The sequence below is a fragment of the Pleurodeles waltl genome, chromosome 2_2 (assembly GCF_031143425.1).
Source record: "Pleurodeles waltl isolate 20211129_DDA chromosome 2_2, aPleWal1.hap1.20221129, whole genome shotgun sequence".
NCBI lineage: Eukaryota > Metazoa > Chordata > Amphibia > Caudata > Salamandridae > Pleurodeles > Pleurodeles waltl.
In genome coordinates, this window is record NC_090439.1 from 1,153,473,549 (window position 1) to 1,153,545,637 (window position 72,089).

A 72,089-nucleotide genomic window follows, 5' to 3' on the forward strand; every position below is an offset into this window, starting at 1 on the left:
TTGTCTGCTTGAAGCTTAAATACGCTAATTATCATTAGCCGGCCTGTTGTTTCCTTTCCATTCAGCGCTGTATTCTTGATGAGAAGTGAAACTGCTCTTAGAACAGAAAGAATGGTTTGAGCCTTTTGGTAGGAAAACCTGTTATAAGGTATGTTACTCATGTTCTTCCATAAAGGAGAGCTGGGGAAGGTTCAGGATCTTCAATAACTTGTAAAGGATCAGGGTGAAGCTTACCAGTTGAAAGTAACATGTCCACTGGCACCGGAGGAAAAGGTGTCCTTGGATCCCAAAACCAATATAGCCAACCTGGTTCCAATCCAGTGAGTTGAAGAGATGGTCCCAGATCCAATTTTGTTTGGTTGAGAAAGAGCCAACCGCCCATTTTCCTATACAAACTCTTGGCTCAGGAGCCTATTCCTGTGACAGAGTAATTCTGCCATGCTGGAATTAACTAAGAATAGTACACTGTGGGATAGCGCAAACAAGATGTGCTGAAAAATAGGGAATGTTTGCCCTTGGAACTTATTACCCACTGGTCAGGGACTATTGATGAGTCAACCTACCCACTGTCCCTAAGTATCAACAAGGTGGCTCTTGACTGACAGCAAATGAGAATTTGTTTAGACCTATGCAAGTAGAAAATCAGACTGCACCTCGTATTTGTTACCTGCCAGGACCACTGAATGACTCTACTTGTTTTCCTTTACACGCAAGACTAAGAAGTAGATTGCATTTCTCAGATGTCTGACCTCTTGTATGGCTGGAGGGACATCAAAAGTTGCAAGTGATCTTTTCCTCAAGTGACCAGCTGAGCACTTTGCACACAACCTCAGAATAACGGCGTACACATTTGAAAGTTTGAAGTGGCCAAATTGGGTTGAGTATTTCCAAGGAGAAATAGGAAAGGTTACAATTGGATGTCAAACAAGTAGTTATTAAACTTAAAATGTATCTTAATAGGCATTTAATGGCATGAGCAAATCTACTGCAAATAAAAAAGCACCCAATGTCATTTGCATGCAGTTTGCACAGCCACATACTGCCCACTGATACCTCAAGTTTAAAGACATTTGAAATATGAATGGAAAGGAACGGAAGTCCGATGACGTCAAGACTGTAGTGACTTTTAGTTAAAGTCCTACATTTGGTGACAACACATGTTATTAATAAGCCTTCGAGGAACATGATACAACATCATTAGAGCTTAGACAGCAGACTGTGGAGTGCATAGGGACAGAGACACTGGTTTGCACTAAACAATATAGATAAACTTATGATATAAAGATAATTTCAAGGACCTCTTGAAAACAAAAAAAATGGATAGGATGTTAGTTGACCTAAAGTTCCTTTCTTCCAAGGTGGGGTTCAGCAGTCGTGCACTGTAGACAAAACTGGACCATTGCTTTTCATATTGAAGGTCATCTTAGAGGCTAAGTTGATAGTTTGCTGGCATTCAACCATATCCCATACAAGGAAAAAACAGGATCAAAGAGGATCCCTACCATCAGACAGGTTGTGTATTCTTGGAGTCATCATATTAAGATTTTTAAATACGTAGAGAGTCAAAATTCAAGAAAATCCCTGCATATTTGTGTCCTAGCAGGGAGATATAAAAAATAGCTGCCCCTCCACACCTAAAACTACTGCAGCAATCCAGTATTATATTCTGGTCTCTGGCAGACTTTGCAGTATTTGCTCAGGTACTTTAATTCTTTGCCTGAGAAAGAAACACACTAAGGGCAGAACAAGAATTTGTTTTTTTTCTAAAAAGTACATACTCTAAATCTGAATATTGTAGTGTTTGATATAAAAAAACTTACAAAGTAGCAACTGGTGATACATATACAATAAACACAATATTTTAAGTGAATACTGTTAAGTAGTTATTTCTAATTTACTCTAGATACCTTCTGAGCGGTCCCATCAGGATATCGGTAAGCAAACAATAGAGGGGACTAGATGCACAATTGTGCAAAAGACATCTGGAAAAGGCTAGCTGTAAACTTCTTCAGGACAATCAGAGACATTACATGCCATATGATTCTATATCGCTGTATAATATAAAACATTGATCCCTTTATTTACACTGAGATGCAGTAGTTACCTGCTTTCTGCACTGTTGACACTTTTCTGGTAGTTGGAACAACTAGATCACCTGCAAAGAGGAAAACAGAAAATTAATGCCAGATGTTGAGATTCTAAGTGTGAGAAAACAGGGCTGATTGCAGAGGCCCCCTAACTTTTTGCCCCCATTTTCTTCTTTTTGCTGGTGTTTTCCTGACTCTGGTGGTGCCCTGAGTACTGCTAACCAGTCCCAGGGCCTGTGCTCTGTGTAAAATGGATATGCAAATTAGGCTAATTATAATTGGCTAAGTTAACCTACCTATAAGTCCCTTGTATATGGTAGGGCATGTAGGTTTGGGGACCACAGCATAGGTAGTGCACCCATAGGTGCACTGCTGAGGTGCCCAGTGTCATTATAAAGGCAGGCCTGCCTTGTTGGCTGCTTTTAAATTAAAGTTATATGCAAATTCGACTTTGGAATTAAAAGTACTTCCAAAATCTTAAACTACCTTGTTTTTACATATAAGTCACCCCTAAGGTGTGCCCTATGTGCCCCTAGGGCTGGGTGCCATGTAACTATAAGCAGGGACTTTATAAAAATAGTTTTATAAACCCTGGTGAGGTAAAAACAGCCAAATTAGTTTTTCCCTCATTGTAGTAAATGGCCTTCATAGGCTAAAATGGGGAGACTTTATTTTAATTTTTAAAGTCTCCTTAAATGATGCATACCAAGAGTTTGGTATCAAATTAATTGTTGTAATAAATCCTACAACTTCCAGTTGTTGGATTTAATGTAACTTTTTCAGGTAAAGAGTTTTAAACTTTACCTGAAAAGTTGCCAATTTCAGCCCTGCATTGTTTTTGCTGCTGTGCTCTGATTGGCCAGCCTGAGCAGCTTGGCCAAGCTGCCTTGATGAGGTGTGAAGTGGCCTGGCTTCATACAAAGGAATGTCCCTGTGGGAAGGAATCTCCCCTCAGCAGATGGTGAGGCAGGAAGGGGGAGGGCTGCCAAACTGGTCTTCAAAGGCAGAGAAAGACATTTGGAGCAACCAGCAACACCCCCACATCCTGCAACCCCAGACAACTAGGTGCCCCCTGATTAGATTAGGAGAGGGCAGGAGAGGGGTGTGTTCATGATTTTTAGCCACACCAGTGGGTGGGCTCAGCCAGATGTAACCTCCAAAAATCAGATTCAGCCATGATGGATTTTTAGAGAATGTTGCCTCCTGGGATTGATTTTTGCCACACTTCCCAGGAAGTGGTCTTCACAGGGGGAATGACCCTGCACCTGATTGGAGAACCAGGACCCCCTGCTTTTCACCCAGGAGCAAGGATAAAACTGGCAGACCTGCACCCACACCTCAGTTCCCTACCACACCCAACAAGGAAGAACAACAGAAGAAAAAGGACTGCCCTGCTGGACCCCTGGCCTGCACCTGGAACCTGCACTCAGAAGGACTGCACCAGCTGCACACTTGGGCTTCACCACAAGAAGGACTTTGCCTGGCTTCAACTGGTTCAAGGAGGGACTCCCTGTTTGCTACAGGTGAAAAATTGCTAACCAGAGTCCCCTGCACCAACTCCTGAAGAAAGCGACCAGCTGACCACTGTCCAGTGTCCAAAAAGGAGTTTGCACCAGGTGCATTCTGGGAGTTGTAGTCCGCACCCCCCAAGGACCATCTCAGAACTTCTGGACTCTTGGGGTGAGCTGTGGACCCCAAAAGAAGCTTAAAAGGACATCTGGGAGAAGCCCCAGAAGTTTGGAGAAGTTTGGAGAATTTTTGTAAAAAAGCTCCATAGAGGGACCGACCCGCCGCGGCAACTCTAGCCGGCTTGCCTCAACCGCGACCCGGCCTGATTTGCTGGTTCGTCCCGGTAAAGAAAAATCTCTGAAAAAGAGACTATGTCCGAAGGTAAAAAGTTGACTGGGACCTCCCAGCCAGCGTATCCGAGGAGGGCTCCATGGACGTCGGATCAAGATCCAGGTTTACCCCGGTCGAAGGATTTTCACCTCGAAAAAACGACTAAGTCCGAAAGTAAAAATCTCCACCGAGGATTCCAGCATCGCGTATCCGGAGAAGGGCTCCAGGAGGTCGGATTGGACTGGCAGGTTCGTCCCGCTGAAGAAAATCTTCGAAAAAAAGACTAAGTATGAAGGTAAACTTTTAACCGAGGCCTCCCGCAGCCTGTAGCCGAGCAGGGCTCCATCGCGGTCGGCCTTAAACTTTGACTTTGCCCCGGTCGAGGTGCAACCAGATAACCCGATTGGCGCTTTTTGTTTCTAGGCGGTAAAAAAAAAAAAAATCTTTAAAAATTCATATCTCCGGTTCCCCTTATCCGATTTTATTTGTTTTGGTGTCATTTCAAAGATAAAAATATATTCCATTTTTATAAATTGGTTTTGGATTTTTAAACTGTTTCCTGTGTTTTATTTAATTACTGTTTTGTGATATTTGAATGCTTTACACTCTGTCTCCTAAGTTAAGCCTTGACACTCGTTGCCAAGCTACCAAGGGTTGAGCTGGGGTTAATTTACTGAGACCTAACTGGACCTTAGTGGAGGTTAGTGGCCTATTGCTAAGTGTAGGTACCTACCTGCCCTTACCAATAACCCATTTTCCAACACCAACTAATGTATTTAGATGAAAATATTTTAGTTTTTTCAACTATTTCCAGGCCAGTCTAGAATGGATTTTGTTTTTGTAGAAAAACATAGATGGTTCTAAGATGCTCCGTCTATAATCAGAACTGATGATATTACAATGATTAATGCTGTTATTACTTTGAAACGAATGTGGCAAAGATCATAGAGCAACAGAGAATGTGGAACTTTACAAAGTTTTTGGACAACCTTTGGACACTGTTTAATTTTGTTGGAGACAATCTTTGTAATGTCTACAATGCATATAAATCATCAAAAATGCAATATACTAATAAAGAGAGCGGGAAAGCATGAAATATGTACATGTAGTTATGGGCATACATTTATATATCTATTTGTATATACACATGCATACTACTATATAGACTTATTACAACTAGAGCCTCTGTCTCTCTGTATTAAGGTGGGCACAACACTTCATAGGAAAGCTAAACTTGAAATTTCATAAACTTTTACCTCAATTGACCAATTTGCACAAATTATCTGCTGAAATGTATTTAAAATTACTACTTTGAAACTCGTAAATTTGTACTATGTTCTACATGGTGAAAGTGTAATTTTTGACGTGGGATGTTAGGCAAGGGAGCGCGTAGAATTCACACGGGAAATTGCAAGGGTACATTCTTGGAAAACATAGCAAGTTTTTTATGAAAGTGTACCAGCTTTCATATGCATGTAGTTCTCTATTCCACAAAGATCCTGCTGACAGTTTTGGATTTGACCTCTGTAATGAGAGAACATGATGGTAATTGCCCACAGCACTGGGGCCTGAAGTTGTTTTCCTGTACTTGGTAAAAACAGTGATTATAGAACAGGTTTTGAGGATAACAAAACAGCATTATGTGAGCAAGCACAGCAGGTGGCTGTGTGTATCTTAACATTGGATCCAACCTTGCACAAAACAATGGTACTACATGGATGTCCTAATTGCAATACCAAATACTACTTAAAAGTGGAACATAGGAAAGGAGTTCTCCTTTCCTGCAGTTCCTTTTTTCTAAAGTACTCAGTATGAATCCTGTGCTACTAAGAAATGTGTAACATATACCACTTTTCCAACACTGTTTGAAAATCCATTTTTTGTGTGGTCATCAGTTCATCTGCTGACTGGTATTTCTGATTCTTCTTCTCTGCACACGCAGGCACTGCTGGTCATGTCTCAATGTATGTGCTTTGACCCTTAAATATGACAAAATTGGCTAATAACCAATTTGCCCATTTGACTTAGCAGTAAGGTCTTATTATATGGTGCAGGAGATATACCAGTGACAGGGACGTTATTAATGACTGGTGAACGAAAGCACACACATTGTCATTCACTAGGCTGATAAGCAGAATATGGGTTCAGGCCTACATGGGTAGGTTGACTGGTGCTGCATTTAATCCTGCTGGTGAATCTGTCAAAATAAACTTTTTTGACAGAAAGAGGTCTGCTTTGATGTATTTGGTCAAGCTACATGTGCGTTTTAGACTATATTTTAGGTTGCTATAATTCAAACGACGGACATGTAAACATTTCCAATTAATTGCAGCAGTTGGATTTTATATAAATACACAGGAAAGTGCCATTTATTAACTGACAATTTGGGTGCTTAAAGTTTAAATGTGCTAATTATCATTAGCCTTATCATTATTCCTTTCCATTCAGCGCTGTATTCTTGATGAGAAGTGAAACTGCTCTTAGAACAGAAAGAATGGTTTGAGCCTTTTGGTAGGAAAACCTGTTATAAGGTATGTTACTCATGCTCTTCCAGAAAGGAGAGCTGGGGAAGGTTCAGGATCTTAAATAATTTGTAAAGGATCAGGGTGAAGCTTACAAGTTGAAAGTAACATGTCCACTGGCACCAGAGGAAAAGGTGTCCTTGGATCCCAAAACCAATATAGACAACCTGGTTCCAATACAGTGAGGTGAAGAGATGGTCCCAGATCCAATTTTGTTTGGTTGAGGAAGAGCCAACCGCCCATTTTCCTATACACACTCTTTGCTCAGGAGCCTATTCCTGTGACAGAGCAATTCTGCCATGCTGGAATTAACTAAGAATAGTACACTGTGGGATTGAGCAAACAAGATGTGCTGAAAAATAGGGAATGTTTGCCCTTGGAACTTATTACCCACTGGTCAAGGGACTATTGATGAGTCAACCTACCCACTGTCTCTTAGTTTCAACAAGTGGCTCTTGACTGACTGCAAGTGAGAATTGTTTTAGACCTGTGCAAGTAGAACATCAGACTGCACCTCGTATTTGTTACCTGCCAGGACCACTGAATTACTCTACTTGTTTTCCTTACACGCAAGACTAAGAAGTAGATTGCATTTCTCAGATGTCTGACCTCTTGTATGGCTGGAGGGACATCAGAAGTTGCAAGTGATCTTTTCCTCAAGTGACAGGCTGAGCACTTTGCACAAAACCTCAGAATAACGGCGTACACATTTGAAAGCTTGAAGTGGCCAAATTGGGTTGAGTATTTCCAAGAAGTAATATGAAAGGTTGCAATTGGATGTCAAACAAGTAGTTATTAAACTTAAAATGTATCTTAAGAGACTTTTAATGGCATGAGCTAATCTACTGCAAATAAAAAAGCACCCAATGTCATTTGCATGCAGTTTGCACTGCCACATACTGCCCACTGATACCTCAAGTTTAAAGACATTTGAAATATGAATGGAAAGGAACGGAAGTCCGATGACCTCAAGACTGTAGTGACTTTTAGTTAAAGTCCTACATTGGGTGACAACACATGCTATTAATAAGTCTTCGAGGAACATGATACAACATCATTAGAGCTTAGACAGCAGACTGTGGAGTGCATAGGGACAGAGACACTGATTTGCACTAAACAATATAGATACACTTATGATATAAAGATAATTTCAAGGACCTCTTGAAAACAAAAAAAAATGGATAGGATGTTAGTTGACCTAAAGTTCCTTTCTTCCAAGGTGGGGTTCAGCAGTCGTGCACTGTAGACAAAACTGGACCATTGCTTTTCATATTGAAGGTCATCTTAGAGGCTTAGTTGATAATTTGCTGGCATTCAACCATATCCCATACAAGGAAAAAACAGAATCAAAGAGGATCCCTAACACCAGACAGGTTGTATTTTCTTGGAGTCATCATATTAAGATTTTTATATACGTAGAGTGTCAAAATTGAAGAAAATCCCTCCATGTTTGTGTCCTAGCAGGGAGATATCAAAAATAGCTGTCCCTCCACACCTAAAACTACAGCAGAAATCCAGTATGATATTCTGGTCTTTGGCAGACTATGCAGTATTTGCTCAGGTACTGTATTATTTGCCTGAGAAAGAAACACACTAAGGGCAGAGCAAGAATTCGGTTGTTTTTCCTAAAAAGTACATACTCTATGTCTGAATGTTGTAGTGTTTGATATAAAAATACTTACAAAGTAGCAACTGGTGATACATATACAATAAACACAATATTTTATATGAATACTGTTAAGTAGTTATTTCTAATTTACTCTAGATACCTTCTGAGTGGTCCCATCAGGATATCGGTAACCAAACTATAGAGGGGACTAGATGCACAATTGTGCAAAGGACATCTGGAAAAGGCTAGCTGTAAAATTCTTCAGGACAATCAGAGACATTACATGCCATATGATTCTATGTCGATGTATAACATAAAACATTCATCCCTTTATTTACATTGAGATGCAGTAGTTACCTGCTTTCTGCACTGTTGCCACTTTTCTGGAAGTTGGAACAACTAGATCGCCCGCAAAGAGGAAAACAGAAAATTAATGCCAGATGTTGAGATTCCAAGCAATGTATTTAGATGAAAATATTTTATTTTTTTCAACTATTTCCAGGCCCGTCTAGAATGGATTTTGGGTTTTGTAGAAAAACATAGATGGTTCTAAAATGCTCCGTCTATAATCAGAACTGATGATAATACAATGATTAATGTTGTTATTACTTTGAAACGAATGTGGCAAAGATCATAGAGCAACAGAGAATGTGCAACTTTACAAAAACTTTTGGACAGCCTTTGGACACTGTTTAATTTTGTTGAAGACAATCTTTGTAATGTTTACAATGCATATAAATCATCAAAAATGCAATCTACTAATAAAGAGAGCGGGAAAACATGAAATATGTACCTGTAGTTATGGGCATACATTTATATATCTATTTGTATATACACATGCATACTACTATATGGACGTATTACAAATAGAGCCTCTGTCTCTCTGTATTAAGGTGGGCACAACACTTCATAGGAAAGCTAAACTTGAAATTTCATAAACTTTTACCTCAATTGACCAATTTGCACAAATTATCTGCTGAACTGTATTTAAAATTATGGTAAATTCGTAGTAGGTTCTACATGGTGAAAGTGTAAACTTTGACGTGGGATGTCTGGCAAGGGAGCGGGTAGAATTCACACGTGAAATTGCATGGGTACGTCCTTGGAAAACATAGCAAGTGTTTTATCAAAGTGTACCAGCTTTCATATGCATATAGTTCTCTACGCCACAAAGAGCCTACTGACATTTTTGGATTTGACCTCTGTAATGAGAGAACATGATGGTAATTGCCCACAGCACTGTGGCCTGAAGTTCTGTTTCTGTACGTGGTAAAAACAGTGATTACAGAACAAGTTTTGAGGATAACAAAACAGCATTCTGTGAGCAAGCACAGCAGGTGGCTGTGTGTATCTTAACATTGGATCCAACCTTGTACAAAACAATGGTACTGCATGGATGTCCTAATTGCAATACCAAATACTACTGAAAAGTGGAACATAGGAAAGGAGTTATCCTTTCCTGCAGTTCCTTTTCTCTAAAATACTCAGTATGAATCCTGTGCTACTAAGAAATTTGTAACATTATGCCACTTTTCCAACACTGTTTGAAAATCCATTTTTTGTGGGGTCACCTGTTCATCTGCTGACTACTATTTCTGATTCTTCTTCTCTGCATACGTAGGCACTGCTGTTCATGTCTCAATGTATGTGGTTTGACCCTTAAATATGAGAAAACTGGCTAATAACCAATTTGCCCATTTGACTTACCAGTAAGGTCTTATTATATGGTGCAGTAGACATTAAAGTGACAGGGAAGTTATTAATGACTGGTGAACGAAAGCACACACATTGTCATTCACTAGGCTGATAAGCAGAATATGGGTTCATGCCTACATGGGTAGGTTGACTGGTGCTGCATTTAAACCTGCTGGTGAATCTGTCAAAATAAACTTTTTTGACAGAAAGAGGTCTGCTTTGATATATTCAGTCACGCTACATGTGCTTTTTAGACTGTATTTTAGGTTGCTATAATTCAAACGACGGAGATGCAAACATTTCCAATTAATTGCAGTAGTTGGATTTTATATAAATACACTGGAAACTACCATTTATTAATTGACAATTTGTTTGTTTGAAGCTTAAATACGCTAATTATCATTAGCCGGCCTGTTGTTTCCTTTCCATTCAGCGCTGTATTCTTCATGAGAAGTGAAACTGCTCTTAGAACAGAAAGAATGGTTTGAGCATTTTGGTAGAAAAACCTGTTATAAGGTATGTTACTCATGTTTTTAAAGAAAGGAGAGCTGGGGAGGGCACAGGATCTTCAATAACTTGTAAAGGATCAGGGTGAAGGTTACAAGTTGAAAGTAACATGTCAACTGGTACCGGAGGAAAAGGTGTCCTTGGATCCCGAAACCAATATACCCAACATGGTTCCAATCCGGTGAAGTGAAGAAATGGTCCCAGATCCAATTTTGTTTGGTTGAGAAAGAGCCAACCGCCCATTTTCCTATACACACTCCTGGCTCAGGAGCATATTCCTGTGACACAGTAATTCTGCCATGCTGGAATTAACTAAGAATAGTACACTGTGGGATAGCGCAAACAAGATGTGCTGAAAAATAGGGAATGTTTGCCCTTGGAACTTATTACCCACTGGTCAGGGACTATTGATGAGTCAACCTACCCACTGTCTCTTAGTTTCAACAAGGTGGCTCTTGACTGACTGCAAATGAGAATTTATTTAGACCTGTGCAAGTAGAAAATCAGACTGCACCTCGTATTTGTGACCTGCCAGGACCACTGAATAACTCTACTTGTTTTCCCTTACAAGCAAGACTAAGAAGTAGATTGCATTTCTCAGATGTCTGACCTCTTGTATGCCTGGCGGGACATCAAAAGTTGCAAGTGATCTTTTCCTCAATTGACCAGCTGAGCACTTTGCACAAAACCTCAGAATAACGGCGTACACATTTGAAAGTTTGAAATGGCCAAATTGGGTTGAGTATTTCCAAGAAGTATTAGGAAAGGTTGCAATTGGATGTCAAACAAGTAGTTATTAAACTTAAAATGTATCTTAATAGGCTTATAATGGCATGAGCTAATCTACTGCAAATAAAAAAGCACCCAATGTCATTTGCATGCAGTTTGCACTGCCACATACTACCCACTGATACCTTAAGTTTAAAGACATTTAAAATATGAAAGGAAAGGAACGGAAGTCCGATGACCTCAAGACTGTTGTGACTTCTAGTTAAAGTCCTGCATTCGGTGACAACATATGTCATTAATAAGCCTTTGAGGAACATGATGCAACATCATTTGAGCTTAGACAGCAGACTGTGGAGTGCATAGGGACAGAGACACTGATTTGCACTTAACAATATAGATACACTTATGATATAAAGATAATTTCAAGGACCTCTTGAAAACAAAAAAAATGGATAGGATGTTAGTTGACCTAAAGTTCTTTTCTTCCAAGGTGGGGTTCAGCAGTCGTGCACTGTAGACAAAACTGGAACATTGCTTTTCATATTGAAGGTCATCTTAGAGGCTAAGTTGATAGTTTGCTGGCATTCAACCATATCCCATACAAGGAAAAAACAGAATCAAAGAGGATCCCTAACATCAGACAGGTTGTATTTTCTTGGAGCCATAATATTAAGATTTTTATATACGTAGAGTGTCAAAATTGAAGAAAATCCCTGCATGTTTGTGTCCTAGCAGGGAGATATCAAAAATAGCTGTCCCTCCACACCTAAAAATACCGCAGCAATCCAGTATGATATTCTGGTCTCTGGCAGACTTTACAGTATTTGCTCAGGTACTTTAATTCTTTGCCTCAGAAAGAAACACACTAAGGGCAGAGCCAGAATTTGTTTTTTTTCTAAAAAGTACATACTCTAAGTCTGAATGTTGTAGTGTTTGATATCAAAAAACTTGCAAAGTAGCAACTGGTGATACATATACAATAAACACAATATTTTATATGAATACTGTTAAGTAGTTATTTCTAACTTACTCTAGATACCTTCTGAGCGGTCCCATCAGGATATCAGTAAGCAAACAATAGATGGGACTAGATGCACAATTGTGCAAAGGACATCTAGAAAAAGATAGCTGTAAAATTCTTCAGGACAATCAGAGACATTACATGCCATATGATTCTATGTCGCTGTATAACGTAAAACATTCATCCCTTTATTTACACTGAGATGCAGTAGTTACCTGCTTTCTGCACTGTTGCCACTTTTCTGGTAGTTGGAACAACTAGATCGCCCGCAAAGAGGAAAACAGAAAATTAATGCCAGATGTTGAGATTCCAAGCAATGTATTTAGAGGAAAATATTTTATTTTTTTCAACTATTTCCAGGCCTGTCTAGAATGGATTTTGGGTTTTGTAGAAAATCATAGATGGTTCTAAAATGCTCCGTCTATAATCAAAACTGATGATAATACAATGATTAATGCTGTTATTACTTTGAAACAAATGTGGCAAAGATCATAGAGCAACAGAGAATGTGGAACTTTACAAAGTTTTTGCACAACCTTTGGACACTGTTTAATTTTGTTGGAGACAAACTTTGTAATGTTTACAATGCATATGAATCATTAAAAATGCACCCTACTAATAAAGAGAGCGGGAAAGCATGAAATATGTGCATGTAGTTATGAGCATACATTTATATCTCTATTTGTATATACACATGCATACTACTATATAGACTTATTACAAATAGAGCCTCTGTCTCTCTGTATTAAGGTGGGCACAACACTTCATAGGAAAGCTAAACTTGAAATTTCATAAACTTTTACCTCAATTGACCAATTTGCACAAATTATCTGCTGAACTGTATTTAAAATTACTACTTTGAAACTGGTAAATTTGTAGTATGTTCTACATGGTGAATGTGTAAACTTTGACGTGGGATGTTAGGCAAGGGAGCGGGTAGAATTCACACGTGAAATTGCATGGGTACATTCTTGAAAAACATAGCAAGTGTTTTATGAAAGTGTACCAGCTTTCATATGCATGTGGTTCTCTATGCCACAAAGAGCCTGCTGACATTTTTGGATTTGACCTCTGTAATAAGAGAACATGATGGTAATTGCCCACAGCACTGTGGCCTGAAGTTGTTTTCCTGTACTTGGTCAAAACATTGATTATAGAACAAGTTTTGAGGATAAGAAAACAGCATTATGTGAGCAAGCACAGCAGGTGGCTGTGTGCATCTTAACATTGGATCCAACCTTGCACAAAACCTTGGGACTGCATGGATGTCCTAATGGGAATACCAAATACTACTTAAAAGTGGAACATAGGAAAGGAGTTATCCTTTCCTGCAGTTCATTTTTTCTAAAGTACTCAGTATGAATTCTGTGCTACTAAGAAATTTGTAACATTATGGCACTTCTCCAACACTGTTTGAAAATCCATTTTTTGTGTGGTCACCTGTTCATCTGCTGACTGGTATTTCTGATTCTTCTTCTCTGCACACGCAGGCACTGCTGGTCATGTCTCAATGTATGTGCTTTGACCCTTAAATGTGACAAAACTGGCTAATAACCAATTTGCCAACTTGACTTACCAGTAAGGTCTTATTATATGGTGCAGGAGATATACCAGTGACATGGAAGTTATTAATGACTGGTGAACGAACGTACACAGATTGTCATTCACTAGGCTGATAAGCAGAATATGGGTTCAGGCCTACATGGGTAGGTTGGCTGGTGCTGCATTTAAACCTGCTGGTGAATCTGTCAAAATAAACTTTTTTGACAGAAAGAGGTCTGCTTTGATATATTCAGTCACGCTACATGTACGTTTTAAACTATATTTTAGGTTGCTATAATTCAAACGACGGAGATGTAAACATTTCCAATTAATTGCAGTAGTTGGATTTTATATAAATACACAGGAAAGTACCATTTATTAACTGACAATTTGTCTGCTTGAAGCTTAAATACGCTAATTATCATTAGCCGGCCTGTTGTTTCCTTTCCATTCAGCGCTGTATTCTTGATGAGAAGTGAAACTGCTCTTAGAACAGAAAGAAAGGTTTGAGCATTTTGGTAGAAAAACCTGTTATAAGGTATGTTACTCATGCTCTTAAAGAAAGGAGAGCTGGGGAAGGCTCAGGATCTTCAATAACTTGTAAAGGATCAGGATGAAGCTTACAAGTTGAAAGTAACATGTCCACTGGCACCGGAGGAAAAGGTGTCCTTGGATCCCGAAACCAATATAGCCAACCTGGTTCCAATCCGGTGAGGTGAAGAGATGGTACCAGATCCAATTTTGTTTGGTTGAGAAAGAGCCAACCGCCAATTTTCCTATACACACTCCTGGCTCAGGAGCATATTCCTGTGACAGAGTAATTCTGCCATACTGGAATTAACTAAGAATAGTACACTGTGGGATAGCGCAAAGAAGATGTGCTGAAAAATAGGGACTGTTTGCCCTTGGAACTTATTACCCACTGGTCAGGGACTATTGATGAGTCAACCTACCCACTGTCTCTTAGTTTCAACAAGGTGGCTCTTGACTGACGGCAAATGAGAATTTATTTAGACCTGTGCAAGAAGAAAATCAGACTGCACCTCATATTTGTGACCTGCCAGGACCACTGAATGACTCTACTTGTTTTCCCTTACACGCAAGACTAAAAAGTAGATTGCATTTCTCAGATGTCTGACTTCTTGTATGGCTGGAGGGACATCAAAAGTTGCAAGTGATCGTTTCCTCAAGTGACCAGCTTGCACAAAACCTCAGAATAACGGCGTACACATTTGAAAGTTTGAAATGGCCAAATTGGGTTGAGTATTTCCAAGAAGTAATAGGAAAGGTTGCAATTGGATGTCAAACAAGTAGTTTTTAAACTTAAAATGTATCTTAATAGGCTTATAATGGCATGAGCTAATCTACTGCAAATAAAAAAGCACCCGATGTCATTTGCATGCAGTTTGCACTGCCACATACTGCCCACTGATACCTTAAGTTTAAAGACATTTAAAATATGAATGGAAAGGAACGGAAGTCTGATGACCTCCAGACTGTAGTGACTTTTAGTTAAAGTCCTGCATTCGGTGACAACATATGTCATTAATAAGCCTTCGAGGAACATGATACAACATCATTAGAGCTTAGACAGCAGACTGTGGAATGCATAGGGACAGAGACACTGATTTTACTAAACAATATAGATACACTTATGATATAAAGATAATTTCAAGGACCTCTTGAAAACAAAACAAAAAATGGATAGGATGTTAGTTGACCTAAAGTTCCTTTCTTCCAAGGTGGGGTTCAGCAGTCGTGCACTGTAGACAAAACTGGACCATTGCTTTTCATATTGAAGGTCATCTTAGAGGCTAAGTTGATAATTTGCTGGCATTCAACCATATCCCATACAAGGAAAAAACAGAATCAAAGAGGATCCCTAAGTTGTTTTCCTGTACTTGGTCAAAACAGTGATTACAGAACAAGTTTTGAGGATAACAAAACAGCATTATGTGAGTAAGCATAGCGGGTGGCTGTGTGTATTTTAACCCCTTAGCTGCTGGGCCGTTTCCCCCTCAGTGCTGTGCCCTTTTTTGTCTATTTGGGGTAGTTCGCGCTTAGGCCTTCATAACTTTTTGTCCACATAAGCTATCCACGCCAAATTTGCGTCCTTTTTTTCCAACATCCTAGGGATTCTAATGGTACCCAGAGTTTGTGGTTTCCCCTGGAGGAGACCAAGAAAATAGCCAAAATACAGTGAACATTTAGTTTTTTCCCAAAAAATGGGAATAAAAGGGCGGCCGACGAAGGCTTGTGATTTTTTCCCTGAAAATGCCATCAACAAAGGGTTTCTGGTGCTGAAATCACTATCTTCCCACCTTTCAGGAACGGGCAGACTTGAATCAGAAAACCACATTTTCCAACACAAATTTGGCATTTTACTGGGACATACCCTATTTTTACTATTTTTGGTGCTTTCAACCTCCTTCCAGTTAGTGACAGGAATGGGTGTGAAACCAATGCTGGATTCCCAAAAGCTAAACATTTCTGGAAACTAGACAAAATTCTGAATTCAGCAAGGGGTCATTAGTGTAGATCCTACAATGTTTTCCTATAGAAAATAACAGCTGAAATAAAAAAATAGTGACATTGAGCTGAAAACAACAGCCATTTTTCTTTATGGTTTACTCTGTAACTTTTTCCTGCAATGTCAGATTTCTGAAAGCAATATACCGTTTTGTCTGCTGGACTCTTCTGGTTGTGGGGATATAAAGGGCTTGTAGTTTCATTAAGAACCCTAGGTACCCAGAGCCAATAAATGAGCTGCACCCTGCAGTTGTTTTTCATTCTATACTGGGTATACAGCAATTCATTTGCTGAAATATGAAGAGTGAAAAAGAGGTATCAAGAAAACCTTTGCATTTCTAAAATGGGATCAAGATAAGGTTTTTAGGAGCAGTGGTTATTTGCACATCTCTGAATTCCGAGGTGCCCATACTAGCATGGGAATTGCAGGGCATTTCTCAAATAGATGTCTTGTTTACACACTCTCTTATATTTGGAAGGAAAAAATGTAGAGAAAGATAAGGGGCAATAACACTTGTTTTGCTATTCTATGTTCCCCCAAGTCTCCCGATAAAAATGACACCTCACTTGTGTGGGTAGGCCTAGTGCCCGCGACAGGAAATGCCCCAAAACACAACATGGACACATCCCATTTTTTGATAGAAAACACAGCTGTTTTATCCAAAGTGCCTACTGTAGATTTTGGCCTCTAGCTCAGCCGGCACATGGTGAAACCTACCAAACCTGTGCATTTTTGAAAACTAGAGACCTAGGGGAATCTAAGATGGGGTGACTCGTGGGGCTCTGACCAGGTTCTGTTACCCAGAATACTTTGCAAACCTCAAAAAGTGGATAAAAAAACAAGTTTTCCTCACATTTTGGTGCCAGAAAGTTCTGGAATTTGAGAGGAGCCACAAATTTCCTTCTACCCACCGTTGCCCCAAGTCTCCCGATAAAAATGATACCTCACTTGTGTGGGTAGGCCTAACGCCCGCGACAGGAAATGCCCCAAAACACAACGTGGACACATCCCATTTTTTGACAAAATACAGAGCTGTTTTTGGCAAAGTGCCTACCTGTAGATTTTGGCCTCTAGCTCAGCCGGCACATAGGGAAACTACCAAACCTGTGCATTTTTGAAAACTAGAGACCTAGGGGAATCCAAGATGGGGTGACTCGTGGGGCTCTGACCAGGTTCTGTTACCCAGAATCCTTTGCAAACCTCAAAAAGTGGCTAAAAAAAACAAGTTTTCCTCACATTTCGGTGACAGAAAGTTCTGGAATCTGAGAGGAGCCACAAATTTCCTTCCACCCAGCGTTCCCCCAAGTCTCCCGATAAAAATGATACCTCACTTGTGTGGGTAGGCCTAGCGCCCGTGACAGGAAATGCCCCAAAACACAACGTGGACACATCCCATTTTTTGACAAAATACAGAGATGTTTTTTGCAAAGTGCCTACCTGTAGATTTTGGCCTCTAACTCAGCCGGCACATAGGGAAACCTACCAAACCTGTGCATTTTTGAAAACTAGAGACTTAGGGACATCCAAGATGGGGTGACTTGTGGGGCTCTGACCAGGTTCTGTTACCCAGAATCCTTTGCAAACCTCAAAAAGTGGCTAAAAAAACAAGTTTTCCTCACATTTCGGTGACAGAAAGTTCTGGAATCTGAGAGGAGCCACAAATTTTTTTCCACCCACCGTTCCCCCATGTCTCCCGATAAAAATGATACCTCACTTGTGTGGGTAGGCCTAGCGTCCGCGACAGGAAATGCCCCAAAACACAATGTGGACACATCACATTTTTTCATAGAAAACACTGCCTTCCTGTGGATTTTGGCCTCTAGCTCAGCCGCCACCTGGGGAAACCTAGCAAACCAGCACATTTTTGAAAACTAGAAACCCAGGAGAATCCAAGATGAGGTGACTTGTGGGGCTCTGACCAGGTTCTGTTACCCAAAATCCTTTGCAAACCTCAAAATGTGGCTAAAATAACATATTTTCCTCACATTTCGGTGACAGAAAGTTCTGGAATCTGAGAGGAGCCACAAATTTCCTTCCACCCAGCGTTCCCCCAAGTCTCCCGATAAAAATGATACCTCACTTGTGTGGGTAGGCCTAGCGCCCGTGACAGGAAATGCCCCAAAACACAACGTGGACACATCCCATTTTTTGACAAAATACAGAGCTGTTTTTTGCAAAGTGCCTACCTGTAGATTTTGGCCTCTAACTCAGCCGGCACATAGGGAAACCTACCAAACCTGTGCATTTTTGAAAACTAGAGACTTAGGGACATCCAAGATGGGGTGACTTGTGGGGCTCTGACCAGGTTCTGTTACCCAGAATCCTTTGCAAACCTCAAAAAGTGGCTAAAAAAACAAGTTTTCCTCACATTTCGGTGACAGAAAGTTCTGGAATCTGAGAGGAGCCACAAATTTTTTTCCACCCACCGTTCCCCCATGTCTCCCGATAAAAATGATACCTCACTTGTGTGGGTAGGCCTAGCGTCCGCGACAGGAAATGCCCCAAAACACAATGTGGACACATCACATTTTTTCATAGAAAACACTGCCTACCTGTGGATTTTGGCCTCTAGCTCAGCCGCCACCTGGGGAAACCTAGCAAACCAGCACATTTTTGAAAACTAGAAACCCAGGAGAATCCAAGATGAGGTGACTTGTGGGGCTCTGACCAGGTTCTGTTACCCAAAATCCTTTGCAAACCTCAAAATGTGGCTAAAATAACATATTTTCCTCACATTTCGGTGACAGAAAGTTCTGGAATCTGAGAGGAGCCACAAATTTCCTTCCACCCAGCGTTCCCCCAAGTCTCCCAATAAAAATGATACCTCACTTGTGTGGTTAGGCCTGGTGCCCGCGACAGGAATAGATCACACAACGGTCCATGTTGGTCCTTACGTGAGGCAGCTGTTGACCCTGGGGTGATCCATTCCTGACACAGGCACTAGGTGTAGGCACTCAAGTGGGGTAGTATTTTTATCAGGACAGGTGAGGAGTCACTGGGTGGTAGGAATGTTGTGGATTCCAGCATATTCCTGTAGTTTGTGTGACAGAAATGCGAGAAAAATTGATTTTTTTTTCAACATTTCAGCTTTGCAGGGTATTCTGGGTAAGAAAACTTTGGGGAATCCACACAAGTCACACCTCTGTGGACTCCGCCGAATGTCTAGTTTCCAGAAATGTTTGGGTTTAGTGTGTTTCTCTATATGGCCGCCGAATCCAGGACCAAAAACACAGGTGCCTGCCTTACAAAACCAGTTTGTTTTGCGATAGATAATTTTGATGTCTCCACAATACGATTTGGGCGGTGGAATTTGTGGCTGAACTAAATTGGGGAGCTCCCAAGAGAGCACTCTCTCTCTCTCTGCTTGCCGCCGCATTCACCTGCTCTCTGGGTTGGGCTAACCCACTATTACCCAGTTGCACAAACAGCTTGCGAAGGGACAGCAGGACTGTCCTCATCACCTTCCTCATAATGTACTGGAAGAGGAGTTATCGAATGGGACTCCTTCGACTGAAAAATCACTCCCAGAGTCTGCGCCATTGTCCTATCCCTCAGATGCTGTCTCAGTATCTGATATCTCAGTCTCTGATCCTATGACAGAGCGGTCCTCTATAACCCGAGTGCAGGCAGCAGTCATCCATCAAGATGCCATCTCTGCTATTGGCTAAACTGTTGCTCTAAAACACTAGCCTACGTAGACAGTCACAAAATCGGTGGTGTGTGTGAGATACGTGCAACAGTAGAGGCCACCTTACCTGCGCTTCTTCCCTCAATCAGCACGTTCTTTCAAGACACTCAAAAAACACCTTGTCACATACCATTCGTCACAGTCTTTAGCACCTCCTGCGCCCAGTCCAACAATCATTATTGTTGCTCCCACTCCCTCCTCCTAGGATTCCCTTATTACCACCCAGCAAAAGTGCCCTTCATCTCTCCATAGCCGCCCTCCACCCTGCACATACATTTCATTGGTATTATGGCGCAGGTAATGGCTGAATTTATTAATGTACTCAGCTATTTACATAAAATACAGATTTGCTCTTTGCAGTAGGCATATAAACCCTCTGTGCTTCTTTATGGCACTAAAACTGCCACTAGACAAGTCTGACCCTTTTCCCCCAGGGAAACCACACACATATTGACAAAAGTGATATATATATGACAGCCAACCACCTGAAACTCTACTCAAGCAAAACTGAAATAATCCTCTTTGGCCCACACAAAAACACCTGGTACCCCTCATGGTGGCCCACCACGCTAGGCCCTGCACCCACCCCCGCCAACCACGCACGCAACCTCGTCATCATACTAGACTCCTCCCTCTCGATGACCCAACAAATCAATGCTCTCACCTCCTCATGCTTCAACACACTCCATATACTGAAAAAAACATTCAAATGGATCCCCACAGAGACCAGAAAAACTGTCACTCATGCACTCATCAGCAGCAGACTTGATTACGGAAACGCCGTCTATGCCGGCACCACTCTAAAACTCAAGCGCAAACTACACGCATCCAGAACTCAGCAGCACGACTCATCCTCGACCTCCCCGGACACATCTCTCCACACCTCAAATCCCTCCACTGGCTCCCCATTGACAAAAGGATCACCTTCAAGATCCTCATCCTCGCACACAAATCACTCCACAACACAGGCCCTGCCTACCTCAACGAGAGTCACCTTCCACACCCCTACAGGAAACCTCCGCTCAGCTGACCTCTCTCTCGCCTCTGTCCCCCGTATCAAACACACCACCACCGGGGGCAGATCTTTCTCCTACCTTGCACCCAAAACCTGGAACGCCCTCCCAACCCACCTTCGCAAGACCCAAAACCTACTTATTTTCAGGAAGGGCCTCAAAACCTGACTTTTCGAACAGTGAACCTCCCAGCCCCTTTCCCTCCCCCCCCCCAAAGCACCTTGAGACCCTCACGGGTGAGTAACGCGCTTTATAAATCTCTTTGATTGATGAATATAGATCTATCTATATATATATCTACATAGATATATCTATAGATATATCCATGTACATAGATATATCTACATAGATATATCTATATATATAGATCTACATATAGTTCTATTTTTTTTTTAGTTGTTGTATGGTTCTTTGGGAGCCAAAATGGCCACGGGCGACCCCCTGTCTTTTTATTTTATTCATTTTTATTTTTTTTAAAAATACAATTTGCCCGGGGGGGGTGGGGGGTGTTCGCACCCCCCCCCCAGGGGGCACCTACCTTTCCCCTACCCTACCTACCTCTCCCCTTTCTTATGAGGCCTTCTGAAACTGTTTCCTGGCCCACGATCGCAGCTGTGCTGCACTCGAGGATTTATTAATACCCTTCCTGGTGTCGCCCACTGGTCGTGACTGGCACCAGGGAGGGTATGTGGGCGTCGGCCAGTGGCCAACACCCGCACCAAAAAGGTTAACATTGGATCCAACCTTGCACAAAACAATGGTACTGCATGGATGTCCTTGGAGTGGGGGGGGCGGCCCATTTTCTGAGGAGGCCGACCCCCCCAAGTGAAATCCCTGGCGTCTAGTGGTGTTTCCTGGCCCCTGATCGCAGCACAGCTGCGATCGGGGGCCAGGAAACACTTTCAGAAGGCCTCGTAAGAAACGGGAGACTCTCCCCTTTCTTACCAGGCCTTCTGAAACTGTTTCCTAGCCCACGATCGCAGCTGTGCTGCACTCGAGGATTTATTAACACCCTTCCTGGTGTCGCCCACTGGTCGTGACCCGCACCAGGGAGGGTGTGTGGGCGTCGGCCAGTGGCCGACACCCGCACCAAAAAGGTTAACATTGGATCCAACCTTGCAAAAAACAATGGTACTGCATGGATGTCCTAATGGCAATACCAAATACTACTTAAAAGTGGAACATAGGAAAGGAGTTATCCTTTCCTGTAGTTCCTTTTTTCTAAAGTACTCAGTATGAATCCTGTGCTACTAAGAAATTTGTAACATTATGCAACTTTTCCAACACTGTTTGAAAATCCATTTTTTGTGTGGTCACCTGTTCATCTGCTGACTGGTATTTCTGATTCTTCTTCTCTGCACACGCAGGCACTGCTGGTCATATCTCAATGTATGTGCTTTGACCCTTAAATATGAGAAAACTGGCTAATAACCAATTTGCCCACTTGACTTACCAGTAAGGTCTTATTATATGGTGCAGGAGACATACTAGTGACATGGAAGTTATTAATGACTGGTGAACGAACGCACACACATTGTCATTCACTAGGCTGATAAGCAGAATATGGGTTCAGGCCTACATGGGTAGGTTGGCTGGTGCTGCATTTAAACCTGCTGGTGAATCTGTCAAAATAAACTTTTTTGACAGAAAGAGGTCTGCTTTGTTATATTCAGTCGCGCTACATGTGCGTTTTGACTATATTTTAGGTTGCTATAATTCAAACGACGGAGATGTAAGCATTTCCAATTAATTTCAGTAGTTGGATTTTATGTAAATACACAGGAAAGTACCATTTATTAACTGATAATTTGTCTGCTTGAAGCTTAAATACGCTAATTATCATTAGCCGGCCTGTTGTTTCCTTTCCATTCAGCGCTGTATTCTTGATGAGAAGTAAAACTCCTCTTAGAACAGAAAGAATGGTTTGAGCATTTTGGTAGAAAAACCTGTTATAAGGTATGTTACTCATGTTTTTAAAGAAAGGAGAGCTGGGGAGGGCCCAGGATCTTCAATAACTTGTAAAGGATCAGGGTGAAGCTTACAATTTGAAAGTAACATGTCAACTGGCACCAGAGGAAAAGGTGTCCTTGGATACCGAAACCAATATAGCCAACCTGGTTCCAATCCAGTGAGGTGAAGAGATGGTCCAAGATCCAATTTTGTTTGGTTGAGATAAAGCCAACCGCCCATTTTCCTATACACACTCCTGGCTCAGGAGCACATTCCTGTGACACAGTAATTCTGCCATGCTGGAATTAACTAAGAATAGTACACTGTGGGATAGCGCAAACAAGATGTGCTGAAAAATAGGGAATGTTTGCCCTTGGAACTTATTACCCACTGGTCAGGGACTATTGATGAGTCAACCTACCCACTGTCTCTTAGTTTCAACAAGGTGGCTCCTGACTGACTGCACATGAGAATTTATTTAGACCTTTGCAAGTAGAAAATCAGACAGCACCTTGTATTTGTGACCTGCCAGGACCACTGAATGACTCTACTTGTTTTCCTTTACACGCAAGACTAAGAAGTAGATTGCATTTCTCAGATGTCTGACCTCTTGTATGCCTGGAGGGACATCAATAGTTGCAAGTGATCTTTTCCTCAAGTGCCCAGCTGAGCACTTTGCACAAAACCTCAGAATAACGGCGTACACATTTGAAATGGCCAAATTGGGTTGAGTATTTCCAAGAAATAATAGGAAAGGTTGCAATTGGATGTCAAACAAGTAGTTATTAAACTTAAAATGTATCTTAATAGGCTTTTAATGGCATGAGCTAATCTACTGCATATAAAAAAGCACCCAATGTCATTTGCATGCAGTTTGCACTGCCACATACTGCTCACTGACACCTTAAGTTTAAAGACATTTAAAATATGAATGGAAAGCAACGGAAGTCCGATGACCTCAAGGCTGTAGTGACTTTTAGTTAAAGTCCTGCATTTGGTGACAACATATGTCATTAATAAGCCTTCGAGGAACATGATACAACATCATTAGAGCTTAGACTGCAGACTTTGGAGTGCATAGGGGCAGACACACTGATTTGCACTAAACAATATACATACACTTATGATATAAAGATAATTTCAAGGACCTCTTGAAAACAAAAAAAATTGATAGGATGTTAGTTGACCTAAAGTTCCTTTCTTCCATGGTGGGGTTCAGCAGTCGTGCACTGTAGACAAAACTGGACCATTGCTTTTCATATTGAAGGTCATCTTAGAGGCTAACTTGATAATTTTCTGGCATTCATCCATATCCCATACAAGAAAAAAACAGAATCAAAGAGGATCCCTAACATCAGACAGGTTGTATTTCTTGGAGTCATCATATTAAGATTTTTATATACGTAGAGTGTCAAAATTCAAGAAAATCCCTGCATGTTTGTGTCCTAGCTTGGAGATATCAAAAATAGCTGTCCCTCCACACCTAAAACTACCGCAGCAATCCAGTATGGTATTCTGGTCTCTGGCAGACTTTGCAGTATTAGCTCAGGTACTTTAATTCTTTGCCTGAGAAAGAAACACACTAATGGCAGAGCAAGAATTTGTTTTTTTTCTAAAAAGTACATACTCTAAGTCTGAATGTTGTAGTGTTTGATATCCAAAAACTTACAAAGTAGCAACTGGTGATACATATACAATAAACACAATATTTTATATGAATACTGTTAAGTAGTTATTTCTAATTTACTCTAGATACCTTCTGAGCGGTCCCATCAGGATATCGGTAAGCAAACAATAGACGGGACTAGATGCACAATTGTGCAAAGGACATCTAGAAAAAGCTAGCTGTAAAATTCTTCAGGACAATCAGAGAGCATTACATGCCATATGACTCTATGTCGCTGTATAACATAAAACATTCATCCCTTTATTTACACTGAGATGCAGTAGTTACCTGCTTTCTGCACTGTTGCCACTTTTCTGGTAGTTGGAACAACTAGATCGCCCACAAAGAGCAAAACAGAAAATTAATGCCAGATGTTGAGATTGCAAGCAATGTATTTAGATGAAAATATTTTATTTTTTTCAACTATTTCCAGGCCCGTCTAGAATGGATTTTGGGTTTTGTAGAAAAAACATAGATGGTTCTAAAATTCTCCGTCTATAATCAGAACTGATGATAATACAATGATTAATGCTGTTATTACTTTGATACAAATGTGGCAAAGATCATAGAGCAACAGAGAATTTGGAACTTTACAAAGTTTTTGGACAACCTTTGGATACTGTTTAATTTTGTTGGAGACAATCTTTGTTATGTTTACAATGCATATGAATCATCAAAAATGCAATCTACTAATAAAGAGAGCAAGAAAGCATGAAATATGTACATGTAGTTATGGGCATACATTTATATATCTATTTGTATATACACATGCATACTACTATATAGACTTATTACAAATAGAGCCTCTGTCTCTCTGTATTAAGGGAGGCAAACACTTCGTATTAAAGCTAAACTTGAAATTTCATAAACTTTGACCTCAATTGACCAATTTGCACAAATTATCTGCTGAACTGTATTTAAAATTACTACTTTGAAACAGGTAAATTTGTAGTATGTTCTACATTGTGAAAGTGTAAACTTTGACGTGGGATGTTAGGCAAGGGAGCGGGTAGGATTCACACGTGAAATTGCATGGGTACATTTTTGGAAAACATAGCAAGTGTTTTATGAAAGTGTACCAGCTTTCATATCCATGTAATTCTCCATGCCACAAAGAGCCTACTGACATTTTTGGATTTGACCTCTGTAATGAGAGAACATGATGGTACATGATGAAGTTGTTTTCCTGCATCTTGCATTTCTCAGATGTCTGACCTCTTGTATGCCTGGAGGGACATCAATAGTTGCAAGTGATCTTTTCCTCAAGTGCCCAGCTGAGCACTTTGCACAAAACCTCAGAATAACGGCGTACACATTTGAAATGGCCAAATTGGGTTGAGTATTTCCAAGAAATAATTGGAAAGGTTGCAATTGGATGTCAAACAAGTAGTTATTAAACTTAAAATGTATCTTAATAGGCTTTTAATGGCATGAGCTAATCTACTGCATATAAAAAAGCACCCAATGTCATTTGTATGCAGTTTGCACTGCCAGATACTGCTCACTGACACCTTAAGTTTAAAGACATTTAAAATATGAATGGAAAGCAACGGAAGTCCGATGACCTCAAGGCTGTAGTGACTTTTAGTTAAAGTCCTGCATTTGGTGACAACATATGTCATTAATAAGCCTTCGAGGAACATGATACAACATCATTAGAGCTTAGACAGCAGACTTTGGAGTGCATAGGGGCAGACACACTGATTTGCACTAAACAATATACATACACTTATGATATAAAGATAATTTCAAGGACCTCTTGAAAACAAAAAAAAATGGATAGGATGTTAGTTGACCTAAAGTTCCTTTCTTCCAAGGTGGGGTTCAGCAGTCGTGCACTGAAGACAAAACTGGACCATTGCTTTTCATATTGAAGGTCATCTTAGAGGCTAACTTGATAATTTTCTGGCATTCATCCATATCCCATACAAGGAAAAAACAGAATCAAAGAGGATCCCTAACATCAGACACGTTGTATTTTCTTGGAGTCATCATATTAAGATTTTTATATACGTAGAGTGTCAAAATTCAAGAAAATCCCTGCATGTTTGTGTTCTAGCTTGGAGATATCAAAAATAGCTGTCCCTCCACACCTAAAACTACCGCAGCAATCCAGTATGGTATTCTGGTCTCTGGCAGACTTTGCAGTATTTGCTCAGGTAGTTTAATTCTTTGCCTGAGAAAGAAACACACTAAGGGCAGAGCAAGAATTAGTTTTTTTTCTAAAAAGTACATACTCTAAGTCTGAATGTTGTAGTGTTTGATATCCAAAAACTTACAAAGTAGCAACTGGTGATACATATACAATAAACACACTATTTTATATGAATACTGTTAAGTAGTTATTTCTAATTTACTCTAGATACCTTCTGAGCGGTCCCATCAGGATATCGGTAAGCAAACAATAGACGGGACTAGATGCACAATTGTGCAAAGGACATCTAGAAAAAGCTAGCTGTAAAATTCTTCAGGACAATCAGAGAGCATTACATGCCATATGACTCTATGTCGCTGTATAACATAAAACATTCATCCCTTTATTTACACTGAGATGCAGTAGTTACCTGCTTTCTGCACTGTTGCCACTTTTCTGGTAGTTGGAACAACTAGATCGGCCACAAAGAGCAAAACAGAAAATTAATGCCAGATGTTGAGATTCCAAGCAATGTATTTAGATGAAAATATTTTATTTTTTTCAACTATTTCCAGGCCCGTCTAGAATGGATTTTGGGTTTTGTAGAAAAAACATAGATGGTTCTAAAATTCTCCGTCTATAATCAGAACTGATGATAATACAATGATTAATGCTGTTATTACTTTGATACAAATGTGGCAAAGATCATAGAGCAAGAGAGAATGTGGAACTTTACAAAGTTTTTGGACAACCTTTGGATACTGTTTAATTTTGTTGGAGACAATCTTTGTAATGTTTACAATGCATATGAATCATCAAAAATGCAATCTACTAATAAAGAGAGCAAGAAAGCATGAAATATGTACATGTAGTTATGGGCATACATTTATATATCTATTTGTATATACAGATGCATACTACTATATAGACTTATTACAAATAGAGCCTCTGTCTCTCTGTATTAAGGGAGGCAAACACTTCGTACGAAAGCTAAACTTGAAATTTCATAAACTTTTACCTCAATTGACGAATTTGCACAAATTATCTGCTGAACTGTATTTAAAATTACTACTTTGAAACCGGTAAATTTGTAGTATGTTCTACATTGTGAAAGTGTAAACTTTGACGTGGGATGTTAGGCAAGGGAGCGGGTAGGATTCACACGTGAAATTGCATGGGTACATTTTTGGAAAACATGGCAAGTGTTTTATGAAAGTGTACCAGATTTCATATCCATGTAATTCTCCATGCCACAAAGAGCCTACTGACATTTTTGGATTTGACCTCTGTAATGAGAGAACATGATGGTAATTGCCCACAGCACTGTGGCCTGAAGTTGTTTTCCTGTACTTGGTCAAAACAGTGATTATAGAACACGTTTTGAGGATAAGAAAACAGCATTATGTGAGCAAGCACAGCAGGTGGCTGTGTGTATCTGAACATTGGATCCAACCTTGCACAAACCAATGGTACTGCATGGATGTCCTAATGGCAATACCAAATACTACTTAAAAGTGGAACATAGGAAAGGAGTTATCCTTTCCTGTAGTTCCTTTTTTCTAAAGTACTCAGTATGAATCCTGTGCTACTAAGAAATTTGTAACATTATGCCACTTTTCCAACACTGTTTGAAAATCCATTTTTGTGTGGTCACCTGTTCATCTACTGACTGGTATTTCTGATTCTTCTTCTCTGCACACGCAGGCACTGCTGGTCATGTCTCAATGTATGTGCTTTGACCCTTAAATATGACAAAACTGGCTAATAACCAATTTGCCCACTTGACTTACCAGTAAGGTCTTATTATATGGTGCAGGAGATATACCAGTGACATGGAAGTTATTAATGACTGGTGAACGAACGTACACACATTGTCATTCACTAGGCTGATAAGCAGACTATGGGTTCAGGCGTACATGGGTAGGTTGGCTGGTGCTGCATTTAAACCTGCTGGTGAATCTGTCAAAATAAACTTTTTGGACAGAAAGAGGTCTGCTTTGATATATTCAGTCACGCTACATGTACGTTTTAGACTATATTTTAGGTTGCTATAATTCAAACGACGGAGATGTAAACATTTCCAATTAATTGCAGTAGTTGGATTTTATATAAATACACAGGAAAGTACCATTTATTAACTGACAATTTGTCTGCTTGAAGCTTAAATACGCAAATTATCATTAGCCGGCCTGTTGTTTCCTTTCCATTCAGCGTTGTATTCTTGATGAGAAGTGAAACTGCTCTTAGAACAGAAAGAATGGTTTGAGCATTTTGGTAGAAAAACCTGTATAAGGTATGTTACTCATGCTCTTAAAGAAAGGAGAGCTGGGGAGGGCTCAGGATCTTCAATAACTTGTAAACGATCAGGGTGAAGCTTACAGGTTGAAAGTAACATGTATACTGGCACCGGAGGAAAAGGTGTACTTGGATCCTGAAACCAATATAGCCAACCTGGTTCCAATCCAGTGAGGTGAAGAGATGGTCCCAGATCCAATTTTGTTTGGTTGAGATAAAGCCAACCGCCCACTTTCCTATATACACTCCTGGCTCAGGAGACTATTCCTGTGACAGAATAATTCTGCCATGCTGGAATTAACTAAGAATAGTACACTGTGGGATAGCGCAATCAATATGTGCTGAAAAATAGGGAATGTTTGCCCTTGGAACTTATTACGCAATGGTCAGGGACTATTGATGAGTCAACCTACCCACTGTCTCTTAGTGTCAACAAGGTGGCTCTTGACTGACTGCAAATTAGAATGTAGTTAGACCTGTGCAAAGAGAAAATCAGACTGCACCTCGTATTTTTGACCTGCCAGGACCACTGAATGACTCTACTTGTTTTCCCCTACACGCAAGACTAAGAAGTAGATCGCATTTCTCAGATGTCTGACCTCTTCTATGGCTGGAGGGACTTCAAAAGTTGCAAGTGATCTTTTCGTCAAGTGACCAGCTGAGCACTTTGCACAAAACCTCAGAATAATGGCATACACATTTGAAAGTTTGAATTGGCCAAATTGGGTTGAGTATTTCCAAGAAGTAATAGGAAAGGTTGCAATTGGAAGTCAAACAAGTAGTTATTAAACTTAAAATGTATCTTAATAGGATTTTAATGGCATGAGCTAATCTACTGCAAATAAAAAAGCACCCGATGTCATTTGCATGCAGTTTGCACTGCCACATACTTCCCACTGATACCTCAACTTTAAAGACATTTAAAATATTAATGGAAAGGAAAGGAAGTCCGATGACCTCAAGACTGTACTGACTTTTAGTTCAAGTCCTACATTTGGTGACAACACATGTTATTAATAAGCCTTCGAGGAACATGATACAACATCATTAGAGCTTAGACAGCAGACTGTGGAGTGCATAGAGACAGAGACACTGATTTTCACTAAACAACATAGATACACTTATGATATAAAGATAATTTCAAGGACGTCTTGAAAACAAAGAAAATGGATAAGATGTTAGTTGACCTAAAATTCCTTTCTTCCAAGGTGGGGTTCAGCAGTCGTGCACTGTAGACAAAACTGGAACATTGCTTTTCAAATTGAAGGTCATCTTAGAGGCTAAGTTGATAGTTTGCTGGCATTCAACCATATCCCATACAAGGAAAAAACAGAATCAAAGAGGATCCTTAACATCAGATAGGTTGTTTTTTCTTGGAGTCATCATATTAAGATTTTTATATATGTAGAGTGTCAAAATTCAAGAAAATCCCTGCATGTTTGTGTCCTAGCAGGGAGATATAAAAAATAGCTGTCCCTCCACACCTAAAACTACTGCAGCAATCCAGTATGATATTCTGGTCTCTGGCTGACTTTGCAGTATTTGCTCAGGTACTTTAATTCTTTGCCTGAGAAAGAAACACCCTAAGGGCAGAGCAAGAATTTGTTTTTTTTCTAAAAAGTACATACTCTACGTCTGAATGTTGTTGTGTTTGATATCAAAAAACTTACAAAGTAGCAACTAGTGATACATATACAATAAACACAATATTTTATATGAATACTGTTAAGTAGTTATTTCTAATTTACTCTAGATACCTTCTGAGCGGGACCATCAGGATATCGGTAAGCAAACAATAGAGGGGACTAGATGAACAATTGTGCAAAGGACATCTTGAAAAGGCTAGCTGTAAAATTCTTCAGGACAATCAGAGACATTACATGCCATATGATTCTATGTCGCTGTATAACATAAAACATTCATCCCTTTTATTTACACTGAGATGCAGTAGTTACCTGCTTTCTGCACTGTTGCCACTTTTCTGGTAGTTGGAACAACTAGATCTCCCGCAAAGAGGAAAACAGAAAATGAATGCCAGATGTTGAGATTCGAAGCAATATATTTAGATTAAACTATTTTATTTTTTTCAACTTTTTCAATGCCCGTCTAGAATGGATTTTGGGTTTTGTAGAAAAACATAGATGGTTCTAAAATGCTCCGTCTATAATCAGAACTGATGATAATACAATGATTAATGCTGTTATTACTTTGAAACGAATGTGGCAAAGATTATAGAGCAACAGAGAATGTGGGTTTTTACAAAGTTTTGGGACAACCTTTAGACACTGTTTAATTCTGTTGGAGACAATCTTTGTAATGTTTACAATGCATATCAATCATCAAAAATGCACTCTACTAATAAAGAGAGCGGGAAAGCATGAAATATGTACATGTAGTTATGGGCATACATTTATATATCTATTTGTATATACACATGCATACTACTATATAGACCTATTACAAATATAGCCTCTGTCTCTCTGTATTAAGGTGGGCACAACACTTCATAGGAAAGCTAAACTTGAAATTTCATAAACTTTTACCTCAATTGACCAATTTGCACAAATTATCTGCTGAACTGTATTTAAAATTACTACTTTGAAACTGGTAAATTTGTAGTATGTTCTACATGGTTAAAGTGTAAACTTTGACATGGATGTTATGCAAGGGAGCGGGTAGAATTCACACGTGAAATTGCATGGGTACATTCTTGGAAAACATAGCAAGTGTTTTATGAAAGTGTACCAGCTTTCATATCCATGTAGTTCTCTATGCCACAAAGAGCCTACTGACATTTTTGGATTTGACCTCTGCAATGAGAGAACATGATGGTAACTGCCCACAGCACTGTGGCCTGAAGTTGTTTTCCTGTACTTGGTAAAAACAGTGATTATAGAACAAGTTTTGAGGATAACAAAACAGCATTATGTGAGCGGGCACAGCAGGTGGCTGTGTGTATCTTAACATTGGATCCAACCTTGCACAAAACAATGGTACTGCATGGATGTCCTAATGGCAATACCAAATACTACTTAAAAGTGGACATAGGAAAGGAGTTATCCTTTCCTGCAGTTCCTTTTTTCTAAAGTACTCAGTATGAATCCTGTGCTCCTAAGAAATTTGTAACATTATGCCACTTTTCCAACACTGTTTGAAAATCCATTTTTTGTATTGTCACCTGTTCATCTGCTGACTGGTATTTCTGATTCTTCTTCTCTGCACACGCAGGCACTGCTGGTCATGTCTCAATGTATGTGATTTAAGACCTTAACTATGACAAAATTGGCTAATAACCAATTTGCCCATTTGATTTACCAGTAAGGTCTTATTATATGGTGCAGGAGATATACCAGTGACATGGAAGTTATTAATGACTGGTGAACGAAAGCACACACATTGTCATTCACTAGGCTGATAAGCAGAATATGGGTTCAGGCCTACATGGGTAGGTTGACTGGTGCTGCATTTAAACCTGCTGGTGAATCTGTCAAAATAAACTTTTTTGACAGAAAGAGGTCTGCTTTGATCTATTCAGTCACGCTACATGTGCGTTTTAGACTATATTTTAGGTTGCTATAATTCAAACGACGGAGATGTAAACATTTCCAATTAATTGCAGTAGTTGGATTTTATATAAATACACAGGAAAGTACCATTTATTAACTGACAATTTGTCTGCTTGAAGCTTAACTACGCTAATTATCATTAGCCGGCCTGTTGTTTCCTTTCCATTCAGCGCTGTATTCTTGATGAGAAGTGAAACTTCTCTTAGAACAGAAAGAATGGTTTGAGCATTTCGGTAGAAAAACATGTTATAAGGTATGTTACTCATACTCTTCAGGAAAGGAGAGCTGGGGAAGGTTCAGGATCTTCAATAACTTGTAAAGGATCAGGGTGAAGCTTACAAGTTGAAAGTAACATGTCCACTGGCACCGGAGGAAAAGGTGTCCTTGGATCCCGAAACCAATATAGCCAACCTGGTTCCAATCCAGTGAGGTGAAGAGATGGTCCCAGATCCAATTTTGTTTGGTTGAGAAAGAGCCAACCACCTATTTTCCTATACACACTGATGGCTCAGGAGCCTATTCCTGTGACAGAGTAATTCTGCCATGCTGTAATTAAATAAGAATAGTACACTGTGGGATAGCGCAAACAAGATGTGCTGAAAAATAGCGAATGTTTGCCTTTGGAACTTATTACCCACTGGTCATGGACTCTTGATAAGTCAACCTACCCACTGTCTCTTAGTTTCAACAAGGTGGCTCTTGACTGACTGCAAATGAGAATTTTTTTAGACCTGTGCAAGTAGAAAATCAGACTGCACCTCGTATTTGTGACCTGCCAGGACCACTGAATGACTCTACTTGTTTTCCTTTACACGCAACAGTAAGAAGTAGATTGCATTTCTCAGACGTCTAACCTCTTGTATGGTTGGAGGGACATCCCTCAAAAGTTGCAAGTGATCTTTTCCGCAAGTGACCAGCTGAGCACTTTGCACAAAACCTCAGAATGAAGGCGTACACATTTGAAAGTTTGAAATAGCCAAATTGGGTTGAGTATTTCCAAGAAGTAATAGGAAAGGTTGCAATTGGATGTCAAGCAAGTAGTTATTAAACTTAAAATGTATCTTAATAGGCTTTTAATGGCATGAGCTAATCTACTGCAAATAAAAAAGCACCCAATGTCATTTGCATGCACTTTGCACTGCCACATACTGCCCACTGAATCCTCAACTTTAAAGACATTTAAAATATGAATCGAAAGGAATGGAAGTCTGATGACCTCAAGACTGTAGTGACTTTTAGTTAAAGTCCTGCATTTGGTGACAACACAAGTTATTAATAAGTCTTCGAGGAACATGATACAACATCATTAGAGCTTAGACAGCAGACTGTGGAGGGCATAGGGACAGAGACACTGATTTGCACTAAACAATATAGATACACTTATGACATAAAGATAATTTCAAGGACCTCTTGAAAACAAAAAAAAATGGATAGGATGTTAGTTGACTTAAAGTTCCTTTCTTCTAAGGTGGGGTTCAGCAGTCGTGCACTGTAGACAAAACTGGACCATTACTTTTCATATTGAAGGTCATCTTAGAGGCTAAGTTGATAGTTTGCTGACATTCAACCATATCCCATACAAGGAAAAAACAGAATCAAAGAGGATCCCTAACATCAGACAGGTTGTATTTTCTTGGAGTCATCATATTAAGATTTTTATATACGTAGAGTGTCAAAATTCAAGAAAATCCCTGCATGTTTGTGTCCTAGCTTGGAGATATCAAAAATAGCTGTCCCTCCACACCTAAAACTACCACAGCAATCCAGTATGATATTCTGGTCTCTGGAAGACTTTGCAGTATTTGCTCAGGTACTTTAATTCTTTGCCTGAGAAAGAAACACACTAAGGGCAGAACAAGAATTTGTTTTTTTTCTAAAAAGTACATACTCTAAGTCTGAATGTTGTAGTGTTTGATATCAAAAAACTTACAAAGTAGCAACTGGTGATACATATACAATAAACACAATATTTTATTTGAATACTGTTAAGTAGTTATTTCTAATTTACTCTAGATACCTTCTGAGCGGTCCCATCAGGATATCGGTAATCAAACAATAGAGGGGACTAGATGCACAATTGTGCAAAGGACATCTGGAAAAGGCTAGCTGTAAACTTCTTCAGGACAAACAGAGACATTACATGCCATATGATTCTATATCGGTGTATAATATAAAACATTCATCCCTTTATTTACACTGAGATGCAGTAGTTACCTGCTTTCTGCACTGTTGACACTTTTCTGGTAGTTGGAACAACTAGATCACCAGCAAAGAGGAAAACCGAAAATGAATGCCAGATGTTGAGATTCCAAGCAATGTATTTAGATGAAAATACTTTATATTTTTCAACTATTTCCAGGCCAATCTATAATGGATTTTGGGTTTTGTAGAAAAAGATAGATGGTTCTAAGATGCTCCGTCTATAATCAGAACTGATGATAAAAGAATGATTAATGCTGTTATTCCTTTGAAATGAATGTGGCAAAGATCATAGAGCAACAGAGAATGTGGAACTTTACAAAGTTTTTGGACAATCTTTGGACACTCTTTAATTTTGTTGGAGGCAATCTTTGTAATGTCTACAATGCATATAAATCATCAAAAATGCAATCTACTAATAAAGAGAGCAGGAAAGCATGAAATATGTACATGTAGTTATAGGCATACATTTATACATCTATTTGTATATACACAGGAATACTACTATACAGTATAGACTTTTTACAAATAGAGCCTCTGTCTCTCTGTATTAAGGTGGGCACAACACTTCATAGGAAAGCTAAACTTGAAATTTCATAAACTTTTACCTCAATTGACCAATTTGCACAAATTATCTGCTGAACTGTATTTAAAATTACTACTTTGAAACTTTTAAATTTGTAGTATGTTCTTCATGGTGAATGTGTAAACTTTGACGTGGGATGTTAGGCAAGGGAGCGGGTAGAATTCACACATGAAATTGCATGGGTACATTCTTGGAAAACAGAGCAAGTGTTTTATGAAAGTGTACCAGCTTTCATATGCATGTAGTTCTCTATGCCACAAAGAGCCTGCTGACATTTTTGGATTTGACCTCTTTAATGGGAAAACATAATGGTAATTGCCAACAGCACTGTGGCATGAAGTTGTTTTCCTGTACTTGGTAAAAACAGTGATTATAGAACAAGTTTTGAGGATAACAAAACAGCATTATGTGAGCAAGCACAGCAGGTGGCTGTGTGTATCTTAACATTCGATCCAACCTTGCACAAAACAATGGTATTGCATGGATGTCCTAATGGCAGTACCAAATATTACTTAAAAGTGGAACATAGGAAAGGAGTTATCCTTTCCTGCAGTTCCTTTTTTCTAAAGTACTCAGTATGAATCCTGTGCTACTAAGAAATTTGTAGCATTATGCCACTTTTCCAACACTGTTTGAAAATCCATTTTTTGTGTGGTCACCTGTTCATCTGCTGACTGCTATTTCTGATTCTTCTTCTCTGCGCACGCAGGCACTGCTGGTCATGTCTCAATGTATGTGCTTTGACCCTTAAAAGTGACAAAATTGGCTAACAACCAATTTGCCCATTTGACTTACCAGTAAGGTCTTATTATATGGTGCAGGAGATATACCAGTGACATGGACGTTATTAATGACTGGTGAACGAAAGCACACACATTGTCATTCACTAGGCTGATAAGCAGAATATGGGTTCAGGCCTACATGGGTAGGTTGACTGGTGCTGCATTTAAACCTGCTGGTGAATCTGTCAAAATCAACTTTTTTGACAGGAAGAGGTCTGCTTTGATATATTCAGTCGCGCTACATGTGCGTTTTAGACTATATTTCAGCTTGCTATAATTCAAACGACGGAGATGTAAACATTTCCAATTAATTTCAGTAGTTGGATTTTATATAAATACACAGGAAATAACTATTTATTAACTGACAATTTGTCTGCTTGAAGCTTAAATACGCTAATTATCATTAGCCGGCCTGTTGTTTCCTTTCCATTCAGCGCTGTATTCTTGATGAGAAGTGAAACTGCTCTTAGAACAGAAAGAATGGTTTGAGCCTTTTGGTAGGAAAACCTGTTATAAGGTATGTTACTCATGTTCTTCCATAAAGGAGAGCTGGGGAAGGTTCAGGATCTTCAATAACTTGTAAAGGATCAGGGTGAAGCTTACCAGTTGAAAGTAACATGTCCACTGGCACCGGAGGAAAAGGTGTCCTTGGATCCCAAAACCAATATAGCCAACCTGGTTCCAATCCAGTGAGTTGAAGAGATGGTCCCAGATCCAATTTTGTTTGGTTGAGAAAGAGCCAACCGCCCATTTTCCTATACAAACTCTTGGCTCAGGAGCCTATTCCTGTGACAGAGTAATTCTGCCATGCTGGAATTAACTAAGAATAGTACACTGTGGGATAGCGCAAACAAGATGTGCTGAAAAATAGGGAATGTTTGCCCTTGGAACTTATTACCCACTGGTCAGGGACTATTGATGAGTCAACCTACCCACTGTCCCTAAGTATCAACAAGGTGGCTCTTGACTGACAGCAAATGAGAATTTGTTTAGACCTATGCAAGTAGAAAATCAGACTGCACCTCGTATTTGTTACCTGCCAGGACCACTGAATGACTCTACTTGTTTTCCTTTACACGCAAGACTAAGAAGTAGATTGCATTTCTTAGATGTCTGACCTCTTGTATGGCTGGAGGGACATCAAAAGTTGCAAGTGATCTTTTCCTCAAGTGACCAGCTGAGCACTTTGCACACAACCTCAGAATAACGGCGTACACATTTGAAAGTTTGAAGTGGCCAAATTGGGTTGAGTATTTCCAAGAAGAAATAGGAAAGGTTACGATTGGATGTCAAACAAGTAGTTATTAAACTTAAAATGTATCTTAATAGGCATTTAATGGCATGAGCAAATCTACTGCAAATAAAAAAGCACCCAATGTCATTTGCATGCAGTTTGCACAGCCACATACTGCCCACTGATACCTCAAGTTTAAAGACATTTGAAATATGAATGGAAAGGAACGGAAGTCCGATGACGTCAAGACTGTAGTGACTTTTAGTTAAAGTCCTACATTTGGTGACAACACATGTTATTAATAAGCCTTCGAGGAACATGATACAACATCATTAGAGCTTAGACAGCAGACTGTGGAGTGCATAGGGACAGAGACACTGGTTTGCACTAAACAATATAGATAAACTTATGATATAAAGATAATTTCAAGGACCTCTTGAAAACAAAAAAAATGGATAGGATGTTAGTTGACCTAAAGTTCCTTTCTTCCAAGGTGGGGTTCAGCAGTCGTGCACTGTAGACAAAACTGGACCATTGCTTTTCATATTGAAGGTCATCTTAGAGGCTAAGTTGATAGTTTGCTGGCATTCAACCATATCCCATACAAGGAAAAAACAGGATCAAAGAGGATCCCTACCATCAGACAGGTTGTGTATTCTTGGAGTCATCATATTAAGATTTTTAAATACGTAGAGAGTCAAAATTCAAGAAAATCCCTGCATATTTGTGTCCTAGCAGGGAGATATAAAAAATAGCTGCCCCTCCACACCTAAAACTACCGCAGCAATCCAGTATTATATTCTGGTCTCTGGCAGACTTTGCAGTATTTGCTCAGGTACTTTAATTCTTTGCCTGAGAAAGAAACACACTAAGGGCAGAACAAGAATTTGTTTTTTTTCTAAAAAGTACATACTCTAAATCTGAATATTGTAGTGTTTGATATAAAAAAACTTACAAAGTAGCAACTGGTGATACATATACAATAAACACAATATTTTAAGTGAATACTGTTAAGTAGTTATTTCTAATTTACTCTAGATACCTTCTGAGCGGTCCCATCAGGATATCGGTAAGCAAACAATAGAGGGGACTAGATGCACAATTGTGCAAAAGACATCTGGAAAAGGCTAGCTGTAAACTTCTTCAGGACAATCAGAGACATTACATGCCATATGATTCTATATCGCTGTATAATATAAAACATTGATCCCTTTATTTACACTGAGATGCAGTAGTTACCTGCTTTCTGCACTGTTGACACTTTTCTGGTAGTTGGAACAACTAGATCACCTGCAAAGAGGAAAACAGAAAATTAATGCCAGATGTTGAGATTCTAAGTGTGAGAAAACAGGGCTGATTGCAGAGGCCCCCTAACTTTTTGCCCCCATTTTCTTCTTTTTGCTGGTGTTTTCCTGACTCTGGTGGTGCCCTGAGTACTGCTAACCAGTCCCAGGGCCTGTGCTCTGTGTAAAATGGATATGCAAATTAGGCTAATTATAATTGGCTAAGTTAACCTACCTATAAGTCCCTTGTATATGGTAGGGCATGTAGGTTTGGGGACCACAGCATAGGTAGTGCACCCATAGGTGCACTGCTGAGGTGCCCAGTGTCATTATAAAGGCAGGCCTGCCTTGTTGGCTGCTTTTAAATTAAAGTTATATGCAAATTCGACTTTGGAATTAAAAGTACTTCCAAAATCTTAAACTACCTTGTTTTTACATATAAGTCACCCCTAAGGTGTGCCCTATGTGCCCCTAGGGCTGGGTGCCATGTAACTATAAGCAGGGACTTTATAAAAATAGTTTTATAAACCCTGGTGAGGTAAAAACAGCCAAATTCGTTTTTCCCTCATTGTAGTAAATGGCCTTCATAGGCTAAAATGGGGAGACTTTATTTTAATTTTTAAAGTCTCCTTAAATGATGCATACCAAGAGTTTGGTATCAAATTAATTGTTGTAATAAATCCTACAACTTCCAGTTGTTGGATTTAATGTAACTTTTTCAGGTAAAGAGTTTTAAACTTTACCTGAAAAGTTGCCAATTTCAGCCCTGCATTGTTTTTGCTGCTGTGCTCTGATTGGCCAGCCTGAGCAGCTTGGCCAAGCTGCCTTGATGAGGTGTGAAGTGGCCTGGCTTCATACAAAGGAATGTCCCTGTGGGAAGGAATCTCCCCTCAGCAGATGGTGAGGCAGGAAGGGGGAGGGCTGCCAAACTGGTCTTCAAAGGCAGAGAAAGACATTTGGAGCAACCAGCAACACCCCCACATCCTGCAACCCCAGACAACTAGGTGCCCCCTGATTAGATTAGGAGAGGGCAGGAGAGGGGTGTGTTCATGATTTTTAGCCACACCAGTGGGTGGGCTCAGCCAGATGTAACCTCCAAAAATCAGATTCAGCCATGATGGATTTTTAGAGAATGTTGCCTCCTGGGATTGATTTTTGCCACACTTCCCAGGAAGTGGTCTTCACAGGGGGAATGACCCTGCACCTGATTGGAGAACCAGGACCCCCTGCTTTTCACCCAGGAGCAAGGATAAAACTGGCAGACCTGCACCCACACCTCAGTTCCCTACCACACCCAACAAGGAAGAACAACAGAAGAAAAAGGACTGCCCTGCTGGACCCCTGGCCTGCACCTGGAACCTGCACTCAGAAGGACTGCACCAGCTGCACACTTGGGCTTCACCACAAGAAGGACTTTGCCTGGCTTCAACTGGTTCAAGGAGGGACTCCCTGTTTGCTACAGGTGAAAAATTGCTAACCAGAGTCCCCTGCACCAACTCCTGAAGAAAGCGACCAGCTGACCACTGTCCAGTGTCCAAAAAGGAGTTTGCACCAGGTGCATTCTGGGAGTTGTAGTCCGCACCCCCCAAGGACCATCTCAGAACTTCTGGACTCTTGGGGTGAGCTGTGGACCCCAAAAGAAGCTTAAAAGGACATCTGGGAGAAGCCCCAGAAGTTTGGAGAAGTTTGGAGAATTTTTGTAAAAAAGCTCCATAGAGGGACCGACCCGCCGCGGCAACTCTAGCCGGCTTGCCTCAACCGCGACCCGGCCTGATTTGCTGGTTCGTCCCGGTAAAGAAAAATCTCTGAAAAAGAGACTATGTCCGAAGGTAAAAAGTTGACTGGGACCTCCCAGCCAGCATATCCGAGGAGGGCTCCATGGACGTCGGATCAAGATCCAGGTTTACCCCGGTCGAAGGATTTTCACCTCGAAAAAACGACTAAGTCCGAAAGTAAAAATCTCCACCGAGGATTCCAGCATCGCGTATCCGGAGAAGGGCTCCAGGAGGTCGGATTGGACTGGCAGGTTCGTCCCGCTGAAGAAAATCTTCGAAAAAAAGACTAAGTATGAAGGTAAACTTTTAACCGAGGCCTCCCGCAGCCTGTAGCCGAGCAGGGCTCCATCGCGGTCAGCCTTAAACTTTGACTTTGCCCCGGTCGAGGTGCAACCAGATAACCCGATTGGCGCTTTTTGTTTCTAGGCGGTAAAAAAAAAAAAAATCTTTAAAAATTCATATCTCCGGTTCCCCTTATCCGATTTTATTTGTTTTGGTGTCATTTCAAAGATAAAAATATATTCCATTTTTATAAATTGGTTTTGGATTTTTAAACTGTTTCCTGTGTTTTATTTAATTACTGTTTTGTGATATTTGAATGCTTTACACTCTGTCTCCTAAGTTAAGCCTTGACACTCGTTGCCAAGCTACCAAGGGTTGAGCTGGGGTTAATTTACTGAGACCTAACTGGACCTTAGTGGAGGTTAGTGGCCTATTGCTAAGTGTAGGTACCTACCTGCCCTTACCAATAACCCATTTTCCAACACCAACTAATGTATTTAGATGAAAATATTTTAGTTTTTTCAACTATTTCCAGGCCAGTCTAGAATGGATTTTGTTTTTGTAGAAAAACATAGATGGTTCTAAGATGCTCCGTCTATAATCAGAACTGATGATAATACAATGATTAAAGCTGTTATTACTTTGAAACGAATGTGGCAAAGATCATAGAGCAACAGAGAATGTGGAACTTTACAAAGTTTTTGGACAACCTTTGGACACTGTTTAATTTTGTTGGAGACAATCTTTGTAATGTCTACAATGCATATAAATCATCAAAAATGCAATATACTAATAAAGAGAGCGGGAAAGCATGAAATATGTACATGTAGTTATGGGCATACATTTATATATCTATTTGTATATACACATGCATACTACTATATAGACTTATTACAACTAGAGCCTCTGTCTCTCTGTATTAAGGTGGGCACAACACTTCATAGGAAAGCTAAACTTGAAATTTCATAAACTTTTACCTCAATTGACCAATTTGCACAAATTATCTGCTGAAATGTATTTAAAATTACTACTTTGAAACTCGTAAATTTGTACTATGTTCTACATGGTGAAAGTGTAATTTTTGACGTGGGATGTTAGGCAAGGGAGCGCGTAGAATTCACACGGGAAATTGCAAGGGTACATTCTTGGAAAACATAGCAAGTTTTTTATGAAAGTGTACCAGCTTTCATATGCATGTAGTTCTCTATTCCACAAAGATCCTGCTGACAGTTTTGGATTTGACCTCTGTAATGAGAGAACATGATGGTAATTGCCCACAGCACTGGGGCCTGAAGTTGTTTTCCTGTACTTGGTAAAAACAGTGATTATAGAACAGGTTTTGAGGATAACAAAACAGCATTATGTGAGCAAGCACAGCAGGTGGCTGTGTGTATCTTAACATTGGATCCAACCTTGCACAAAACAATGGTACTACATGGATGTCCTAATTGCAATACCAAATACTACTTAAAAGTGGAACATAGGAAAGGAGTTCTCCTTTCCTGCAGTTCCTTTTTTCTAAAGTACTCAGTATGAATCCTGTGCTACTAAGAAATGTGTAACATATACCACTTTTCCAACACTGTTTGAAAATCCATTTTTTGTGTGGTCATCAGTTCATCTGCTGACTGGTATTTCTGATTCTTCTTCTCTGCACACGCAGGCACTGCTGGTCATGTCTCAATGTATGTGCTTTGACCCTTAAATATGACAAAATTGGCTAATAACCAATTTGCCCATTTGACTTAGCAGTAAGGTCTTATTATATGGTGCAGGAGATATACCAGTGACAGGGACGTTATTAATGACTGGTGAACGAAAGCACACACATTGTCATTCACTAGGCTGATAAGCAGAATATGGGTTCAGGCCTACATGGGTAGGTTGACTGGTGCTGCATTTAATCCTGCTGGTGAATCTGTCAAAATAAACTTTTTTGACAGAAAGAGGTCTGCTTTGATGTATTTGGTCAAGCTACATGTGCGTTTTAGACTATATTTTAGGTTGCTATAATTCAAACGACGGACATGTAAACATTTCCAATTAATTGCAGCAGTTGGATTTTATATAAATACACAGGAAAGTGCCATTTATTAACTGACAATTTGTGTGCTTAAAGTTTAAATGTGCTAATTATCATTAGCCTTATCATTATTCCTTTCCATTCAGCGCTGTATTCTTGATGAGAAGTGAAACTGCTCTTAGAACAGAAAGAATGGTTTGAGCCTTTTGGTAGGAAAACCTGTTATAAGGTATGTTACTCATGCTCTTCCAGAAAGGAGAGCTGGGGAAGGTTCAGGATCTTCAATAATTTGTAAAGGATCAGGGTGAAGCTTACCAGTTGAAAGTAACATGTCCACTGGCACCAGAGGAAAAGGTGTCCTTGGATCCCAAAACCAATATAGACAACCTGGTTCCAATACAGTGAGGTGAAGAGATGGTCCCAGATCCAATTTTGTTTGGTTGAGGAAGAGCCAACCGCCCATTTTCCTATACACACTCTTTGCTCAGGAGCCTATTCCTGTGACAGAGCAATTCTGCCATGCTGGAATTAACTAAGAATAGTACACTGTGGGATAGAGCAAACAAGATGTGCTGAAAAATAGGGAATGTTTGCCCTTGGAACTTATTACCCACTGGTCAAGGGACTATTGATGAGTCAACCTACCCACTGTCTCTTAGTTTCAACAAGTGGCTCTTGACTGACTGCAAGTGAGAATTGTTTTAGACCTGTGCAAGTAGAACATCAGACTGCACCTCGTATTTGTTACCTGCCAGGACCACTGAATTACTCTACTTGTTTTCCTTACACGCAAGACTAAGAAGTAGATTGCATTTCTCAGATGTCTGACCTCTTGTATGGCTGGAGAGACATCAGAAGTTGCAAGTGATCTTTTCCTCAAGTGACAGGCTGAGCACTTTGCACAAAACCTCAGAATAACGGCGTACACATTTGAAAGCTTGAAGTGGCCAAATTGGGTTGAGTATTTCCAAGAAGTAATATGAAAGGTTGCAATTGGATGTCAAACAAGTAGTTATTAAACTTAAAATGTATCTTAAGAGACTTTTAATGGCATGAGCTAATCTACTGCAAATAAAAAAGCACCCAATGTCATTTGCATGCAGTTTGCACTGCCACATACTGCCCACTGATACCTCAAGTTTAAAGACATTTGAAATATGAATGGAAAGGAACGGAAGTCCGATGACCTCAAGACTGTAGTGACTTTTAGTTAAAGTCCTACATTGGGTGACAACACATGCTATTAATAAGTCTTCGAGGAACATGATACAACATCATTAGAGCTTAGACAGCAGACTGTGGAGTGCATAGGGACAGAGACACTGATTTGCACTAAACAATATAGATACACTTATGATATAAAGATAATTTCAAGGACCTCTTGAAAACAAAAAAAAATGGATAGGATGTTAGTTGACCTAAAGTTCCTTTCTTCCAAGGTGGGGTTCAGCAGTCGTGCACTGTAGACAAAACTGGACCATTGCTTTTCATATTGAAGGTCATCTTAGAGGCTTAGTTGATAATTTGCTGGCATTCAACCATATCCCATACAAGGAAAAAACAGAATCAAAGAGGATCCCTAACACCAGACAGGTTGTATTTTCTTGGAGTCATCATATTAAGATTTTTATATACGTAGAGTGTCAAAATTGAAGAAAATCCCTGCATGTTTGTGTCCTAGCAGGGAGATATCAAAAATAGCTGTCCCTCCACACCTAAAACTACAGCAGAAATCCAGTATGATATTCTGGTCTTTGGCAGACCATGCAGTATTTGCTCAGGTACTGTATTATTTGCCTGAGAAAGAAACACACTAAGGGCAGAGCAAGAATTCGGTTGTTTTTCCTAAAAAGTACATACTCTATGTCTGAATGTTGTAGTGTTTGATATAAAAATACTTACAAAGTAGCAACTGGTGATACATATACAATAAACACAATATTTTATATGAATACTGTTAAGTAGTTATTTCTAACTTACTCTAGATACCTTCTGAGCGGTCCCATCAGGATATCGGTAACCAAACAATAGATGGGACTAGATGCACAATTGTGCAAAGGACATCTAGAAAAAGCTAGCTGTAAAATTCTTCAGGACAATCAGAGACATTACATGCCATATGATTCTATGTCGATGTATAACATAAAACATTCATCCCTTTATTTACATTGAGATGCAGTAGTTACCTGCTTTCTGCACTGTTGCCACTTTTCTGGAAGTTGGAACAACTAGATCGCCCGCAAAGAGGAAAACAGAAAATTAATGCCAGATGTTGAGACCAAGCAATGTATTTAGAGGAAAATATTTTATTTTTTTCAACTATTTCCAGGCCTGTCTAGAATGGATTTTGGGTTTTGTAGAAAATCATAGATGGTTCTAAAATGCTCCGTCTATAATCAAAACTGATGATAATACAATGATTAATGCTGTTATTACTTTGAAACAAATGTGGCAAAGATCATACAGCAACAGAGAATGTGCAACTTTACAAAAACTTTTGGACAGCCTTTGGACACTGTTTAATTTTGTTGAAGACAATCTTTGTAATGTTTACAATGCATATAAATCATCAAAAATGCAATCTACTAATAAAGAGAGCGGGAAAACATGAAATATGTACCTGTAGTTATGGGCATACATTTATATATCTATTTGTATATACACATGCATACTACTATATAGACTTATTACAAATAGAGCCTCTGTCTCTCTGTATTAAGGTGGGCACAACACTTCATAGGAAAGCTAAACTTGAAATTTCATAAACTTTTACCTCAATTGACCAATTTGCACAAATTATCTGCTGAACTGTATTTAAAATTACTACTTTGAAACTGGTAAATTTGTAGTATGTTCTACATGGTGAATGTGTAAACTTTGACGTGGGATGTTAGGCAAGGGAGCGGGTAGAATTCACACGTGAAATTGCATGGGTACATTCTTGAAAAACATAGCAAGTGTTTTATGAAAGTGTACCAGCTTTCATATGCATGTGGTTCTCTATGCCACAAAGAGCCTGCTGACATTTTTGGATTTGACCTCTGTAATAAGAGAACATGATGGTAATTGCCCACAGCACTGTGGCCTGAAGTTGTTTTCCTGTACTTGGTCAAAACATTGATTATAGAACAAGTTTTGAGGATAAGAAAACAGCATTATGTGAGCAAGCACAGCAGGTGGCTGTGTGCATCTTAACATTGGATCCAACCTTGCACAAAACCTTGGGACTGCATGGATGTCCTAATGGGAATACCAAATACTACTTAAAAGTGGAACATAGGAAAGGAGTTATCCTTTCCTGCAGTTCATTTTTTCTAAAGTACTCAGTATGAATTCTGTGCTACTAAGAAATTTGTAACATTATGCCACTTCTCCAACACTGTTTGAAAATCCATTTTTTGTGTGGTCACCTGTTCATCTGCTGACTGGTATTTCTGATTCTTCTTCTCTGCACACGCAGGCACTGCTGGTCATGTCTCAATGTATGTGCTTTGACCCTTAAATGTGACAAAACTGGCTAATAACCAATTTGCCAACTTGACTTACCAGTAAGGTCTTATTATATGGTGCAGGAGATATACCAGTGACATGGAAGTTATTAATGACTGGTGAACGAACGTACACAGATTGTCATTCACTAGGCTGATAAGCAGAATATGGGTTCAGGCCTACATGGGAAGGTTGGCTGGTGCTGCATTTAAACCTGCTGGTGAATCTGTCAAAATAAACTTTTTTGACAGAAAGAGGTCTGCTTTGATATATTCAGTCACGCTACATGTACATTTTAGACTATATTTTAGGTTGCTATAATTCAAACGACGGAGATGTAAACATTTCCAATTAATTGCAGTAGTTGGATTTTATATAAATACACAGGAAAGTACCATTTATTAACTGACAATTTGTCTGCTTGAAGCTTAAATACGCTAATTATCATTAGCCGGCCTGTTGTTTCCTTTCCATTCAGCGCTGTATTCTTGATGAGAAGTGAAACTGCTCTTAGAACAGAAAGAAAGGTTTGAGCATTTTGGTAGAAAAACCTGTTATAAGGTATGTTACTCATGCTCTTAAAGAAAGGAGAGCTGGGGAAGGCTCAGGATCTTCAATAACTTGTAAAGGATCAGGATGAAGCTTACAAGTTGAAAGTAACATGTCCACTGGCACCGGAGGAAAAGGTGTCCTTGGATCCCGAAACCAATATAGCCAACCTGGTTCCAATCCGGTGAGGTGAAGAGATGGTACCAGATCCAATTTTGTTTGGTTGAGAAAGAGCCAACCGCCCATTTTCCTATACACACTCCTGGCTCAGGAGCATATTCCTGTGACAGAGTAATTCTGCCATACTGGAATTAACTAAGAATAGTACACTGTGGGATAGCGCAAAGAAGATGTGCTGAAAAATAGGGACTGTTTGCCCTTGGAACTTATTACCCACTGGTCAGGGACTATTGATGAGTCAACCTACCCACTGTCTCTTAGTTTCAACAAGGTGGCTCTTGACTGACGGCAAATGAGAATTTATTTAGACCTGTGCAAGAAGAAAATCAGACTGCACCTCATATTTGTGACCTGCCAGGACCACTGAATGACTCTACTTGTTTTCCCTTACACGCAAGACTAAAAAGTAGATTGCATTTCTCAGATGTCTGACTTCTTGTATGGCTGGAGGGACATCAAAAGTTGCAAGTGATCGTTTCCTCAAGTGACCAGCTTGCACAAAACCTCAGAATAACGGCGTACACATTTGAAAGTTTGAAATGGCCAAATTGGGTTGAGTATTTCCAAGAAGTATTAGGAAAGGTTGCAATTGGATGTCAAACAAGTAGTTATTAAACTTAAAATGTATCTTAATAGGCTTATAATGGCATGAGCTAATCTACTGCAAATAAAAAAGCACCCAATGTCATTTGCATGCAGTTTGCACTGCCACATACTACCCACTGATACCTTAAGTTTAAAGACATTTAAAATATGAAAGGAAAGGAACGGAAGTCCGATGACCTCAAGACTGTTGTGACTTCTAGTTAAAGTCCTGCATTCGGTGACAACATATGTCATTAATAAGCCTTTGAGGAACATGATGCAACATCATTTGAGCTTAGACAGCAGACTGTGGAGTGCATAGGGACAGAGACACTGATTTGCACTTAACAATATAGATACACTTATGATATAAAGATAATTTCAAGGACCTCTTGAAAACAAAACAAAAAATGGATAGGATGTTAGTTGACCTAAAGTTCCTTTCTTCCAAGGTGGGGTTCAGCAGTCGTGCACTGTAGACAAAACTGGACCATTGCTTTTCATATTGAAGGTCATCTTAGAGGCTAAGTTGATAATTTGCTGGCATTCAACCATATCCCATACAAGGAAAAAACAGAATCAAAGAGGATCCCTAAGTTGTTTTCCTGTACTTGGTCAAAACAGTGATTACAGAACAAGTTTTGAGGATAACAAAACAGCATTATGTGAGTAAGCATAGCGGGTGGCTGTGTGTATTTTAACCCCTTAGCTGCTGGGCCGTTTCCCCCTCAGTGCTGAGCCCTTTTTTGTCTATTTGGGGTAGTTCGCACTTAGGCCTTCATAACTTTTTGTCCACATAAGCTATCCACGCCAAATTTGCGTCCTTTTTTTCCAACATCCTAGGGATTCTAATGGTACCCAGAGTTTGTGGTTTCCCCTGGAGGAGACCAAGAAAATAGCCAAAATACAGTGAACATTTAGTTTTTTCCCAAAAAATGGGAATAAAAGGGCGGCCGACGAAGGCTTGTGATTTTTTCCCTGAAAATGCCATCAACAAAGGGTTTCTGGTGCTGAAATCACTATCTTCCCACCTTTCAGGAACGGGCAGACTTGAATCAGAAAACCACATTTTCCAACACAAATTTGGCATTTTACTGGGACATACCCTATTTTTACTATTTTTGGTGCTTTCAACCTCCTTCCAGTTAGTGACAGGAATGGGTGTGAAACCAATGCTGGATTCCCAAAAGCTAAACATTTCTGGAAACTAGACAAAATTCTGAATTCAGCAAGGGGTCATTAGTGTAGATCCTACAAGGTTTTCCTATAGAAAATAACAGCTGAAATAAAAAAATAGTGACATTGAGCTGAAAACAACAGCCATTTTTCTTTATGGTTTACTCTGTAACTTTTTCCTGCAATGTCAGATTTCTGAAAGCAATATACCGTTTTGTCTGCTGGACTCTTCTGGTTGTGGGGATATAAAGGGCTTGTAGTTTCATTAAGAACCCTAGGTACCCAGAGCCAATAAATGAGCTGCACCCTGCAGTTGTTTTTCATTCTATACTGGGTATACAGCAATTCATTTGCTGAAATATGAAGAGTGAAAAAGAGGTATCAAGAAAACCTTTGCATTTCTAAAATGGGATCAAGATAAGGTTTTTAGGAGCAGTGGTTATTTGCACATCTCTGAATTCCGAGGTGCCCATACTAGCATGGGAATTGCAGGGCATTTCTCAAATAGATGTCTTGTTTACACACTCTCTTATATTTGGAAGGAAAAAATGTAGAGAAAGATAAGGGGCAATAACACTTGTTTTGCTATTCTATGTTCCCCCAAGTCTCCCGATAAAAATGACACCTCACTTGTGTGGGTAGGCCTAGTGCCCGCGACAGGAAATGCCCCAAAACACAACATGGACACATCCCATTTTTTGATAGAAAACACAGCTGTTTTATCCAAAGTGCCTACTGTAGATTTTGGCCTCTAGCTCAGCCGGCACATGGTGAAACCTACCAAACCTGTGCATTTTTGAAAACTAGAGACCTAGGGGAATCTAAGATGGGGTGACTCGTGGGGCTCTGACCAGGTTCTGTTACCCAGAATCCTTTGCAAACCTCAAAAAGTGGATAAAAAAACAAGTTTTCCTCACATTTTGGTGCCAGAAAGTTCTGGAATTTGAGAGGAGCCACAAATTTCCTTCTACCCACCGTTCCCCCAAGTCTCCCGATAAAAATGATACCTCACTTGTGTGGGTAGGCCTAACGCCCGCGACAGGAAATGCCCCAAAACACAACGTGGACACATCCCATTTTTTGACAAAATACAGAGCTGTTTTTGGCAAAGTGCCTACCTGTAGATTTTGGCCTCTAGCTCAGCCGGCACATAGGGAAACTACCAAACCTGTGCATTTTTGAAAACTAGAGACCTAGGGGAATCCAAGATGGGGTGACTCGTGGGGCTCTGACCAGGTTCTGTTACCCAGAATCCTTTGCAAACCTCAAAAAGTGGCTAAAAAAAACAAGTTTTCCTCACATTTCGGTGACAGAAAGTTCTGGAATCTGAGAGGAGCCACAAATTTCCTTCCACCCAGCGTTCCCCCAAGTCTCCCGATAAAAATGATACCTCACTTGTGTGGGTAGGCCTAGCGCCCGTGACAGGAAATGCCCCAAAACACAACGTGGACACATCCCATTTTTTGACAAAATACAGAGCTGTTTTTTGCAAAGTGCCTACCTGTAGATTTTGGCCTCTAACTCAGCCGGCACATAGGGAAACCTACCAAACCTGTGCATTTTTGAAAACTAGAGACTTAGGGACATCCAAGATGGGGTGACTTGTGGGGCTCTGACCAGGTTCTGTTACCCAGAATCCTTTGCAAACCTCAAAAAGTGGCTAAAAAAACAAGTTTTCCTCACATTTCGGTGACAGAAAGTTCTGGAATCTGAGAGGAGCCACAAATTTTTTTCCACCCACCGTTCCCCCATGTCTCCCGATAAAAATGATACCTCACTTGTGTGGGTAGGCCTAGCGTCCGCGACAGGAAATGCCCCAAAACACAATGTGGACACATCACATTTTTTCATAGAAAACACTGCCTTCCTGTGGATTTTGGCCTCTAGCTCAGCCGCCACCTGGGGAAACCTAGCAAACCAGCACATTTTTGAAAACTAGAAACCCAGGAGAATCCAAGATGAGGTGACTTGTGGGGCTCTGACCAGGTTCTGTTACCCAAAATCCTTTGCAAACCTCAAAATGTGGCTAAAATAACATATTTTCCTCACATTTCGGTGACAGAAAGTTCTGGAATCTGAGAGGAGCCACAAATTTCCTTCCACCCAGCGTTCCCCCAAGTCTCCCGATAAAAATGATACCTCACTTGTGTGGGTAGGCCTAGCGCCCGTGACAGGAAATGCCCCAAAACACAACGTGGACACATCCCATTTTTTGACAAAATACAGAGCTGTTTTTTGCAAAGTGCCTACCTGTAGATTTTGGCCTCTAACTCAGCCGGCACATAGGGAAACCTACCAAACCTGTGCATTTTTGAAAACTAGAGACTTAGGGACATCCAAGATGGGGTGACTTGTGGGGCTCTGACCAGGTTCTGTTACCCAGAATCCTTTGCAAACCTCAAAAAGTGGCTAAAAAAACAAGTTTTCCTCACATTTCGGTGACAGAAAGTTCTGGAATCTGAGAGGAGCCACAAATTTTTTTCCACCCACCGTTCCCCCATGTCTCCCGATAAAAATGATACCTCACTTGTGTGGGTAGGCCTAGCGTCCGCGACAGGAAATGCCCCAAAACACAATGTGGACACATCACATTTTTTCATAGAAAACACTGCCTACCTGTGGATTTTGGCCTCTAGCTCAGCCGCCACCTGGGGAAACCTAGCAAACCAGCACATTTTTGAAAACTAGAAACCCAGGAGAATCCAAGATGAGGTGACTTGTGGGGCTCTGACCAGGTTCTGTTACCCAAAATCCTTTGCAAACCTCAAAATGTGGCTAAAATAACATATTTTCCTCACATTTCGGTGACAGAAAGTTCTGGAATCTGAGAGGAGCCACAAATTTCCTTCCACCCAGCGTTCCCCCAAGTCTCCCAATAAAAATGATACCTCACTTGTGTGGTTAGGCCTGGTGCCCGCGACAGGAATAGATCACACAACGGTCAATGTTGGTCCTTACGTGAGGCAGCTGTTGACCCTGGGGTGATCCATTCCTGACACAGGCACTAGGTGTAGGCACTCAAGTGGGGTAGTATTTTTATCAGGACAGGTGAGGAGTCACTGGGTGGTAGGAATGTTGTGGATTCCAGCATATTCCTGTAGTTTGTGTGACAGAAATGCGAGAAAAATTGATTTTTTTTTCAACATTTCAGCTTTGCAGGGTATTCTGGGTAAGAAAACTTTGGGGAATCCACACAAGTCACACCTCTGTGGACTCCGCCGAATGTCTAGTTTCCAGAAATGTTTGGGTTTAGTGTGTTTCTCTATATGGCCGCCGAATCCAGGACCAAAAACACAGGTGCCTGCCTTACAAAACCAGTTTGTTTTGCGATAGATAATTTTGATGTCTCCACAATACGATTTGGGCGGTGGAATTTGTGGCTGAACTAAATTGGGGAGCTCCCAAGAGAGCACTCTCTCTCTCTCTGCTTGCCGCCGCATTCACCTGCTCTCTGGGTTGGGCTAACCCACTATTACCCAGTTGCACAAACAGCTTGCGAAGGGACAGCAGGACTGTCCTCATCACCTTCCTCATAATGTACTGGAAGAGGAGTTATCGAATGGGACTCCTTCGACTGAAAAATCACTCCCAGAGTCTGCGCCATTGTCCTATCCCTCAGATGCTGTCTCAGTATCTGATATCTCAGTCTCTGATCCTATGACAGAGCGGTCCTCTATAACCCGAGTGCAGGCAGCAGTCATCCATCAAGATGCCATCTCTGCTATTGGCTAAACTGTTGCTCTAAAACACTAGCCTACGTAGACAGTCACAAAATCGGTGGTGTGTGTGAGATACGTGCAACAGTAGAGGCCACCTTACCTGCGCTTCTTCCCTCAATCAGCACGTTCTTTCAAGACACTCAAAAAACACCTTGTCACATACCATTCGTCACAGTCTTTAGCACCTCCTGCGCCCAGTCCAACAATCATTATTGTTGCTCCCACTCCCTCCTCCTAGGATTCCCTTATTACCACCCAGCAAAAGTGCCCTTCATCTCTCCATAGCCGCCCTCCACCCTGCACATACATTTCATTGGTATTATGGCGCAGGTAATGGCTGAATTTATTAATGTACTCAGCTATTTACATAAAATACAGATTTGCTCTTTGCAGTAGGCATATAAACCCTCTGTGCTTCTTTATGGCACTAAAACTGCCACTAGATAAGTCTGACCCTTTTCCCCCAGGGAAACCACACACATATTGACAAAAGTGATATATATATGACAGCCAACCACCTGAAACTCTACTCAAGCAAAACTGAAATAATCCTCTTTGGCCCACACAAAAACACCTGGTACCCCTCATGGTGGCCCACCACGCTAGGCCCTGCACCCACCCCCGCCAACCACGCACGCAACCTCGTCATCATACTAGACTCCTCCCTCTCGATGACCCAACAAATCAATGCTCTCACCTCCTCATGCTTCAACACACTCCATATACTGAAAAAAACATTCAAATGGATCCCCACAGAGACCAGAAAAACTGTCACTCATGCACTCATCAGCAGCAGACTTGATTACGGAAACGCCGTCTATGCCGGCACCACTCTAAAACTCAAGCGCAAACTACACGCATCCAGAACTCAGCAGCACGACTCATCCTCGACCTCCCCGGACACATCTCTCCACACCTCAAATCCCTCCACTGGCTCCCCATTGACAAAAGGATCACCTTCAAGATCCTCATCCTCGCACACAAATCACTCCACAACACAGGCCCTGCCTACCTCAACGAGAGTCACCTTCCACACCCCTACAGGAAACCTCCGCTCAGCTGACCTCTCTCTCGCCTCTGTCCCCCGTATCAAACACACCACCACCGGGGGCAGATCTTTCTCCTACCTTGCACCCAAAACCTGGAACGCCCTCCCAACCCACCTTCGCAAGACCCAAAACCTACTTATTTTCAGGAAGGGCCTCAAAACCTGACTTTTCGAACAGTGAACCTCCCAGCCCCTTTCCCTCCCCCCCCCCAAAGCACCTTGAGACCCTCACGGGTGAGTAACGCGCTTTATAAATCTCTTTAATTGATGAATATAGATCTATCTATATATATATCTACATAGATATATCTATAGATATATCCATGTACATAGATATATCTACATAGATATATCTATATATATAGATCTACATATAGTTCTATTTTTTTTTTAGTTGTTGTATGGTTCTTTGGGAGCCAAAATGGCCACGGGCGACCCCCTGTCTTTTTATTTTATTCATTTTTATTTTTTTTTAAAATACAATTTGCCCGGGGGGGGTGGGGGGTGTTCGCACCCCCCCCCCAGGGGGCACCTACCTTTCCCCTACCCTACCTACCTCTCCCCTTTCTTATGAGGCCTTCTGAAACTGTTTCCTGGCCCACGATCGCAGCTGTGCTGCACTCGAGGATTTATTAATACCCTTCCTGGTGTCGCCCACTGGTCGTGACTGGCACCAGGGAGGGTATGTGGGCGTCGGCCAGTGGCCAACACCCGCACCAAAAAGGTTAACATTGGATCCAACCTTGCACAAAACAATGGTACTGCATGGATGTCCTTGGAGTGGGGGGGGCGGCCCATTTTCTGAGGAGGCCGACCCCCCCAAGTGAAATCCCTGGCGTCTAGTGGTGTTTCCTGGCCCCTGATCGCAGCACAGCTGCGATCGGGGGCCAGGAAACACTTTCAGAAGGCCTCGTAAGAAACGGGAGACTCTCCCCTTTCTTACCAGGCCTTCTGAAACTGTTTCCTAGCCCACGATCGCAGCTGTGCTGCACTCGAGGATTTATTAACACCCTTCCTGGTGTCGCCCACTGGTCGTGACCCGCACCAGGGAGGGTGTGTGGGCGTCGGCCAGTGGCCGACACCCGCACCAAAAAGGTTAACATTGGATCCAACCTTGCACAAAACAATGGTACTGCATGGATGTCCTAATGGCAATACCAAATACTACTTAAAAGTGGAACATAGGAAAGGAGTTATCCTTTCCTGTAGTTCCTTTTTTCTAAAGTACTCAGTATGAATCCTGTGCTACTATGAAATTTGTAACATTATGCAACTTTTCCAACACTGTTTGAAAATCCATTTTTTGTGTGGTCACCTGTTCATCTGCTGACTGGTATTTCTGATTCTTCTTCTCTTCACACACGCAGGCACTGCTGGTCATATCTCAATGTATGTGCTTTGACCCTTAAATATGAGAAAACTGGCTAATAACCAATTTGCCCACTTGACTTACCAGTAAGGTCTTATTATATGGTGCAGGAGACATACTAGTGACATGGAAGTTATTAATGACTGGTGAACGAACGCACACACATTGTCATTCACTAGGCTGATAAGCAGAATATGGGTCCAGGCCTACATGGGTAGGTTGGCTGGTGCTGCATTTAAACCTGCTGGTGAATCTGTCAACATAAACTTTTTTGACAGAAAGAGGTCTGCTTTGTTATATTCAGTCGCGCTACATGTGCGTTTTGACTATATTTTAGGTTGCTATAATTCAAACGACGGAGATGTAAGCATTTCCAATTAATTTCAGTAGTTGGATTTTATGTAAATACACAGGAAAGTACCATTTATTAACTGATAATTTGTCTGCTTGAAGCTTAAATACGCTAATTATCATTAGCCGGCCTGTTGTTTCCTTTCCATTCAGCGCTGTATTCTTGATGAGAAGTAAAACTCCTCTTAGAACAGAAAGAATGGTTTGAGCATTTTGGTAGAAAAACCTGTTATAAGGTATGTTACTCATGTTTTTAAAGAAAGGAGAGCTGGGGAGGGCCCAGGATCTTCAATAACTTGTAAAGGATCAGGGTGAAGCTTACAATTTGAAAGTAACATGTCAACTGGCACCAGAGGAAAAGGTGTCCTTGGATACCGAAACCAATATAGCCAACCTGGTTCCAATCCAGTGAGGTGAAGAGATGGTCCAAGATCCAATTTTGTTTGGTTGAGATAAAGCCAACCGCCCATTTTCCTATACACACTCCTGGCTCAGGAGCACATTCCTGTGACACAGTAATTCTGCCATGCTGGAATTAACTAAGAATAGTACACTGTGGGATAGCGCAAACAAGATGTGCTGAAAAATAGGGAATGTTTGCCCTTGGAACTTATTACCCACTGGTCAGGGACTATTGATGAGTCAACCTACCCACTGTCTCTTAGTTTCAACAAGGTGGCTCCTGACTGACTGCACATGAGAATTTATTTAGACCTTTGCAAGTAGAAAATCAGACAGCACCTCGTATTTGTGACCTGCCAGGACCACTGAATGACTCTACTTGTTTTCCTTTACACGCAAGACTAAGAAGTAGATTGCATTTCTCAGATGTCTGACCTCTTGTATGCCTGGAGGGACATCAATAGTTGCAAGTGATCTTTTCCTCAAGTGCCCAGCTGAGCACTTTGCACAAAACCTCAGAATAACGGCGTACACATTTGAAATGGCCAAATTGGGTTGAGTATTTCCAAGAAATAATAGGAAAGGTTGCAATTGGATGTCAAACAAGTAGTTATTAAACTTAAAATGTATCTTAATAGGCTTTTAATGGCATGAGCTAATCTACTGCATATAAAAAAGCACCCAATGTCATTTGCATGCAGTTTGCACTGCCACATACTGCTCACTGACACCTTAAGTTTAAAGACATTTAAAATATGAATGGAAAGCAACGGAAGTCCGATGACCTCAAGGCTGTAGTGACTTTTAGTTAAAGTCCTGCATTTGGTGACAACATATGTCATTAATAAGCCTTCAAAGAACATGATACAACATCATTAGAGCTTAGACTGCAGACTTTGGAGTGCATAGGGGCAGACACACTGATTTGCACTAAACAATATACATACACTTATGATATAAAGATAATTTCAAGGACCTCTTGAAAACAAAAAAAATTGATAGGATGTTAGTTGACCTAAAGTTCCTTTCTTCCATGGTGGGGTTCAGCAGTCGTGCACTGTAGACAAAACTGGACCATTGCTTTTCATATTGAAGGTCATCTTAGAGGCTAACTTGATAATTTTCTGGCATTCATCCATATCCCATACAAGAAAAAAACAGAATCAAAGAGGATCCCTAACATCAGACAGGTTGTATTTCTTGGAGTCATCATATTAAGATTTTTATATACGTAGAGTGTCAAAATTCAAGAAAATCCCTGCATGTTTGTGTCCTAGCTTGGAGATATCAAAAATAGCTGTCCCTCCACACCTAAAACTACCGCAGCAATCCAGTATGGTATTCTGGTTTCTGGCAGACTTTGCAGTATTAGCTCAGGTACTTTAATTCTTTGCCTGAGAAAGAAACACACTAATGGCAGAGCAAGAATTTGTTTTTTTTCTAAAAAGTACATACTCTAAGTCTGAATGTTGTAGTGTTTGATATCCAAAAACTTACAAAGTAGCAACTGGTGATACATATACAATAAACACAATATTTTATATGAATACTGTTAAGTAGTTATTTCTAATTTACTCTAGATACCTTCTGAGCGGTCCCATCAGGATATCGGTAAGCAAACAATAGACGGGACTAGATGCACAATTGTGCAAAGGACATCTAGAAAAAGCTAGCTGTAAAATTCTTCAGGACAATGAGAGAGCATTACATGCCATATGACTCTATGTCGCTGTATAACATAAAACATTCATCCCTTTATTTACACTGAGATGCAGTAGTTACCTGCTTTCTGCACTGTTGCCACTTTTCTGGTAGTTGGAACAACTAGATCGCCCACAAAGAGCAAAACAGAAAATTAATGCCAAATGTTGAGATTGCAAGCAATGTATTTAGATGAAAATATTTTATATTTTTCAACTATTTCCAGGCCCGTCTAGAATGGATTTTGGGTTTTGTAGAAAAAACATAGATGGTTCTAAAATTCTCCGTCTATAATCAGAACTGATGATAATACAATGATTAATGCTGTTATTACTTTGATACAAATGTGGCAAAGATCATAGAGCAACAGAGAATTTGGAACTTTACAAAGTTTTTGGACAACCTTTGGATACTGTTTAATTTTGTTGGAGACAATCTTTGTTATGTTTACAATGCATATGAATCATCAAAAATGCAATCTACTAATAAAGAGAGCAAGAAAGCATGAAATATGTACATGTAGTTATGGGCATACATTTATATATCTATTTGTATATACACATGCATACTACTATATAGACTTATTACAAATAGAGCCTCTGTCTCTCTGTATTAAGGGAGGCAAACACTTCGTATTAAAGCTAAACTTGAAATTTCATAAACTTTTACCTCAATTGACCAATTTGCACAAATTATCTGCTGAACTGTATTTAAAATTACTACTTTGAAACAGGTAAATTTGTAGTATGTTCTACATTGTGAAAGTGTAAACTTTGACGTGGGATGTTAGGCAAGGGAGCGGGTAGGATTCACACGTGAAATTGCATGGGTACATTTTTGGAAAACATAGCAAGTGTTTTATGAAAGTGTACCAGCTTTCATATCCATGTAATTCTCCATGCCACAAAGAGCCTACTGACATTTTTGGATTTGACCTCTGTAATGAGAGAACATGATGGTACATGATGAAGTTGTTTTCCTGCATCTTGCATTTCTCAGATGTCTGACCTCTTGTATGCCTGGAGGGACATCAATAGTTGCAAGTGATCTTTTCCTCAAGTGCCCAGCTGAGCACTTTGCACAAAACCTCAGAATAACGGCGTACACATTTGAAATGGCCAAATTGGGTTGAGTATTTCCAAGAAATAATTGGAAAGGTTGCAATTGGATGTCAAACAAGTAGTTATTAAACTTAAAATGTATCTTAATAGGCTTTTAATGGCATGAGCTAATCTACTGCATATAAAAAAGCACCCAATGTCATTTGTATGCAGTTTGCACTGCCAGATACTGCTCACTGACACCTTAAGTTTAAAGACATTTAAAATATGAATGGAAAGCAACGGAAGTCCGATGACCTCAAGGCTGTAGTGACTTTTAGTTAAAGTCCTGCATTTGGTGACAATATATGTCATTAATAAGCCTTCGAGGAACATGATACAACATCATTAGAGCTTAGACAGCAGACTTTGGAGTGCATAGGGGCAGACACACTGATTTGCACTAAACAATATACATACACTTATGATATAAAGATAATTTCAAGGACCTCTTGAAAACAAAAAAAAATGGATAGGATGTTAGTTGACCTAAAGTTCCTTTCTTCCAAGGTGGGGTTCAGCAGTCGTGCACTGAAGACAAAACTGGACCATTGCTTTTCATATTGAAGGTCATCTTAGAGGCTAACTTGATAATTTTCTGGCATTCATCCATATCCCATACAAGGAAAAAACAGAATCAAAGAGGATCCCTAACATCAGACACGTTGTATTTTCTTGGAGTCATCATATTAAGATTTTTATATACGTAGAGTGTCAAAATTCAAGAAAATCCCTGCATGTTTGTGTTCTAGCTTGGAGATATCAAAAATAGCTGTCCCTCCACACCTAAAACTACCGCAGCAATCCAGTATGGTATTCTGGTCTCTGGCAGACTTTGCAGTATTTGCTCAGGTAGTTTAATTCTTTGCCTGAGAAAGAAACACACTAAGGGCAGAGCAAGAATTAGTTTTTTTTCTAAAAAGTACATACTCTAAGTCTGAATGTTGTAGTGTTTGATATCCAAACACTTACAAAGTAGCAACTGGTGATACATATACAATAAACACACTATTTTATATGAATACTGTTAAGTAGTTATTTCTAATTTACTCTAGATACCTTCTGAGCGGTCCCATCAGGATATCGGTAAGCAAACAATAGACGGGACTAGATGCACAATTGTGCAAAGGACATCTAGAAAAAGCTAGCTGTAAAATTCTTCAGGACAATCAGAGAGCATTACATGCCATATGACTCTATGTCGCTGTATAACATAAAACATTCATCCCTTTATTTACACTGAGATGCAGTAGTTACCTGCTTTCTGCACTGTTGCCACTTTTCTGGTAGTTGGAACAACTAGATCGGCCACAAAGAGCAAAACAGAAAATTAATGCCAGATGTTGAGATTCCAAGCAATGTATTTAGATGAAAATATTTTATTTTTTTCAACTATTTCCAGGCCCGTCTAGAATGGATTTTGGGTTTTGTAGAAAAAACATAGATGGTTCTAAAATTCTCCGTCTATAATCAGAACTGATGATAATACAATGATTAATGCTGTTATTACTTTGATACAAATGTGGCAAAGATCATAGAGCAAGAGAGAATGTGGAACTTTACAAAGTTTTTGGACAACCTTTGGATACTGTTTAATTTTGTTGGAGACAATCTTTGTAATGTTTACAATGCATATGAATCATCAAAAATGCAATCTACTAATAAAGAGAGCAAGAAAGCATGAAATATGTACATGTAGTTATGGGCATACATTTATATATCTATTTGTATATACAGATGCATACTACTATATAGACTTATTACAAATAGAGCCTCTGTCTCTCTGTATTAAGGGAGGCAAACACTTCGTACGAAAGCTAAACTTGAAATTTCATAAACTTTTACCTCAATTGACGAATTTGCACAAATTATCTGCTGAACTGTATTTAAAATTACTACTTTGAAACCGGTAAATTTGTAGTATGTTCTACATTGTGAAAGTGTAAACTTTGACGTGGGATGTTAGGCAAGGGAGCGGGTAGGATTCACACGTGAAATTGCATGGGTACATTTTTGGAAAACATGGCAAGTGTTTTATGAAAGTGTACCAGATTTCATATCCATGTAATTCTCCATGCCACAAAGAGCCTACTGACATTTTTGGATTTGACCTCTGTAATGAGAGAACATGATGGTAATTGCCCACAGCACTGTGGCCTGAAGTTGTTTTCCTGTACTTGGTCAAAACAGTGATTATAGAACACGTTTTGAGGATAAGAAAACAGCATTATGTGAGCAAGCACAGCAGGTGGCTGTGTGTATCTGAACATTGGATCCAACCTTGCACAAACCAATGGTACTGCATGGATGTCCTAATGGCAATACCAAATACTACTTAAAAGTGGAACATAGGAAAGGAGTTATCCTTTCCTGTAGTTCCTTTTTTCTAAAGTACTCAGTATGAATCCTGTGCTACTAAGAAATTTGTAACATTATGCCACTTTTCCAACACTGTTTGAAAATCCATTTTTGTGTGGTCACCTGTTCATCTACTGACTGGTATTTCTGATTCTTCTTCTCTGCACACGCAGGCACTGCTGGTCATGTCTCAATGTATGTGCTTTGACCCTTAAATATGACAAAACTGGCTAATAACCAATTTGCCCACTTGACTTACCAGTAAGGTCTTATTATATGGTGCAGGAGATATACCAGTGACATGGAAGTTATTAATGACTGGTGAACGAACGTACACATTGTCATTCACTAGGCTGATAAGCAGACTATGGGTTCAGGCCTACATGGGTAGGTTGGCTGGTGCTGCATTTAAACCTGCTGGTGAATCTGTCAAAATAAACGTTTTGGACAGAAAGAGGTCTGCTTTGATATATTCAGTCACGCTACATGTACGTTTTAGACTATATTTTAGGTTGCTATAATTCAAACGACGGAGATGTAAACATTTCCAATTAATTGCAGTAGTTGGATTTTATATAAATACACAGGAAAGTACCATTTATTAACTGACAATTTGTCTGCTTGAAGCTTAAATACGCAAATTATCATTAGCCGGCCTGTTGTTTCCTTTCCATTCAGCGTTGTATTCTTGATGAGAAGTGAAACTGCTCTTAGAACAGAAAGAATGGTTTGAGCATTTTGGTAGAAAAACCTGTATAAGGTATGTTACTCATGCTCTTAAAGAAAGGAGAGCTGGGGAGGGCTCAGGATCTTCAATAACTTGTAAACGATCAGGGAGAAGCTTACAGGTTGAAAGTAACATGTATACTGGCACCGGAGGAAAAGGTGTACTTGGATCCTGAAACCAATATAGCCAACCTGGTTCCAATCCAGTGAGGTGAAGAGATGGTCCCAGATCCAATTTTGTTTGGTTGAGATAAAGCCAACCGCCCACTTTCCTATATACACTCCTGGCTCAGGAGACTATTCCTGTGACAGAATAATTCTGCCATGCTGGAATTAACTAAGAATAGTACACTGTGGGATAGCGCAATCAATATGTGCTGAAAAATAGGGAATGTTTGCCCTTGGAACTTATTACGCAATGGTCAGGGACTATTGATGAGTCAACCTACCCACTGTCTCTTAGTGTCAACAAGGTGGCTCTTGACTGACTGCAAATTAGAATGTAGTTAGACCTGTGCAAAGAGAAAATCAGACTGCACCTCGTATTTTTGACCTGCCAGGACCACTGAATGACTCTACTTGTTTTCCCCTACACGCAAGACTAAGAAGTAGATCGCATTTCTCAGATGTCTGACCTCTTCTATGGCTGGAGGGACTTCAAAAGTTGCAAGTGATCTTTTCGTCAAGTGACCAGCTGAGCACTTTGCACAAAACCTCAGAATAATGGCATACACATTTGAAAGTTTGAATTGGCCAAATTGGGTTGAGTATTTCCAAGACGTAATAGGAAAGGTTGCAATTGGAAGTCAAACAAGTAGTTATTAAACTTAAAATGTATCTTAATAGGATTTTAATGGCATGAGCTAATCTACTGCAAATAAAAAAGCACCCGATGTCATTTGCATGCAGTTTGCACTGCCACATACTTCCCACTGATACCTCAACTTTAAAGACATTTAAAATATGAATGGAAAGGAAAGGAAGTCCGATGACCTCAAGACTGTACTGACTTTTAGTTCAAGTCCTACATTTGGTGACAACACATGTTATTAATAAGCCTTCGAGGAACATGATACAACATCATTAGAGCTTAGACAGCAGACTGTGGAGTGCATAGAGACAGAGACACTGATTTTCACTAAACAACATAGATACACTTATGATATAAAGATAATTTCAAGGACGTCTTGAAAACAAAGAAAATGGATAAGATGTTAGTTGACCTAAAATTCCTTTCTTCCAAGGTGGGGTTCAGCAGTCGTGCACTGTAGACAAAACTGGAACATTGCTTTTCAAATTGAAGGTCATCTTAGAGGCTAAGTTGATAGTTTGCTGGCATTCAACCATATCCCATACAAGGAAAAAACAGAATCAAAGAGGATCCCTAACATCAGATAGGTTGTTTTTTCTTGGAGTCATCATATTAAGATTTTTATATATGTAGAGTGTCAAAATTCAAGAAAATCCCTGCATGTTTGTGTCCTAGCAGGGAGATATAAAAAATAGCTGTCCCTCCACACCTAAAACTACTGCAGCAATCCAGTATGATATTCTGGTCTCTGGCTGACTTTGCAGTATTTGCTCAGGTACTTTAATTCTTTGCCTGAGAAAGAAACACACTAAGGGCAGAGCAAGAATTTGTTTTTTTTCTAAAAAGTACATACTCTACGTCTGAATGTTGTAGTGTTTGATATCAAAAAACTTACAAAGTAGCAACTAGTGATACATATACAATAAACACAATATTTTATATGAATACTGTTAAGTAGTTATTTCTAATTTACTCTAGATACCTTCTGAGCGGGACCATCAGGATATCGGTAAGCAAACAATAGAGGGGACTAGATGAACAATTGTGCAAAGGACATCTTGAAAAGGCTAGCTGTAAAATTCTTCAGGACAATCAGAGACATTACATGCCATATGATTCTATGTCGCTGTATAACATAAAACATTCATCCCTTTTATTTACACTGAGATGCAGTAGTTACCTGCTTTCTGCACTGTTGCCACTTTTCTGGTAGTTGGAACAACTAGATCTCCCGCAAAGAGGAAAACAGAAAATGAATGCCAGATGTTGAGATTCGAAGCAATATATTTAGATTAAACTATTTTATTTTTTTCAACTTTTTCCAAGCCCGTCTAGAATGGATTTTGGGTTTTGTAGAAAAACATAGATGGTTCTAAAATGCTCCGTCTATAATCAGAACTGATGATAATACAATGATTAATGCTGTTATTACTTTGAAACGAATGTGGCAAAGATTATAGAGCAACAGAGAATGTGGGTTTTTACAAAGTTTTGGGACAACCTTTAGACACTGTTTAATTCTGTTGGAGACAATTTTTGTAATGTTTACAATGCATATCAATCATCAAAAATGCACTCTACTAATAAAGAGAGCGGGAAAGCATGAAATATGTACATGTAGTTATGGGCATACATTTATATATCTATTTGTATATACACATGCATACTACTATATAGACCTATTACAAATATAGCCTCTGTCTCTCTGTATTAAGGTGGGCACAACACTTCATAGGAAAGCTAAACTTGAAATTTCATAAACTTTTACCTCAATTGACCAATTTGCACAAATTATCTGCTGAACTGTATTTAAAATTACTACTTTGAAACTGGTAAATTTGTAGTATGTTCTACATGGTTAAAGTGTAAACTTTGACATGGATGTTATGCAAGGGAGCGGGTAGAATTCACACGTGAAATTGCATGGGTACATTCTTGGAAAACATAGCAAGTGTTTTATGAAAGTGTACCAGCTTTCATATCCATGTAGTTCTCTATGCCACAAAGAGCCTACTGACATTTTTGGATTTGACCTCTGCAATGAGAGAACATGATGGTAACTGCCCACAGCACTGTGGCCTGAAGTTGTTTTCCTGTACTTGGTAAAAACAGTGATTATAGAACAAGTTTTGAGGATAACAAAACAGCATTATGTGAGCGGGCACAGCAGGTGGCTGTGTGTATCTTAACATTGGATCCAACCTTGCACAAAACAATGGTACTGCATGGATGTCCTAATGGCAATACCAAATACTACTTAAAAGTGGACATAGGAAAGGAGTTATCCTTTCCTGCAGTTCCTTTTTTCTAAAGTACTCAGTATGAATCCTGTGCTCCTAAGAAATTTGTAACATTATGCCACTTTTCCAACACTGTTTGAAAATCCATTTTTTGTATTGTCACCTGTTCATCTGCTGACTGGTATTTCTGATTCTTCTTCTCTGCACACGCAGGCACTGCTGGTCATGTCTCAATGTATGTGATTTAAGACCTTAACTATGACAAAATTGGCTAATAACCAATTTGCCCATTTGATTTACCAGTAAGGTCTTATTATATGGTGCAGGAGATATACCAGTGACATGGAAGTTATTAATGACTGGTGAACGAAAGCACACACATTGTCATTCACTAGGCTGATAAGCAGAATATGGGTTCAGGCCTACATGGGTAGGTTGACTGGTGCTGCATTTAAACCTGCTGGTGAATCTGTCAAAATAAACTTTTTTGACAGAAAGAGGTCTGCTTTGATCTATTCAGTCACGCTACATGTGCGTTTTAGACTATATTTTAGGTTGCTATAATTCAAACGACGGAGATGTAAACATTTCCAATTAATTGCAGTAGTTGGATTTTATATAAATACACAGGAAAGTACCATTTATTAACTGACAATTTGTCTGCTTGAAGCTTAACTACGCTAATTATCATTAGCCGGCCTGTTGTTTCCTTTCCATTCAGCGCTGTATTCTTGATGAGAAGTGAAACTTCTCTTAGAACAGAAAGAATGGTTTGAGCATTTCGGTAGAAAAACATGTTATAATGTATGTTACTCATGCTCTTCCAGAAAGGAGAGCTGGGGAGGGATCAGGATCTTCAATAACTTGTAAAGGATCAGGGTGAAGCTTACAAGTTGAAAGTAACATGTCCCCTGGCATCGGAGGAAAAGGTGTCCTTGGATCCTGAAACCAATATAGCCAACCTGGTTCCAATCCAGTGAGGTGGAGAGATGGTCCCGGATCCAATTTTGTTTGGTTGAGAAAGAGCCAACCGCCCATTTTCCTATCCACACTCCTGGCTCAGGAGCCTATTCCTGTGACACAGTAATTCTGCCATGCTGGAATTAACTAAGAATAGTACACTGTGGGATAGCGCAAACAAGATGTGCTGAAAAATAGGGAATGTTTGCCCTTGGAACTTATTACCCACTGGTCAGGGACTATTGATGAGTCAACCTACCCACTGTCTCCTAGTTTCAACAAGGTGGCTCTTGACTGACTGCAAATGAAAATTTATTTAGACCTGTGCAAGTAGAAAATCAGACTGCACCTCGTATTTGTGACCTGCCAGGAACACTGAATGACTCTACTTGTTTTCCCTGACACGCAAGACTAAGAAGTAGATTGCATTTCTCAGATGTCTGACCTCTTGTATGGCTGGAGTGACATCAAAAGTTGCAAATGATCTTTTCCTCAAGTGACCAGCTGAGCACTTTGCACAAAACCTCAGAATAACGGCGAACACATTTGAAAGTTTGAAATGGCCAAATTGGGTTGAGTATTTCCAAGAAGTAATAGGAAAGGTTGCAATTGGATGTCAAATAAGTAGTTATTAAACTTAAAATGTATCTTAATAGGCTTTTAATGGCATGAGCTAATCTACTGCAAATAAAAAAGCATCCGATGTCATTTGCATGCAGTTTGCACTGCCACATACTGCACACTCATACCTCAAGTTTAAAGACATTTAAAATATGAATGGAAAGGAACAGAAGTCCGATGACCTCAAGACTGTTGTGACTTTTAGTTAAAGTCCTACATTTGGTGACAACACATGTTATTAATAAGCCTTCGAGGAACATGATACAACATCATTAGAGCTTAGACAGCAGACTGTGGAGTGCATAGGGACAGAGACACTGATTTGCACTAAACAATATAGATACACTTATGATATAAAGATAATTTCAAGGACCTCTTGAAAACAAAAAAAAATTGATAGGATGTTAGTTGACCTAAAGTTCCTTTCTTCCAAGGTGGGGATCAGCAGTCGTGCACTCTAGACAAAACTGGACCATTGATTTTAATATTGAAGGTCATTTTAGAGGCTAAGTTGATAGTTTGCTGGCATTCAACCATATCCCATATAAGGAGAAAACAGAATCAAAGAGGATCCCTAACATCAGACAGGTTATATTTTCATGGAGTCATCATATTAAGATTTTTATATACGTAGAGTGTCAAAATAAAAAAAAATCCCTGCATGTTTGCGTCCTAGCAGGGAGATATCAAAAATAGCTGTCCCTCCACACCTAAAACTACACAGCAATCCAGTATGATATTCTGGTCTCTGGCAGACTTTGCAGTATTTGCTCAGGTACTTTAATCCTTTGCCTGAGAAAGAAACACACTAAGGGCAGAGCAAGAATCTTTTTTTTTTAAAAAGTACATACTCTAAGTCTGAATGTTGTAGTGTTTGATATAAAAAAACTTACAAAGTAGCAACTGGTGATACATATACAATAAACACAATATTTTATATGAATACTGTTAAGTAGTTATTTGTAATTTACTCTAGATACCTTCTGAGCGGTCCCATCAGGATATCGGTAAGCAAACAATAGAGGGGACTAGATGCACTGTTGTGCAAAGGACATCTGGAAAAGGCTAGCTGTAAAATTCTTCAGGACAATCAGAGACATTACTTGCCATATGATTCTATGTCGCTGTATAACATGAAACATTCATCCCTTTATTTACACTGAGATGCAGTACTTACCTGCTTTCTGCACTGTTGCCACTTTTCTGGTAGTTGGAACAACTAGATCGCCCGCAAAGAGGAAAACAGAAAATTTATGCCAGATGTTGAGAGTCCAAGCAATATATTTAGCTGAAAATATTTTATTTTTTTCAACTATTTCCAGTTCCGTCTAGAATGGATTTTGGGTTTTGTAGAAAAACATAGATGGTTCTAAAATGCTCCTTCTATAATCAGAACTGATGATAGTACAATGATTAATGCTGTTATTACTTTGAAACAAATGTGGCAAAGAATATAGAGCAACAGAGAATGTGGGACTTTACAAAGTTATTGGACAACTTTTAGACACTGTTTAATTTTGTTGGAAACAATCTTTGTAATGTTTACAATGCATACCAATCATCAAAAATTCAATCTACTAATAAAGAGAGCGGGAAAGGATGAAATATGTACATGCAGGTATGGGCATACATTTATATAATTATTTGTATATACACATGCATACTACTATATAGACTTATTACAAATATAGCCTCTGTCTCTCTGTATTAAGGTGGGCACAACACTTCATAGGAAAGCTAAGCTTGAAATTTCATAAACTTTTACCTCAATTGACCAATTTGCACAAATTATCTGCTGAACTGTATTTAAAATTACTACTTTGAAACTAGTAAATTTGTAGTATGTTCTACATGGTGAAAGTGTAAACTTTGACGTGGGATGTTAGGCAAGGGAACGGGTAGAATTCACACATGAAATTGCATGGGTACATTCTTGGAAAACATAGCAAGTGTTTTATGGAAGTGTACCAGCTTTCATATGCATGTAATTCTCTATGCCACAAAGAGCCTACTGACATTTTTGGATTTGACCTCTGCAATGAGAGAACATGATGGTGACTGCCCACAGCACTGTGGCCTGAAGTTGTTTTCCTGTACTTGGTCAAAACAGTGATTATAAACAAGTTTTGAGGATAACAAAACAGCATTATGTGAGCAAGCACAGCAGGTGGCTGTGTGTATCTTAACATTGGATCCAACCTTGCAAAAAACAATGGTACTGCATGGATGTCCTAATGGCAATACCAAATACTACTTAAAAGTGGAACATACGAAAGGAGTTATCCTTTCCTGCATTTCCTTTTTTCTAAAGTCATCAGTATGAATCCTGTGCTACTAAGAAATTTGTAACATTATGCCACTTTTCCAACACTGTTTGAAAATCCATTTTTTGTGTGGTCACCTGTTCATCTGCTGACTGGTATTTCTGATTCTTCTTCTCTGCACACGCAGGCACTGCTGGTCATGTCTCAATGTATGTGCTTTGACCCTTAAATATGACAAAATTGGCTAATAACCAATGTGCCCATTTGACTTACCAGTAAGGTCTTATTATATGGTGCAGGAGATATACCAGTGACATGGAAGTTATTAATGACTGGTGAACGAAAGCACACACATTGTCATTCACTAGGCTGATAAGCAGAATATGGGTTCAGGCCTACATGGGTAGATTGACTGGTGCTGCATTTAACCGGTTCTGTGCTGAGGACGTAATGGTAACCATTACGTCCTGGGCACCCAGCCCAGAGGGAGCGCTAGCGCTACCTCTGTGGGGTTCCCTACCCACGCCCCCAAGTCAGGGTTGGAAGGGGAAGCCCTTCCCCTTCCATCCCCGACCCCCTCACCCTCTCTGTGACGGAAGCGCGCGAGCGCGCGCTGACAATCACAATGCCTCCTCCTTCGCGCTGAAAGCTCAGCTTCCAGCACGATGATAGGAAGAGAAATGCAAAGCATTTCTCTTCCGATCATGTGGAAGAGGCAGAGAGGCTTCAAAGGGAAGGAAAGTTATTTCCCTCCCTTTGAAGTCTCTCTCTGCGTTTGGCGGCTGGATTGTAAAGTAATCCGGCTGTCAAAACGCCCACTAGACACCAGGGATGTCTGTTTCAAAAAGGAAAGTGGCATGAGGGAGTGACCCCTTGGGCAAGGATCGCTCCCAGGGGGGGCATTTTTTTTATTAAGCCCTTTCCTGGGGGCAGAAACATCTGGGCACCAGGGATAATTTTTTTGTTTGTTTTGTTTTTGTTTACTTTTTTGGTTTTTGAGGTGGGGAGCGCACCCTTAGGCAAGCCTATTTTTATGAGGCCAATATGCCCCCAAGGGGGGCAGAAACCACTAAACACCAGGGAGTTTTTTTTTTTTTTTTTTTTTCACATAAGGGCCATTAGGCAAGGGTCGTTCCGCTGGGGGGCAAATTTATTTTAGGCCATTTCTGCCCCCCACAGGGGGGCAGAAACCACTAGGCACCAGGGCAATTTTTTTTTTGTTTGTTTGTTTTTTTAGAGATTGGGAGCGACCCCTTAGGCAAGGGTCGCTCCCCTGGAGGGGCAAATTGTATTTAGGCCATTTCTGCCCGCTTTGGGGGCAGATCGGTCAATTTTAGGTCAATCTGCCCCCAGGGGTGGGCAGAAACCTCTAGGCGCCTGGGCACATTTTTTTTGTGTGTTTTTTTTTGTTTGTTTGTTTTTTTAGAGATGGGGAGTGAGCCATTAGGCAAGGTGTGCTCCCCTGGGGGGCAAATTGTATTTAGACAATTTCTGCCCCCTTGGGGGCTGATTGGCCAATTTTAGGTCAATCTGCCCCCAAGGGGGCAGAAACCACTAGGCACCCGAGATTTTTTTTTTGGTGCCAATGTCACGCAGGGGGAGCGACCCCGTAGGCAAGGGTCGCTCCCGGGGTGGGTTGGGAGGGTGGGGGACAAATTTATTTTAGGCCATTTCTGCCCCGCCTGGGGCCGGCTGAGCTAGAGGCCAAAATCCATAGGTAGGCACTGTTTTCTATGAAAAAATGTGATGTGTCCATGTTGTGTTTTGGGCCATATCCTGTCGCAGGCGCTAGGCCTACCCACACAAGTGAGGTATCGTTTTTATCGGGAGACTTGGGGGAACGCTGGTGGAAGGAAATTTGTGGCTCCTCTCAGATTCCAGAACTTTCTGTCACTGAAATGTGAGGAAAACTTGTTTTTTTAGCCAAATTTTGAGGTTTGCAAAGGATTCTGGGTAACAGAACCTGGGCAGAGCCCCACAAGTCACCCCATCTTGGATTTCCCTGGGTTTCTAGTTTTCAAAAATGCACAGGTTTGGTAGATTTCCCTAGGTGCCGGCTGAGCTAGAGGCCAAAATCTACAGGTATGCACTTTGCAAAAACACCTCTGTTTTCTTTTAAAAAATGTGATGTGTCCACGTTGTGTTTTGGGGCGTTTCCTGTCACTGGCGCTAGGCCTACCCACACAAGTGAGGTATCATTTTTATCGGGAGACTGGGGGGAACGCTGGGTGGAAGGAAATTTGTGGCTCCTCTCAGATTTCAGAACTTTCTGTCTCCGAAATGTGAGGAAAACTTGTTTTTTTTAGCCAAATTTTGAGGTTTGCAAAGGATTCTGGGTAACAGAACCTGGCCAGAGCCCCACAAGTCACCCCATCTTGGATTCCCCTAGGTCTCTAGTTTTCCAAATTGACAGGTTTGGTAGGTTGCCCTAGGTGCCGGCTGAGCTAGAGGCCAAAATCTACAGGTAGGCACTTTGCAAAAAACACCTCTGTTTTCTTTCAAAAAATGTGATGTGTCCACGTTGTGTTTTTTGGGTCGTTTCCTGTCACGGGCGCTACGCCTACCCACACAAGTGAGGTATCATTTTTATTGGGAGAGTTGGGGGAATGCTGGGTGGAAGGAAATGTGTGGCTCCTCTCTGATTCCAGAACTTTCTGTCACCGAAATGTGAGGAAAACGTGTTTTTTTAGCCAAAGTTTGAGGTTTGCAAAGTATTCTGGGTAACAGAACCTGGTCAGAGCCCCACAAGTCACCCCATCTTGGATTCCCCTAGGTCTCTAGTTTTCAAAAACGCACAGGTTTTGTATGTTTCCCTAGGTGCCGGCTGAGCTAGAGACCAAAATCTACAGGAAGGCACTTTGCAAAAAATGTGATGTGTCCACGTTGCGTTTTGGGGCGTTTCCTGTCGCGGGCGCTAGGCCTACCCACACAAGTGAGGTATAATTTTTATCGGGAGACTTGGGGGAACATATATTAGCAAAACAAGTGTTATTGCCCCTTGTCTTTCTCTACATTTTTTCCTTCCAAATATTAGAGAGTGTGTAAAAAAGCCATCTATTTGAGAAATGCCCTGTAATTCACATGCTAGAACGGTCACGCCGCAATTCAGAGATGTGCAAATAACCACTGCTCCTCAACACCTTATCTTGTGCCCTTTTTGGAAATATAAAGGTTTTCTTGATAACTATTTTTCACTCTTCATATTTCAGCAAATGAATTGCTGTGTACCCGGTATAGAATGAAAACGCACTGCAGGGTGCAGGCTCATTTATTGGCTCTGGTGAACCTAGGGTTCTTGATGAACCTACAAGCCCTATATATCCCCGCAACCAGAGGAGGCCAGCAGACGAAACGGTATATTGCTTTCGAAAATCTGACATTGCAGGAAAAAGTTACAGAGTAAAACGTGGAGAAAAATTTATGTTTTTTTCACCTCAATTTCAATATTTTTCTTTTTCAGTTGTTATTTTCTGTAGGAAACACTTGTAGGATCTACAAAAGTTACCCCTTGCTGAATTCAGAATTTTGTCTACTTTTCAGAAATGTAGCGGTTTCTGGGATCCAGCATTGGTTTCATGCCCATTTCTGTCACTGACTGGAAGGAGGCTGAAAGCACAAAAAATCGTAAAAATGGGGTATGTCCCAGTAAAATGCCACAATTGTGTTGAAAAATTGGGTTTTCTGATTCAAGTCTGCCTTTTCCTGAAAGCTGGTGATTTTAGCACTGCAAACCCTTTGTTGATGCCATTTTCAGGGTAAAAATCACAAGCCTTCTTCTGCAGCCCCTTTTTTCCATTTAAAAAACAAAAACAAAATCTTCACTGTATTTTGGCTAATTTCTTGGCCTCCTTCTGGGGAACCCACAAAGTCTGGGTACCTCTAG